The 72089-nt window shown below is 36.3% G+C and overlaps 2 protein-coding genes and 1 long non-coding RNA gene across 3 annotated transcripts; 2 read left to right on the top strand and 1 right to left on the bottom strand.

Annotated features, from left to right (window-relative positions):
• The first annotated feature begins 38328 nt into the window (after window positions 1-38328).
• Window positions 38329-40222, top strand: LOC128548662 (uncharacterized). The gene is made up of 3 exons (XR_008367212.1): window positions 38329-38935; window positions 39351-39477; window positions 40145-40222. It is a non-coding gene; the product is annotated as an uncharacterized LOC128548662 (long non-coding RNA).
• Window positions 40223-41963: 1741 nt separating this feature from the next.
• LOC128548886 (uncharacterized) lies at window positions 41964-44881 on the top strand. Its single transcript, XM_053524418.1, has 3 exons — window positions 41964-42345; window positions 42900-43114; window positions 43811-44881. Exons 1-3 carry the CDS (start codon window positions 42046-42048, stop codon window positions 44865-44867), a joined length of 1572 nt encoding a protein of 523 aa, XP_053380393.1. The 5' UTR covers window positions 41964-42045; the 3' UTR covers window positions 44868-44881.
• Window positions 44882-45585: 704 nt separating this feature from the next.
• On the bottom strand, window positions 45586-49714 carry LOC123547285 (uncharacterized). Its single transcript, XM_045334265.2, has 3 exons — window positions 49298-49714; window positions 48104-48267; window positions 45586-47657 (listed from the first exon to the last, which is right to left on the bottom strand). Exons 1-3 carry the CDS (start codon window positions 49712-49714, stop codon window positions 46484-46486), a joined length of 1755 nt encoding a protein of 584 aa, XP_045190200.2. The 3' UTR covers window positions 45586-46483.
• Window positions 49715-72089: the final 22375 nt, after the last annotated feature.

Raw genomic sequence — 72089 nt, 5'->3', positions numbered from 1 at the left:
TTCCATGGAAACAAATCACCATTCGTTCCTTTTTGCAATATCTAGTGGTTAAAATCTCTTATCAAGCTACAGCAACTTACCGAAAAACCTGAAATTTTCAGAAGCGTTCATCTGTCATTTTGTAGCATTTTGGAATTATCACAGCATTTCGTATTATCCGGATAACAAGTGTGAACTGACTCACTCACTCACTTATTCTAGAAGTGTTATATCTTAAAAAAAAACAAAACGCGTTCAGACAACATTGAAAATCAATACACTCAAGTCCACCAAATGTTAAATACATGTTCCACGTGCACAACGAATACCACAATCACATCACTGTCAAATGTTTATAATTAATATCTGTGATTTAGCTTTTTCAACTTTTCAACAAACTTTTGAATAGTTAGATTATAAATTGTTTGGCAGTATTTCGTGTTTTCATGTTCTTGTTTTGTGCTTTGTTTGAAATGAGGAAATAGTTCACAGTAACCTGATGTCTTCGGATGTAAATGGTGGTGTTCTTAAACGCAATAAAACACGGTGTTCTCATTGCACTAATATCGCTGAATCTGCACAGTTTACAAGTTCTCAAACTTTAAAAACTTACGATGTTAAACAAAATCTTAACTGCATGTCTGAAAATGCTATTTATTTAATCACATGCAAAAAGTGTAAGTTACAATATGTGGGACAAACACATCAGAAATGTTCACAAAGAATGAATAACCATAAATTTGATATTAGGCATTTTCCTGATACTCCTACAAATATATCAGAAGATTTCAAGTCTGAAAATCACTGTTTGTGATTTTTCTTTCATTCCAGTCGACTTGGTAAAAATGACTGGTTTAAATAGACTCTTGAGAGACCCGTTGGATTCATTCATTGGCCTTAGGGCATGAATGCTAAAATATTTTATTATTTCAGTTTTTCACACAGATTCTTCCTAATGTATTTTGCATATTAGTTAGTTTTTCTTGCCTGTATTAAATTTTGGTAACGTCTTTTAACGTCGTACTTTCCCATTACGTCATACTGTTTTGTTATTATACTCTGATGAAGTCCAATTGATGAAGCAAGTTAGTTTTAAAGTAAAAAAGTATATATCTGGAATTAGTTCTTCGCTTTATCTATTATTTGAAATGAGGACGAAGAAGTGTTTTCTAGGCCTTTGGAGAATAAAAGATAAAAGGTATTGTTAGATTTCCCGGAAGCACAGAGCACCACAAACACAACCGTGGAGCAATGCATCGCAAAGTAGCTCCACAACAAAATTAAGTTGGCTGTAATTAGTATTACCATTTTAGTTCTAATAAAAGTCCCTATTAAGCGCGTCTAGTAAGCTAAAATTGCCATTTAAAGGTCCAATACTAAGGAAAGTGAACATTTTCATTTCTTTTAAAAAGCACAGGAACTATTTCATTTTATTGGAAAATGAAAGTTGGTATGTAGAAATTCGAAATAAATCGCAGTATATGTACAATTATTTTTCTATGAAGTATGAAGAAAGTTAAAAAGACCTGGGGGGTCATTCTGTCGATTCGTTGAAATTTCAACATAATACACATACATTTCTTTGAGTTCCAAAGACCTTCTGTAAATTTTGACCTGCCAGTCTGCATTATTTAGTGTCTTGCAGAATTCTATGCACTGGCTATGAAAAAAATTGCCAACTCACTTTCCCTTAGTAATGGACCTTTAACCTAAAGGGTTACTCATTAAAGAAGCCGGAATGCAATTAAAGAATAATTAGTGGCACATTTAAGGTATGTTAATAAGATAAATCTTACGAGGCGATAAAAGGTACAAACGGAGGCAGTGGCCATCGTCTATCCTGGTCCTGTCCTCTTTCGAGGTTCCTTCTGAATATTGCGAGGTTCGTGACTTATGTGTATTTTATGATTATTTAATTATCAATATTATTAGTGTTAGTGAAGTAACGCGCCACTAGATGCATACAGTGACTGCTGTAAACCGGCAACCCTGATCCTTGGACGCTTGACGAAATGGCGGAAAAAATAAAAATGACAGTCCGCCAGAGAAAAGATCAGAAGATCGGGTTGTGGATATAGAAAGTCTGAGTGATGCCTTGGAATTGGTGAAGAATCATGAGTTAGAAACCAGTACTCGTTTTTCCACAGGCACAGTTACAAATTTGGAAACACCGGTAAATAAGACTGAATTTTGGCTGTACGGAAAATGCATGTTGTTGTTTGGTTATGCTATTTTTTTTTTTACATTTACCTGCATCGTTTGTGTATGTAACGAACAGAAAATCAGTGTTTTTATTTTCATCCTGAGGTGTGAAAAATATATATTTCATATCATTCGTTAAAAATAAACACCATATAGATTCTATATTTATGCTAAAATCTTGATTTTAACACGATCCGATTCATTTTCCTATTAAACAAAGAAGGCTGGAAACAGTGAATTATTAAACAACAATTCACTGTTCTGACGTCACAACTATTACGTCATAGCGTCAAGCGGCGTAGCGGCGCACTGGAAAAGAAACCGATTGAAAATGGGCAAATATTTAATGCATGCCGACAAGGGTGTACTTTAAAGTCCTTGATAACGTGTTAGAATCGAAATAATATATCTCATTTAGTGATTTGCCAAGGGCCGATTTTGTTTACTACGTTGAGTGCCAAGGGCCGATTTGAATTGAATAGTCCTGGTATTCCTTTAATATGGGAATAAATCTTTTTCGTACAAAAAGGTGTACAGTTGTTTCTATGGACATGCAAACAAAACAACGTAACAGACTTTTCATGACGTAACATTAGTGATGACGTCACGCAAAAGACGTTCATGTTATAATGTATCCCGCCAAAAATATTTTAGATGTGTTCTTACGTTCGACATTTATAGAAAACTCGAAGGAATGCGATTTTGAGGGGAAAAACAACGTTTGTTTCATTTGGAAAAAGCGAAATAATGTTTTAAGAAAATTTTATCTGCTGTAGAGTAGTTTTACTTTTTACATATCTAAATGTCATGAAGCTAGATATTTGAACAATATCATATTCTATGGAATCAATTACACCAGACATCTAATCTATGAATTTACAAGGAAATAAAATAGGATGTTATACAAAAGCACATGTGATAAATATTCTGAATAGAGACGCTTAAAGCTCAGACTTGTACGAATACAGGTGCGGAATTAATTCAATGAATGTATGTGTCAAAATATAGACCATCAAAGGTGTGTACGCGTAAATAAAATTTCATGCTGGTACGTTATGTTGAGTTATGTCCGAAAAGTATATATTATTGTATACCGAGTCGCCAAAATTATAGAAAAGAAAATTTAAAAAGACACTTATTATATGACGGAAACGTATGCGTACGGATATTTAACTCCCTACCTATCTGCTCCACCCATTGCCTGTTTAACTGTTGTCAAATAAACAATACTTCAGTGAATAGACCTAAGTTAGTAACTGAAGCAAGTTTTCATTTGTTAGATAGAAAACCAAAGTTTATGAAAACAGCCTGAATATATGTAGGACTAACGACATCGTAACTGTGATTAATATCAAAAATAAAAATAAAATCTTAAAAATCAACAAATAAAAAACAAGCACGCGTATGCGTTCGCGCAGACACATGCAAGAAAAAATATGCACTTGTGCAGACACATAAAAACTAAACTTTTGAATATAAGACATACTTTTTAAATTATAACTGGAGATAACTTTAGACGATAAACCTTATATGGAAATAAACTGCCTGAAATCTTTATTGCTTTTACACATGTATATCAAAGTACAGGGTATATTACAAGCTGCAATATTAACACTGTTATATACAGTATTGATTTATATGAGCCGCGCCATGAGAAAACCAACTAGTGCATTTGCAACCAGCATGGATACCGACCAGCATGCGCATCCGGACGTATGGGTACATGGGTATTTATGTGTCTACTCTATTGTTCTCACATTGTTCTTTTAGCCACGTAAAAGAAAAATAGCCACATAAAAGCCTTACGGAATGAATGACATCAAAAAAAAGGTACAGTTACCTATTGTTCCTATAGCCACTTAAGTATGCAAATATATGCTCGCGAAGTCTGGTCAGGATCCATGTTGTTCGCTTTCAAAGCCTATAGCAGTAAGAGAAACCGTTAGCGAACTGCATGGATCCTGACCAGACTGCGCGGATGCGCAGGCTGGTCTGAACCCATGCTGGTCGTTAAGCCACTATGACGGTTTTCTCATGGCGCGACTCATATATGTGCTTAAAACAGTTTAAATTTCTTTCTAAATTTCTGATTGAATTACTACACATCATATGACCATTATAAAGACGTACCTTCAGTGTTTCGTCACAGACGTCACATTTGACGTCAATAATAAATGACGTCAGATAGCGTGCAAACAGATGCTTAAAAACAAAATGGCAAGGCCTTGGTTTTGAGTACTGCCACCAGAACCTGACAGAAACTTGAATTTTCAAGAAAATGTTGGAGTGAAGAATATGCCGCCTGGAGACTAGGATCCAGCTTTTTGCCTCACACTTGATCAGAGAAATAGTGAGACAAACTAACAAGTAAGTGTAATATGTTACTGTTTAATTACTTACATATGTGTTTTATTAACACTGAGTTAGATAAGGTCTCAGTAATAATTGCTACGTTTTGAAAAGAATCTACACTTGTATGTTTATAAACTTTACGGATCTTTTAGAGCTATTTGTTTTCTTCAATCCATTAGGTATGCACGACGGTATGTGCGTAACACGATACTAAGACGATTTTCCCGAGCTCATAGCTGGCGTCCGGTGACTTCTTTTGGAAATGAAGGCATTCTTGCTGTAATACTTAACATGGGAATCGTACGAAAACCTACAATACCAGAATATTGGAATAGGAGACAAGACCCAGGCCACACCGTGGTTCAGACAGATGTTTTCCAGGAATCGTTTCCGGCTTATACTGAAGTTTTTCCACGTAGTGGATAACCTAAAAATACCAGGACGCCAAAGCCAGTTGTACAAGTAAGCTTTACTACCTTCACGAGTGTTCCTTATCATTGCAACTTTACAGTCTGTCAAAAACTAGAAAAACTTTGTCATGACAAAATATCATTGTCTTTCTAGCCTACTTTGGTAACTCTGGGTTGTGGACTTGTTGGCGTCACATTGATTAACGGGCTCACGCAATTTCTATATATTCATTACCTAATAGCGTTGGTGATAATGTAAAAAAATATAGTCCACATTCACGAAAATAACATTTTTTTTTCTGTTTATTTTACACTAACTGATAAAGAACAAGGAGATGAATAAATAAACTCATTCATAGTACGAGTGTTATAAGCTATATCTCATTGATAAAAGCGTATTATCAATTTTCATAAAAAAGCTCTATGAAGACACTAATACTGTTCACGACGTTAACATGTCCTTATTTCAAACTACATAAAACAAAATATTTAATTTGATTCTGAGGACGAGAATCATCAGTATAAATGCGAACTTTTCATGTGATCCTGAAGTTCAAGCCCCTTTTAGACTTTGCAAACAGAATGTTCAGCATTATTACACTCCTTCTAGAAATCTAAGTATAGATGAAACCTTGGTGACAACGAGAGGGAAAACGTCAATGTTGCAATATATTCCGACAAAGTGAGCAAAGTTTGGTGTAAAGTTCTGGGTACTTGCAGATAGCAATAACGGATATGTCCAAAAGATGACTTTTAACCTCGGAAAGCGGTTCGAACCAGCTATTGTCGTTCTACAAGGTACCAGAGTCGTGTTGGATCTACTGTCAAATTGTAATTTGCTAAATAAGGGATATCATGTTGTGGTTGATGCTTTCTTTTGTAGCAATGACCTTGCAAAGAGGTTGTTGCAGGTCGGTACTTATTTCACGGGCACATTACGCGCCAATCGACCAATGCCCGTAACTATAAAAAATTCCCGTCTAAAACCATTTATATGCGTCAGGGGGAGATTCTCATAACAGCATACAGACCAGCAAACCGGGCACGAGCTAAATCTGTGAGATTGTTATCAACAGCAATTGCTGCACGTGATATACATGATGCCCTGCCATTGTTCATACGTATAACCGTTATATGGGCGGTGTGGACGGTGCAGATATGCTGCTTAGTTTTTAGCTCGACTATTCGAAGAATAGTCTAGCTATTCTACTCACCCTGTCGCCGGCGTCGGCGTCACACCTTGGTTAAGTTTTTGCATGCAAGTACATACAGCCATCAATTAAAGGCATATAGCTTTGAAACTTATTTTTTCTTTTTCTAGGTCAATTACCAATCTCTCTGGGTCAAGTCCCATAACTCTGACATGTATTTTGAGCAAATTATGCCCCCTTTTGGACTTAGAAAATTCTGGTTAAAGTTTTACATGCAAGTTACTATCTCCAAAACTTATGCAGATATTGAATTGAAACTTAACATGTGTCTTCGGGGTTATAAAACTTGTTGATAGCACCAAGTCCCATCACTTTGACCTTCATTTTGGCCAAATTATGCCCCCTTTTGGACTTAGACAATTCTAGTTAAGGTTTTGCGTGCAAGTACATACAGCTATTACTAAAAGGCATACAGATTTGAAACTTATTTTTTCTTTTTCTAGATCAATTACCAACCTCACTGGATCAAGTCCCATAATTCTGACATGTATTTTGAGCAAATTATTCCCCCTTTTGGACTCAGAAAATCCTGGTTAAAGTTTTGCGTGCAAGTACATACAGCTATTACTAAAAGACATATAGATTTGAAACTTATTTTTTCTTTTTCTAGATCAATTACCAACCTCACTGGGTCAAGTCCCATAACTCTGGCATGTATTTTGGGCAGATTATGCCCCCTTATGGACTTAGAAAATTTTGGTTAGAGTTTTACATGCAAGTGTTTCTATCTCCAAAACTAATGCAGATATTGAATTGAAACTTCACATGTGCCTTCGGGGTTATAGTTGATAGCAGAAAGTCCCATAACTGATATGCATTTTGGTCAAATTATGTCCCCTTTTGAACTTAAAACTCTTTTGATATTTAACCTTTTTGGGTAATATTGTCCTGCTTCTGGGCCAATATTTCGAATAGTCGAGCTTGGCTGTCTTACGGACAGCTCTTGTTATAATGGACAAAAAAAGACAATAAAAGTATGGAAAACAATGGCATTTAACATTATGCAGAGAATGACCCTTAATTCTTATGTGCTTTACTCACAAAACATACAAGAGAATCCCATGTCTTGTTTGAGATACATGCAAGCAGTAGTCGATGGTCTTTCGGAAGAACATCTTAAGAGAGAGAAACCAACCTCCAGTGGTAGTGCGGCGGGAAAGACTACGTAACCAAAAACTGAGACCAGTTGCAGGTAGGGCACTGCACATATTACCCGTTAGTTAAAATTCTAGGCGAAAACAAAAAAAATTATGTATACGATTAATTTCATCGGACTTTAAGTCTTGATTTTGTTGTAGCAAATCCTACACAAGTAGTAGAATAAAACTGAGGCAGAAAAAAGTAACCTGACTAAGCAGAAAAGATGTCAGATTTATTACTTTACGGATGTGTTTTCCGGAACATCCTTTACTAACTAGTTAATTGAATAAGTGACACCGCAGTAAATGTATGCAAGAGTTTTTGTTTATACCAACATAATTATGAATGAAAATCACACATAAGGTGTCAAAGATAAAGTATTTCTATATCTAAAATAATGAAATGTTCCACTCAAAATATATCTTAATTGATATTCCAATAACATTTCAATATTCTTACGTCTGTACTTTTTCATTGAAATAGGCAGACGCGAGAAAGACTGCGTGGTGTGCTCAAACCGTAGGATGGCAAGACGAAGATCAAAGAAGGAATGTTCAGTTTGTCTGCTGGCAAAACCATGTGTTGTCATGTAAAAGACAAGAGGAGTGAAAAAAGTTCGTTTGATATAAGACTTATTTATTCTAATGAGTGTGTTTATTTGTGCAAGCGTGTGTGTGAGGAAGACTTATTTTTTGTGAGAGACTTCTTCTGCGAATTATTTAAATATTGAAAGATGATACGATTAATGATTACAAGAATGTGTGTGCGCCAAGTTGAGGCGTTTGAATTTTTTGTTTGTCAACTTCAGGTATGTATTGTATAAACTTACCTTTTTCATTTATCAGACACTGGTCACACTCATGAATAGTGCCATAAACGATATTGAACATTTTTACATGGAAACAGCTGTAAGCATCAGCCAGGACACATTTTAACAGGTAATAGCATTACAGGTTACGCCACATAAATGTTGAATGCGTTCTCTAACTTTCTTTCTTGTAAATTCACTGCTTATGATATATATATATATATATATATATATATATATATATATAAATATACATACTTAACTGAACCTGAGATAAACAATTCTAGAACAACCATTCACTTTATACTTTCTTGACACTGTCCTAATAGTGCTATGGTAATTGAATCAGCACGTTAATTATTACCGCCAATTAATCAGATGACGTCAAATTTCTTTATCGGCTTTCGACGTCAGCGACGTCACTTTGGCATCTTTTGAGTTTTCCGTTGGCAGCGAAAGGGTTAATATTAGGCCTATTTTAATAAAATTTTAAAAAGCTCTGCTCAAGTAGAATAACACAAAACTGATAAAATATTTCTGAATATGCTGTACAAAATGCTACTTGCTTCCGGAATAATTCATCAAATTTGCAATCATGTTCATCTCGGTATTCACTAATTCACGGGAGGGGATCCAACATATGTATTCCCAAATGGGCACCGCTTAAATTCATATGTTGTGCTTCCGATAGTACATATATGGTAAAAATTTCGCAGAAAAACAATTTGCGGAAATGACATTGTTTTGCCAAAAAATCGCGATGCAGTGCAACCGAGTATACATTAACCAGCACGTAAGTGCATTTACCTTACCTGTATTTGTAGAAATGACAGAGAAAAACTTATCCTCCGTGAAGCGGTATGACTGAAAATTAGCAACATTTTTATCAACAGATGGAAATATGTTGTAATTGCCGTGCGTTTGCTTAAATTTTGCCCTCGAAACCTTCCATGCAAAACCCCACCCAGAAAAAGAAAATTATGGTAATCACTTTGCTAGAAAAATGTTTTTGGGCGAAAAACCGAATGGGATACATATGTGGTGCATTAGACTTTTTAGAACGCTTAAATGGTACCTGGATAAAGAAACGAACTGGAAATACGTGCCAAGTATATGTCACATTATCCAAAAATTATATACATGTATATTAAAGGGAGAACATATTAGATACGAGCACAGCTTTAAGCTTACATATGACGCTGTAGAACATTTCCACTAAGGGGTCAACGCATCTCTCCTAAATCCGAAGGGGTTAATGTTGCTTATGTGTGTTGACCTGTGAATGTCGGAAATATGCATGTATAGTTTGGTGTATAGCATATTAGCTGCCGATACGGTCTGCGTAATATATGTTATTGAATCTAGTGTTCTGTTCGTGTTTGTTTTACTCGTTCATGTGCGCCTCTATATATATCTTCGGCGGTATTTTGCATCGTTAACCGTGGAAATTGTCTGTCTTTGAACCATGTACGCGAACTGAGTAATAGAGCCAAATATCTGTGTCTCGGGCAACGGACTCGAAAATAATAAATACTTTTGGGTCTTGGATTTCAATTCAAGGGGTAATTTTGGTTTGCCCGATACAGAACTATTGGCCCGGTCGCTCCAATACATAAGATATTAGGGACCTGGCACTTACTTGTGTTGAACTAAGCAGTAACTTCGCAAGCTAGACCTATATAGTTTGTGGCAATATAGGAGGGAGGATATATTGCAAGGCACTCGGTCAAAAACTGTGTGATTATAACTGAGTATGGTCATTAAATTATGAAATATGTCCTGGGCCATTAATTTGATTAAGTCACCTACCAGACGCAGCTATGTTCTGATTATATGACTGAGTACTTTGCAGTATATCCTCCCTCCTATATTTCCACAAACTATGATAGGCATAGAATGTGGAGTTGTGGTATACATGTAACAACGTAGTTTTACACAAGTAAGTGCCAGGTCCATAATATCATATGTACATGTAGAGGAGAGGCTGGGCCAGTAGTTCTGTATCGGGCAAACCAAAATACCTCCTGAAACACCCTGACCGTAAAGTATTTATTACATTTTATTTTTGAGTCCGTTGCCCGAGACAGATATTTTGCTCTATAACTCAGTTCACGGACAGACAATTTCCAGTTAGCGATGCAAAATACCGCCGAAGATATATATAGGGGCGCACATGAACAGGCAAAGCAAACATGAAAAGAAAACTAGGTTCATGAAAATATAATTACGCAGACCGTATCGGCAACTTATATACTACACACAAAACTATACATGCATATTTCCGACATTCACAGGTCAACACACATAAGCAACACATTAACGCCTTCGGATTTAGGAGAGATGCGTTGACTCCTAAGTGAAAATGTTCTACAACATCTTTTATAAGCTTAAATCTGTGCTCGTTTATAAGTTATCCCTTTCATACAAATGTATATAATTTTTGGACTGATGTGATATATACTTGGCACGTATTTCCTGTTCGTTTCTTTATCCTGGTACCATTTAAGCTCAAGATCTGTGGAGTTCTTAAAAATCTAATGCAACACATATGTAGCCCATACACAACATATGTATCCCATTCGGTTTTTCGCCCAAAAATATTTTTCTAGCAAAGTGATCGCCAAATATTTTTTGTCTTCTGGATGGGGTTTAGCATACGGAAGGTTGCGAGGGCAAAATTAAGCAGGCGTAGGGCAACTAAACAACATATTTCCACAAGTTGATAAAAATGATGCTTTTTTTTTTTTTAGTTATACCGCTTCACGGAGGATACGTTTTTCTCTGTCATTTCTACAAATACAGGTAAGGTAAATGCACTTACATGCTAGGTAATGTATACTCGGTTGCACTGCATCGCGATTTTTTGGCAAAACAATGTCATTTTCACAATATTCAATCACAAATAAAAATCTCACGTATTTTTCTTTGAAATGTTTACCACATATGTATACATATGTACTACCGGAAGCACAACATATGATTTTAAGCGGTGCCCATTTGGGAATACATATGTTGGATCCCCTCCCGTGCTAATTATTATTGATAATATTTGGGAATACATATGTTGGATCCCCTCCCGTGCTAATTATTATTGATAATATTTTTTTCTATCATTTAGATTTACAATTATTTCTAAAATGAAACATTTTGTAAAATTTCATTTTCAACAAATAGAAAAAGTGGAAACTCCACAGGTCGCTCAACACAACAAAAACGAAAATGTTGCAGGCTCGGTTTGATTGAGCCTGCTCATGGACGGTAGTGGAAATGCATGCTACCGTCCACGCCCTCTAGCCCCGGGTTGAGCAGAACTCAACATTTACACATGTTAAAAAGTACAAAAAACAATTTAGAGACATCCGCAGATGTGTTCATACGGCGGTGCACATGGAACCTTCAATGCTACACTAGTGTGTAATTCCATGAAAAGCGGCGTATGGTACCCAGTTAAAATAAAGCCTCCAACCCGATTTAGAGCTATTTTAATTTATAATATATAATATATTTACAAAATTACCCGAAATGTAAAAGCAAATTTTCTGCACAGCCACAAAAAAAAAAAGAAAAAAAAAAGAAGACAAATACATCCATGTTTTGAATACTACGGAAAGCAGTAAGTATATTATTTTATTTCAATAGTCTCGAGAAAAGCCAAAAGTCTAGTATATAAACTATACTGAAAGCAAAATGAATATAGGTAAATGTGATATACTGTATCTAACTCCCAAAGATTAATAATATCTGTCATGTGTTTACGAATCGGACAGAAATATCTGTCCCGGGTGCACCTGCGCAGTGGGCGGTAATGAGGCTTGTCTGGTCCTTCGGGATCATTGATTTCAACTCGTTTAGATTTGAAGATTGAATACTGCTTAAGCCGGTGCTAGGGGGCGTGGGTAGTGTTGCTTTTTCCATTACTGCCCATGAACAGACTCAATCAAACCGAGTCTGCAATTTTCACTATTTGCCTTGTTCTCGGTGCTTCCGAGGGATCTACTTTCCAGATTTTATTTACTTCACAACAGCGGGTGTTAAGTGCTGTGTGGCGGCCGTAAAAAGTCGCCCGACTTCATCTCAGTGTTGTTATATTTTCTGGTCCTTCGGGATCATTGATTTCAACTCATTTAGATTTGAAGATTGAATACTGCTTAAGCCGGTGCTAGGGGGCGTGGGCAGTGTTGCTTTTTCCATTACTGCCCATGAACAGACTCAATCAAACCGAGTCTGCAATTTTCGCTATTTGCCTTGTTCTCGGTGCTTCCAAGGGATCTACTTTCCAGATTTTATTTACTTCACAACAGCGGGTGTTAAGTGCTGTGTGGCGGCCGTAAAAAGTCGCCCCGACTTCATCTCGGTGTTGTTATATTTTCTGGTCCTTCGGGATCATTGATTTCAACTCGTTTAGATTTGAAGATTGAAATCTGCTTAAGCCGGTGCTAGGGGGCGTGGGCAGTGTTGCTTTTTCCATTACACCCATGAACAGACTCAATCAAACCGAGTCTGCAGTTTTCACTATTTGCCTTGTTCACGGTGCTTCCGAGGGATCTACTTTCCAGATTTTATTTGTTCCCTTTTTTGCCTCTGACCGTTCCAAGGCGGTGCCCAACTGTGTTCCTTTGTTTGTTCGTTTTGTCCTAATGTGTTGGCTTTGTGTGTATGCGCGTGTATGTGTTTGTGGTGCACGCGTCTGCGTGCTGTGGGTTTCGTTTTTGGGAGGCTGCGTTTTTGGTGCATGGCATTCCCTGTTTGATATTTGTCTTTGTTTTTTGTCGAATTACTGCCCGTGCGCAAGTGGCCGAGGGACGGATATTTCCATCCGATTCGTAAACACATGACTGATATATTTTCTTGCATACCGTAAACATGTTATCCTTTTATTCTGGCAGATTATTTTTCTTGCATACCGTATTTTACAAATTACAAGCAGAAATGCTTTTTTTAGTACTCTTTCTTTTAGTAGAGCTCGGGAAATTAATATCCGTGAACAGAAGTGACGTCATGATGTTTTGCGTTACGCACATTAACAAAGTTCCACTTTAGTTTTATTAGTTAATTAGTTTAATTAAAAATTACAGGGTGTCTGCAGTCAGTACTTACGATTTTTCCTATCTTTATACGACTTCACCATAAACCGGTTTAAACTCCCCAGTGGTTGTTTTGCCACCGACCGTTCCAAGGCGGTGCCCCACTGTGTTCCTGTATTTGTTTGTTTTGTCCTTTTGTGTTTCATTTTTTGTGTTGTGTGCGAGGGTTGTTCGTGTTTGTCTTTGGGGAGGCTGCGTGTTTTGAACGTGGCTTTTCCTGTTGGATATTCTTCCTTGTTTTTTTTTCTTTTACCTCATAACTTAATAAAGGAAAAACTTACTGGCCTTATTCAAAAAACTTTTGCCAGGGAAAATGCTATTTTCCTCGCTTGCAATTTCGATAAAGCATTTTTTACTAGTTGCATTGTAAAGAATTTTACTATGTGGACCTGTGACGAAGTTTGTAAAGCCCTTTCCTTTTTATTGAACAATATTTACGTAAGGTTTTGGAATGCAGTTTTCAGACAAGTAATTGGTATTCCCATGGGAACAAACTGCGCACCCCTTGTTGCAGATCTGTTTTTATATCGTTATGAAAGAGATTTTATATTGAGCCTTTCTCAAGATACACAGGCAGACATTATAACTGCATTTAATAATACGTCACGCTATCTGGATGATATACTTAATATGGATAATCCGTTTTTTGATCAGTTAGCGGAAAATATATATCCCAGGGAGCTGCAGTTAAATAAAAAACAAAGACAAATATCAAACAGGGAATGCCACGCCCCAAAAGAACGCAGCATCCTTGAAACGAAACCCACAGCACGCAGATGCGTGCATCACACACACACACACACACACACACACACACTCAAAGCCAGCACATTAGGACAAAACGAACAACTCGGATAATACTACTTCTTTTCTAGATTTAGTCGCCCCGACTGCATCTCAGTGTTGTTATATTTTCTGGTCCTTCGGGATCATTGATTTCAACTCATTTAGATTTGAAGATTGAATACTGCTTAAGCCGGTGCTAGGGGGCGTGGGCAGTGTTGCATTTTCCATTACTGCTCATGAACAGCCTCAATCAAACCGAGTCTGCAATTTTCACTTTACACTGTTATGGTAGATTTTGAATAGAGAAATATACTACAAGGAATGGAGAGAAACTAGCAAGGTACCTGCATTTTTCATACTTCGATGATGCCAGTAATTTTTTATTTCAATTGGTCAATTTTCCTCAGAGTTATTGCCCTTTAATTATTTAAAAATCTACAGATTTGTACATAACAAACCCTACAGATTTGTACATAACAAACCAACCCATTGGTAGAATTTCATTAAACTTCTTCCATTCTTTTCCATGAACATTTAGTATAAACAGACTTTGTCCGGAGCATATCTTCTGAATGGAGGGATTTTGATGAAACTTGGCACAGTTGCTCACCATCATGAGACGGAGTGTCAAGCGCAAGAACCAGGCCCCTAGGTCTAAGGTCAAGGTCACACTTAGAGGTCAAAGATCAAATTCAAGAATGACTTTGTCCGGAGCATATCTTCTTCATGCATGGAGGGATTTTGATGAAAGTTGGCATCATCATGAGACGGAGTGTCAGGCGCAAGAACCAGGTCCTAGGTCTAAGGTCAAGGTCACACTTAGAGGTCAAAGGATACAAGAATGAAAACTTTGTCCGGAGCATTTCTTCTTCATGCATAGAGGGATTTTGATATGACTTGTCACAAGTGTTCACCACCATGAGGCGGAGTGTCATGCGCAAGAACCAGGTCCCTAGGTCTAAGGTCAAGGTCACACTTAGAGGTCAAATGATACAAGAATGAAAACTTTGTCCGGAGCATTTCTTCTTAATGCATAGAGGGATTTTGATATATCTTGTCACAAATGTTCACCACCAAAGGAAGTGTCGTGTGCAAGAACCAGGTCCCTAGGTCTAAGGTCAAGGTCACACTGAGAAGCCAAAGGTCAGATATAAGAATGACTTTGTCCGAAGCATTTCTTCTTCATGCATGGAGGGATTTTGATGTAACTTGGCACAATTATACACCATCATGAGAGAAGTGTCATGCGCAGTTCCTTTCTTTTGATTGACTTCCCTTTGTTGTTACTATAAATAGGTTACATTGTAACTTCCTCATTACTAGTCGTAAGGAAAAATCGAGACCACTTTTCTGTAGTACAACATGCATGCTACATCCAATTTTGAGGGGTATTTTGACCAATCTCTACCTGGTAAAGATGTTTGTGTGGACTTACAATTTTTTTTTTTGGTGGGGATTTTTTTTTAAAGATTAACTTCCCTTAGTTGTTACTATAAATAACTTATATTGTAACTTTTTTTATAATTGACCACAGGGAAAAACCAAGACCACTTTTCTGTGGTACAGCATAGATGTTACTTTCAAATTTTAGGTGTATTTTAAGGTCTCTCTACCTAGTAAGGAGTTTTTTTGTGGACTTAGAAAAACAAAAGACTTACAATGATTACTAAACAGCCACAAAATTAAAATTCATTTGCAATACAGCAGCTAGAGTAAAGAAATTTGCTGTGACGGGCGTATATTGTGACATTCTGGCACTCTTGTTTTTTTTTTTTTTTTCATTTTTAATTTTCCATTAATATTTATAATCAACAGATGAAATTTTGGGGGAGGTTGGAGGAGGGTGTTTCCCCCTCCTGCCGATGGGGGTAGGGGGGCAACCCCCGGAAAAATTTTGCTTTAAGGGCTGCCAGGAGAGCTAATATTAGGGTCTTTTGGGTAAAACTAGACACTAAATTTCATCACAAAATGTAATGATAAAATTCGTAAAATAATGAATGACATGATAATGTCCATTCTATTTTCTCGCTAGACTTTGAAAACAAATGCAAGCCTGTGCCTTTTTCTATTTGCAAAGATGTCAGCTACTTCGTCTGCATTGATTTCTCGCTCCTGATAAATGTTCATTAACCAGAGACCGCTCAGTCTCCCAGTTCCCATGGTGCTCCTCAGATATGTTTTCACCTGACGCATGGTAGAGAATGACCTCTCTGCGGTCGCCGTAGACACTGGCATAACAGTAAGAAGCATCATGCACATTCTGATGTTTGGAAATGATTCTTTCCGAGCCAGACGGAGACTAGCTGAAAGGTCCTCAGTGGCCATCGAACGGCCGTCTGCAAGTGTAGGGTCTGTCCACCAAGTTCGCCATCTTGCACATTCCCTCAAAAACGTCGCCTCGTCGACGTCTAAATTAGCCTGTACCTCTCTGAATAGTTCTCTGCAGTTTTCGACAGGTAGATTTGTTCTTTGCACCTGCGATATATCAAATATATATGACATGCTGTTGATTTAAAGAAATTTTATTATATCTTTAAATTCATTAATCGACTGATCATGTATACAGTATGTTAAATACCTCTTTTTAGCTCACCTGAGCAATGCTCAGGTGAGTTTTTCTGATCGCTCAATGTCCGGCGTCCGTCGTCTGGCGTCTGTCGTCTGTCAACATTTAGCTTGTGTATGCGATAGAGGCTGTATTTTTCATTTAATCTTCATGAATATTGGTCAGAATGATAACCTTGATGAATTCTAGGCCGAGTTCGAAAATGGGTCATCTCGGATCAAAAACTAGGTCAGTAGGTCAAATCAAAGAAAAACCTTGTGTATGCGATAGAGGCTGTATTTTTCAATTAATCTTCATGACTATTGGTCAGAATGATAACCTTGATGAAATCTAGGCCGACTTCGAAAATGGGTCATCTCGGGTCAAAAACTAGGTCACTAGGTCAAATCAAAGAAAAACCTTGTGTATGCGATAGAGGCTGTATTTTTCAATTGATCTTCATGAATATTGGTCAGAATGATTGCCTTGATGAAATCTAGGTCGAGTTCGAAAATGGGTCATCTGGGATCAAAAACTAGGTCACTAGGTCAAATCAAAGAAAAACCTTGTGTATGCGATAGAGGCTGTATTTTTCAATTATTCTTCATGAATATTGGTCAGAATGATAACCTTGATGAAATCTCGGCCGAGTTCGAAAATGGGTCATCTGGGGTCAAAAACTAGGTCACTAGGTCAAATCAAAGAAAAACCTTGTGTATGCGATAGAGGCGGTATTTTTCAATTGATCTTCATGAATTTTGGTCAGAATGATTGCCTTGATGAAATCTAGGCCGAGTTCGAAAATGGGTCATCTGGGGTCAAAAACTAGGTCATTAGGTCAAATCAAGGAAAAACCTTGTGTATGCGATAGAGGCTGTATTTTTCAATTGATCTTCATGAATTTTGGTCAGAATGATTACCTTGATGAAATTTAGACCAAGTTCGAAAATGGGTCATCTGGGGTCAAAAACTAGGTCACTAGGTCAAATCAAAGAAAAACCTTGTGTATGCAATAGAGGCTGTATTTTTCAACTGATCTTCATGAAATTTAGCCAGAATGATTACCTTGATAAAATCTAGGCCGAGTTCGAAAATGGGTCATCTGAGGTCAAAAACTAGGTCACTAGGTCAAATTAAAGAAAAATCTTGTGTATGCGATAGAGACTGTTTTTTTCAATTGATTTTTATGAAATTTTGTCAGGATGATTGCCTTAATGAAATCTAGGTCGAATTTGAATATGGGTCATCTGAGGTCAAAAACTAGGTCACTTGGTCAAATCAATAAAAAAACTTGTGTATGTGATAGAGGCTGTATTTTTCAATTGATCTTCATGAATTTTGGTCAGAATGATTGCCTTGATAAAATCTAGGTCGAGTTTGAACATGGGTCATCTAGGGTCAAAAACTAGGTCATATCTAAGAAAATGCTTGTTTTATCGCGAGACCAATTTTTTGGTCCAATCTTAATGAAAATTGGTCAGAATATTTGTTTCCATGAAATCACTAGGTCAAACATGTTTTAGGTCAAATTGCAGAATCAGATCGTGGTCAGATTGCAGAATCCATCGAAACCTTCTGTGTTAAATGGTGTCGTCATGAGAACGCTGATCCCAATGCATTAACGTCTTGGAAACGAAATATTTTTAACATTGTTGATTCTCGAATAAAATTTTATCAAACTAATGAACACCTACTTCCACCAAAACCCAAGTTTACTTTAAGACATTTGAAAAAGGAAATCCAAGAATTTCATTCTAAGTATGTCTTAGTGCCAGCAGACAAGGCGGCCAACAATATTATCATCATTTGACGCCTACATTATATTAATGTTTTACAAAACGAACTAAATAGCACTAACACTTATACATTGAGTCCTTCTGTTGAAAATAAGTTGATTACTGATCACATCACTGAAGTTTCTAATTTAAAAGTTCGTATAGACGATCAACAAATTAAACTACCGACCATGTATTGGATTCCTAAATTGCATAAACAGCCATATAAAGCTCGCTTCATCGCTAATTCAAGCTCTTGTACAACTACAAATATTTCAAAACTATTAACATCATGTCTAACTGCTGTGAAAGCCCACGTGGAAAGATACTGCGATAAAGTATACGAAAACTCTGGTAAACACTTATTTTGGTCGATTAAAAATTCTGGTGAAATCCTGGATAAGTTGAAAATTAATAATTACAAGGTATCTACAGTCAGTACATACGATTTTTCTACTTTGTATACCACTTTACCACATAACTTAATAAATGACAAATTAACTGCCCTAATTCAAAAGACTTTTGCCAGAGAGAATGCTACATTTATTGCTTGCAATTTTGATAAAGCTTTTTTTACTAACAATATTATTAAACATTATACAATGTGGACCTGTGACGAAGTTTTGTAAAGCCCTTTCCTTTTTATTGAACAACATTTACATCAGGTTTGGGAATGCAGTTTTTAGACAAGTTGTTGGTATTCCCATGGGAACAAATTGTGCACCCCTTGTCGCAGATTTGTTTTTGTATTGTTTGAAAGAGACTTTATGTTGAGCCTCTCTCCAGATACGCAGGCAGATATTATAACGGCATTTAATAATACATCACGCTATCTAGATGATATTCTTAATATGGATAATCCGTTTTTTGGTCAATTGGTGGGTACTATTTATCCTATGGAGCTTCAGTTAATTAAAACTAACAATTCGGATACTGATGCTTCATTTTTAGATTTACATCTCTCTATTTATGACAATTTTATACATACCAAAATTTATGACAAGAGGGATGATTTTAATTTTAGTATTGTAAATTTTCCCCATTTGGATGGGGATGTACCTCAGGCTACATCTTATGGGGTATATATTTCTCAATTAATTCGGTTTGCCAGAGCGTGTAGTCATGTCAAGCATTTCAATGAACGTAATCAATATATTACAGGTAAACTTCTTCAGCAAGGCTACCGTTATTACAAATTGCGTAAATATTTTGCTAAATTTTATTATCGTAATTCTGATTTAGTTTTAAAATTCAATAGTAATTTAAAGACACTTCTGCGAGAAGGTATTTCTAAACCCGTTTTTTATGGGGATGTGGTTTACAAACTTCGTAAGATCTTGGGTCACGGTAATTTTCCAAATGTATTTGGAAAGATTATCAAACGTTTTATTAAAAGAGGTTATGACCCAACTGTTTTGAGACATACCGCATGTTTAGTGTTCAACCCGTTTACAGTTGGACACTACGTTTCCCTCTTTGAATGCGTCTGACGGAAGAGGGGGAGGACTCTATGATAAGCAGTTTTTAAATCCTACCAGGACTGAACTGTTTTGATATTTGTCTTCTGGCCTGTTTCGTCGGGCCCTTAAGGGTGTTTCTCATGTTGCTCTGTCTTCTGAAAAGGCATTGAGTACATACGTTTTTGGTTCTTAAGGTTTGTTTTTTTATATATTTATACACGAGCATTTTTGTGTTTTACATGCCATGCCTTTTTGTTTCCATTACGTGTGTTAGAGATTCACCTGGAGGGGATTACTTTTATTTACACTGTCCCATGTCTTTGGAACATGGTGGGGGCAAGAGTGAGGTTAGGTGCACCATAAACCGGTTTAAGCTCCCCAGTGGTGTTTTTGCCACTGACCGTTCCAAGGCGGTGCCCCACTGTGTTCCTTTGTTTGTTCGTTTCGTCTTACGTGTTGGCTTTGTGTGCGTGTGTGTTGTTCGTTTTGTCGTTATGTGTTGGCTTTGGGTGTATGTGTGTGTGGTGCACGCGTCTGCGTGCTGGGGGTTTCGTTTTGAGGAGGCTGCGTTTTTGGTGCGTGGCATTCCCTGTTTGATATTTTTCTTTGTTTTTTTTTACACTGTTATGGTGTGTTTCTTAGGTGAGCGACCTAGGGCCATCTTGGCCCTCTTGTTTTACTTTATTTATGCCTAAATATTATAATGTTCAATTCACACCTCACGTTCAAACAATACGAAAACAATTGATCAGACAATAACTCTTGAATGAATGAATGAATGAAATGCAGAGCTCTTTAAAAGTATTTCATATATTTTCACCTGGGATGGTATCAGCCATTGGACCTTGAATCTATCATTGGCCTGCATCAGTCTGTCGTTAAGCTCTGTGAGCATGTGGTCTAAGAACGGTAAGTACATGTTGACCTTCCAAAATGCAGATATCGTCTGCGCTGGAGCATTGGCGCGGTTTTGCTGGCGCCCAACATTCCTGGCCATGGACGGCTCAACACCAACGTCAGCGGCAATCATCACAGCCTTGTCATACAAGGTGTCCCATACGTCCTCACAAGCTCTGTCATTTTAAAAAAGTCAAGGACTTTATAGATTTTATATTGAATTCGTACTGGTATCAAAAACGGCCAGAACAGTAGCAGAAAGACAGTCAGCCAGACGCGCATGCACATGCACACATACAGCGGACCATGTAGTGTAACACGTTTTATGAAAAAGGTAAAAAAATATATTGGTAGGCTGCTAAGGTGTTAGAAAGTGATAGCTCTCTCCTAATAAAATTATACTGCTGTATAGGAGTGTTGTGCGACTAATTTTCGGATGTCCTGTATCGACCATACAAAGGAAATTGCGAAATAACGGTGTACCTGTAGCAGCCTTATCACAATCTTAGTATCGTTTGCAGCTTTGACCAGGTCACAGGTTTTGCTCTGCAGTGCGGTCGACAAGGAAACAAGAGCCGATAGGACGTGTTCGGCTGCTACCAACGACACAATAAAGCTGAACTGCATGTTTTATGCCCTGATGCCTTTGTGTCTCCGTCGTCAGCAAGCTGCTCAAGTGACGTCACAACTGTTCTAAAATTGTAAATGCGTAGCCAAATAATTTTCAAAAAAGAAATTTTAAATTTATAGACTATTGTTCTTACATAATCAAATTAACTGATAGCTTGTGTCAGCTAAACTGTATATTTTCTATAATATAAAGTAAAAATTTACTTCTTTCAAGTTTACCTGTAGGCACATAGAAACGTGTGAAGGGCGTCCGCACGTGCTGCCCATCTCGTTTCACAGAGAGACTGAAGACGCTTTCTCTCCTCCATATTGGCGCGGCTCACGTCGTCAGCTTCCAACGTCTCTTAGAAGTGAAGGAGGCGTTTTGCAGAGTAATTAAATGCAAAGGCCGCTGTTTGCACGATATCCATCATATTGCGGATGTACCCGATCTTGCATGCGTGTATAATGGCCAGGTTCAGACAGTGGGCCTTACAATGGGTATAGATAGCTTCAGGGTACTGTGCTCTGATGCGTGCCTGCATCCCTCTGTATATACCAGACATATTACTGGCTCCATCGTATCCTTGTCCGCGCATCTTGTCGAGATCAACTCCTGCATAAAAATAACACATCATTTGTCATAAGTAGTGGTAATTTTAAGACAATTCTGTTTTAAATGGTTTCCACTATGTACTCCATATAGAAGAATAATTCTTTGGAGAGAATAATGCAAAAATTCCCATACACTTTGAGATTATGCTAAGCGATAAACAAACATAAATGCTATCTATACAGAATGGCTTCTTCAGCGTATCTGAGTGCACGTTTTGTGTCACAAATCTGCAGCATTATTGTATATACCGGTACTGTTTTATAAAATGAAAATTTTTTGAACAGTTGAATTAGCAATAACGGTGGTTTGGAGGTTAAGGTGTCTGCCGCTTATTTCGGAGGTTGCAGTTTCGAGCCACAACAGGGTCACGACCGTACATTCTAATATGACAACAGTACTGGTTTTTCAGGATACCCACTCGATTCAAGCTTTCTTCACAGATATGGAGCTAAAATAAATTAGTATAAACTAAGCACGTAAATCGTTTAGAAGCTAATGATTGCTTACCGTTCATATGTATACAAAAATGACTTACCTAGCTCCTGAAGATTCTGGAGGAATTCTGCCGCCAAAGCATCACCCTTCGTGCTAGCACACTGTGCAAATCAAATGAAGTCCTCGCGAACTTCGTCCTCGTGTACGTAGTGGACACAGAGGGCCATCAGCATCCGTTGCTTCGTCAGCAATAAATCCGAAAACGCCAGCTGAGTTACAACGGTTTACTATTTGGCTTGATATCATATGTCCGATGATTCCAATCAGTTCATTCTGTATGTTAGGGGATGTGTACATTGTGCGGGGGTCTCCTTCTTGCAGATGCTTATTTAACACAGTGTTGTGTTTAGCCTGAAATTTCAATAGAGCCTTGAAATTTCCCATATCATCTTCATGCCCTCGTAAAGCAATGTTCTGTCTACCACAAAACACTATAGTGTCAACAATCGCGGTAAGGATGAGGCGATTTTTTTTTCAACAAGAACGTTGTATTGAGTGGCAATGGAACACTCGATATCTTTTTTCTCCCCTCTCATTACAGCTAGGAAATTGTCGGCTCCAATTTTCTGATCTGCGTGATACACAGAATTTTCGTGTTTTTCAATTATCTTCTTGATGTTGCTCCAATCTGAAACTGGAACTTTCGACAGGGCTTTGCATCTTCGGTCTTGCTCGCCAAACAAAAAACATGGTGCACAGTAAACCCCATCAGCAGAGACTGGGTATTTTAGCCACTTGTGCGTGGTGAACCAGCCTGCCTGTGCCTTCCGTAGTTTTCCACCATTGAACCTTAAATAAAACGCATAAATATTTTTGTGAAACAATACCTGCTTCGATTACTTTTTCATGAAGTATACTAAATGACATTCTTGCCCACATACTTCGTTTAAATCGGGTTTTCTTTTAAAGCGCATATTTTTGTATATTACAATACCGTCTGTCTAATAAATGTTAATGTAATATACTGCAAAATAATCGCATTATTAAACTTATTCTAAAACTGTTCTGGGAGATTTCGATAAATGTATTTTAAGGTTTGAACAGCTTTATTTATATCTTCGGGAGAATGAAATACAAACCTAGTTGGAAACTTGTATTCCTGGGCATCCCATTGCTCTGACAACAGCGCTAACTTATCATCACATGACAAGCTAACAGATGATTCAATAAAAACATCAGGGTATGGTGGAGACATTTCAAAATTTCCCGCTCAGGAGAACTTGTTTACAAACATCATTCGGATAACGTATATAAACAGCGATACTATGTAAAGGGGGACAACAATGTACACACTTTACATATACTGTTAGAAAAAGAAAGCGAGTAGGCTTTGAAGATCAAATCTCAAAATTGTTTAAAAATGTTTTATTACCTGTAATACAGTTTGGGTTTTGGAAATGTGTTTTAATTTCGTCAGTGGTGTAAAGATTACCCCTAACCCAGGTAAGGGTTCAATTTTTATTGCATTTTTCGCCTTAAAATCATTTTCATTTTTTCAAGCCTTTTTTTTTATTTATACGCACGGGCGTATAGGCGTATGGGGATGTACCTCAGGCTACATCTTATGAGGTATTTTTCTCAATTAATTCGGTTTGCCAGAGCGTGTAGTCATGTCAAGCATTTCAATGAACGTAATCAATATATTACAAGTAAACTTCTTCAGTAAGGCTACCGTTATTTCAAACTGATGGTAATTCTGATTTAGCTTTAAAATTCAATAGTAATTTAAAGACATATCTGCGAGAAGGTATTTCTAAACCCGTTTTTTATGGGGATGTGGTTTACAAACTTCGTTTTTTTTTCTCTTTGGAACCATAAGATATGGCCCGTTTATTTTTTTTAAACACACACATACATATATACATACAAAAAAAAAAAAAAGCATAATGTTTGTACTACATGATCTCACTTATTAACTGGAAAAAAACCCAACTAAAATAGATAGTGCTATTTTCAATTTCGACTCGTTTTTATATATAATGTACAGTACTTGGATTAACGAGATATTTCATCTGTTTTTTTTTCCTTTTGACAATGCAATATTATCTTCTTTTGGCAAATTAACGTCACACAAAATCAAATGTACTTTCCTTCTCTTGTCACATTTTACTGCTTTCAGCAACTTTCATAGTACGTTCACACAAAAGTATTGAACACGTCATGGCAATATGTATTACAATTTCTATTTCCTAGAAGGCGGTGGCTTAGGGTCATTTGGTTGGGTAAAGTAGCAATGCCTTGAATCCCCTTATTGCATTTTTGCAATAGAGCTGGTGATATAAACAAGATTGCAAAATACCTGGCCGAGTATATCACTACAGTATCCCTAACATGTTTGAGCTGGATATCCGCTCTGCTTACTTGTTCCCTTGTTGGACTCCGCGGCGGGTGGGGGCTGCGAGTGACGAATGTTAACAAATTCATCATGGAAAATCAAAATAAAAACAAACGACCGCATACCGAAACAGACTCAGATGGCACGGAAGGTGAGAATCCCTCTCACCGACCATACACATCCAACATGGCATTTCCAAGATTTCTGTTAATTCAGTCAACTGATGAAACTTTTAAAATGACAAGTCTTTCTCCATTCGTAATTGAATAAACACTTCAAAGTGAAGCTGGTGTTCCGAAGTCCGTTAAAAAGTTACGTACAAGGGATCTGCTCGTTGAAGTAGAAAAAGCAGCACATGCTCAAAATTTACTTAAACTAACATCCTTCAACCGGCCATGTAAATGCATTGCACACCGCACTCTGAATTCCTCAAGGGGGGTCATCCGCTGTCCTGATCTTGCTGGAGTTTCTGAGTCGGAAATTGTGCACGGCCTTGCTGATCAACATGTCACGGCAGCTAGACGAATCAAAATTAAACGATTAGGAAAAGAAATAAACACAAACACTATTATTCTTACTTTCGGCATACCTTTCCTCCCTTCAGTCATAAAAGTGGGATACCTCATGACAAAAGTTACAATCTATATCCCTTATCCACTTCAATGCTACTGCTGCTTTAAGTTCGGACACAACGAGAGAAACTGCAAAAGTGATCATATTTGCCCAAAGTGCTGTCGAGATGGCCATTCCCATGACGAGGACAAGTGCAATTATTCAATGCGTTGTGTGAATTGCGGCGAGCCACATTCAGCCGGGTTACGCGACTGCAAGACGTGGAAACTCGAGAAGGAAGTTCTTCATGTCAAGTTCACACAAGGCATTGGATTTCCAGAAGCCAGGCAAATTGCCAGTGCTAGATTTACATCTCCATCACTCGCACAAACTTATTCATCAATCACTAAATCTGTCGCTAACAAAACAACACAGTGTATTGATGCTTTTACTCAAACAGGTTCAGTGACCGTTTCTCAAAATCCAACCCCAACTTCGGAACCTAGCAAACAACAATCAAACGTACAGAAAAATCCTCAAGGTAAAGCTCCAGCTGCAATACAAAACATCCCTAATTACAAGCCACAACAACAACGAACAAGCAATATATCTAACAATTCAACAAGTACTTCTTCATCGTGAATAAAACACCTAGACAAAGAATTGAACTAAATACCGGTGGAGTGGGGAAGGGATCTAATGATCCCATTAACCACTACAACCGGTTTGAACATCTAGCAGTAGATGTAGATATGGAGGACGAGGAGGATGGACGTTCGTCTAAGCCTCCTGCCATACCTCCTAAACCTTTAACGGAGAAAAAGATTACTAGGATGTCTTCTCCTGAGAAGACTGAATAGTGTGAATACCATGTTTCCAGATAGAATATATTTATGTCGAATAAAATAATCCAGTGGAACTGCCGTGGACTTAAAGCTAATTATAATGAAATTCTCCTTCTTCTATCAAAATATAATCCCTCTTTGATGTGTTTAAGTGAAACCTTTTTGAAAGAAAGTGACAACATATCCTTTAGAAATTATTCAACGTATAACTTTATCAATAAAAGTTCAGAAAAGGCTTCTGGTGGCGCATCAATTTTAATAAATAATGCACATCTGCATAGAGAAATTGTTTTGAATACTACCATTCAGTCAGTTGCATTGCATGTAACTATGGATCGACCTATAACATTTTGTTCAATATATATACCTCCTAAATTTAAACTTAATCTTGAAGATCTTGACAACCTGGTCAATCAACTACCGCAACCGTTTATTCTGATGGGAGATTTCAATGGTCACCACGAGTTTTGGGGTTGTTCTGATAGCAATGCTAGAGGTCAAATTATTGAAACCCTTATTGAAAGAAATTCTCTCTGCTTACTGAATGATAAATCCAAAACATACCTACATCCTGCTACAGGACACTACTCTTCTCTTGATTTGTCATTTTGTCAACCAAGCCTTTTTCTTGACTTTGAATGGAGGGTGCTAGATGACTTACATGGGAGTGATCATTTCCCGATTATATTATCAAGTATTGTTCAGCAAACGTCAGCTGATTCCTCTTATTTTAAATTTAATAAAGCTGACTGGCAGCAATATCAGTATTTATGCAAAAATGATCTGTCTTTGGAGAATTTCGCCAATTTTTTTGATCCTATTGATCGGTTTTCTGTTATTTTATCAGATATTGCAGACAAGTCCATTCCGAAAACTTCAAGAAATGGTAAATCAAAAAATAAACCGTGGTATAACGATGATTGTAAGACCGCCATTCGAAAACGTAGAGCGGCCGTTAAAAAAATTTAATATTCGACCGACAAAAGACAATCTGCAGTCAGTTAAGATTCTCAGAGCAAAAGCTCGCAGAACTATAAAACAAGCAAAGAAAAACTCCTGGCATTCATACGTTTCTAAACTTAATTCTAGGTCATCGGTTAAAAAAGTGTGGGAAATGATTCGTAAAATAAGTGGAAAAGAAAAAAATTCAAATGTTTCTCATCTTAAACAATCTGACCAGACTACTGCATCTACCAAAGAAGACATTGCTAATACTCTTGGTGAAGCTTTTTCAAAAAACTCTTCTTCACATAATTATGACCAAAGATTTCAAAACATTAAATTAACTAAAGAAAGCAAACCTCTGAATTTTGATTCAAATAATGAGGAAGATTATAATAAACCTTTTTCGATCACAGAGTTAATTGACTCTTTAGACAAATGGCATGATACTGCAGCTGGTCCAGACCAAATACATTATCAACTTTTAAAACACTTACCACAAGAATCATTAGACCTTCTCCTTGAAATCTACAATATTACATGGAAAACTGGTATTTTTCCAGACTCCTGGAGAGAAGCTATTGTTATTCCCATACAAAAACCCGGAAAAGATAGCACGAACCCAAGTAATTATAGACCGATAGCTCTTACTAGTTGTTTATGTAAAAACTCTGGAACGTATGATTAATTCTAGACTAGTTTGGTACCTCGAATCACAAGGTTTAATTACAAACTTTCAAAGCGGCTTTCGCAAACAACGCAGCACAACCGATCATCTTGTTGGACTGGAAAATTTTATTCGTGATGCATTTATTAAAAAAAAGCATCTAGTGTCTGTCTTTTTCGATTTAGAAAAAGCTTATGACACTACATGGAAATATGGTATTATAAATGATCTTAACGACATAGGTCTAAAAGGCCGTCTGCCAACATTTATATCACAATTTTTATCTGATCGAAGTTTTAAAGTACGTGTTGGTGATACCCTTTCTGACTCTTTTGAGCAAGAACAGGGAGTTCCACAAGGTTCAATTTTATCTGTCACACTTTTTAGCATCAAAATTAATAATATTGTGAAATGTTTGTTACCAGGGACAGACTGTTCATTATATGTTGACGATTTTTGATGTTATCGTTCACAAAATATGCGTACGATTGAACGCCAATTACAACAGTGTTTGAATAAAGTCCAAACTTGGGCCATGGAAAATGGGTTTAAATTTTCCCAATCGAAAACTCAATGTGTCCACTTTTGCCAATTACGGAAACATCATTGTGACCCTGAGCTTTTTCTAAATGGTACAAAAATACCCGTTGTTGATGAAGCAAAATTTCTTGGTGTTATCTTGATAAAAAGCTTTCGTTTGTACCGCATATAAAATACTTGAAAGCCAAATGTCTGAAGTCATTAAATCTTTTAAAGGTAATTCCAAATACTGATTGGGGAGCCGATCGCACGGTTTTATTAAGACTTTATAGGGCTTTAATTAGATCTAACCTAGATTACGGCTGTATTGTTTATGGTTCCGCAAGAAAATCTTATTTACAAATGTTAGTGTGACAGGAAAGGCCGTACCGGCGACAGTAACCATCAGAACAAATCAACACCCTTTACAATATTTACAAATTTATTTACATAAGATGATTATTAACAATGCATAGATGATATGAAAAAAAAAATGATTATAAGAAAGAAAAAAAAATCAAAGTTCAGTATCTCCGTATACAAAGATCTTACAGTTCCATTCTAAAGTGACGTGTCACAGTTCTTTAATTTAACTGCGAACTTTAAGTAGCACAAAAAATATCAAAACGTATCTTGAAATAAAATCCCTTTAAACCGTGAATACGTTGATTCCGTATTGGCTCCCTATGGTGGTAGGTGATTGCATCCCTGAGCTGACTTCAGAGGATAACAAAAATCAGCGTCTTTGCGGTTTACGGCACAACCATGGGACGAAAGCTCTGCGCTGGGAAAAATCACATCCAGGCGAGTGAAGACAAGTGAACCTCGGGCATTGTACTTCCGGGTTATGACATCACCAGGTAAAATCGTCTGGCGGAAGAAGCTAAAATATATAACATATGGTAAGCACCATAGCAAAACAAATAAGTCAGGGCATATAACTGCCCCTTTGGGTACACCATACCTCCGTAGGCTCCCATAAATAATACGTGCTACTTATACAAAACATATGTGCTACTAAGTTCAGACGTCACATGATTAAAATACGTCACTAATTACTTCCATTATTACAAAAATTACTTACTTAAAAGACTAAAGTTAAAGTATGAAAAAGATATGAAAAGTATATGATGAAACATTATAGATACGGACATGATAAACTGCAGCTATTATTTACAACTACAAATTAACAAAATTCAATATAAATCAAACGTTATATCATAGTTGGTATCGATATAATATCTAATACCATACACTACAACGGACATTAATTAGATGTGCTATAGACTGGCACACAATTACAAATTACAATAATATATTACATACATGGTACTAGACTTGCCCATATAGATTTATACATAACAATACAATGCAGTAATGGCGTTCCATAATTAACAAAATGTTTGACATAAGTTTTTGAAACAGTGCTTTACAATTATCACGATACAAATTTCAGTATAAATCTAACATCTTATATAAACGAAACGTTTAGACTCCTCTTTCTAAATAATTTACAAAAGTCTGAAAAATTTAATAAATTATCCTGACATACCGAAACTAGCCAAAATCATGTGCCGAAAAGTAAATGTTACAGAATTCTGTAGAATGAACAAAAATTTACCAAATAAAAATCGTAATGCAAAAATCATACAAAAATCTAACAAATAAATTTCTTACCTTGATCGAGCATAAATTTCTAGCAAGAAAATAATTCAGACATAGATTCGTCTATAATGTCGGAAGGTGGTGTGCGCAAGGCATATCTAGTCCAGTCTATTTAAAGGGTAATGTCCCGCCAAATACTAAATTTCATGGGATTCACGGCCTATGTGTAAACTCTTGAGTATTTGTATTTCCACGGGATTCACGATATAGCCGGGGAATCTAACTACTTTGGCGCAGATTGAAATTGACAATTTTAGGCCCATTATAGTGGTTTTGGGGATAAAAACATAAATTACTGAAGTTTATAAAATATCAACTTTCTTATTACTGAACCGAATTTAATGAAATTTACATGGAAATTTAAGTTATGAAATACAGAACAAGAGCTGTCCGTAAGACAGCCAAGCTCGACTATTCGAAATATTGTCCCAGAAGCAGGAAAATATTACCCCAAAAGGTTAAATATCAAAAGAGTTTTAAGTTCAAAAGGGGACATAATTTGACCAAAATGCATATCAGAGTTATGGGACTTGCTGCTATCAACTAGTTTCATAACCCCGAAGGTACATGTGAAGTTTCAATTCAATATCTGCATTAGTTTTGGAGATACATGTAGTAACTTGCATGTAAAACTTTAACCAGAATTTTCTAAGTCCAAAAGGGGGCATAAATTGCCCAAAATACATGTCAGAGTTATGGGACTTGACTCAGTGAGGTTGGTAACTGATCTAGAAAAAGAAAAAATAAGTTTCAAATCTATATGCCTTTTAGTAATAGCTGTATGTACTTGCATGCAAAACTTTAACCAGAATTTTCTAAGTCCAAAAGGGGGCATAATTTGGCCAAAATGAAGGTCAGAGTTATGGGACTTGGTGCTATCAACTAGTTTTATAACCCCGAAGACACATGTGAAGTTTCAATTCAATATCTGCATTAGTTTTGGAGAAAGTAACATGCATTTAAACTTTAACCAGAATTTTCTAAGTCTAAAAGGGGGCATAATTTGCCCAAAATACATGTCAGAGTTATGGGACTTGACCCAGCGAGGTTGGTAATTGATCTAGAAAAAGAAAAAATAAGTTTCAAATCTATATGCCTTTTAGTAATAGCTGTATGTACTTGCACGCAAAACTTTAACCAGAATTTTCTAAGTCCAAAAGGGGGCATAATTTGGCCAAAATGAAGGTCAGAGTAACGGGACTTGCTGCTATCAACTAGTTTTATAACCCCGAAGACACATGTGAAGTTCCAATTCAATATCTGCATTAGTTTTGGAGATAGTAACTTGCATGTAAAACTTTAACCAAAATTTTCTAAGTCCAAAAGGGGGCATAATTTGCTCAAAATACATGTCAGAGTTATGGGACTTGACCCGGTGAGGTTGGTAATTGACCTAGAAAAAGAAAAAATAAGTTTCAAAGCTATATGCCTTTAATTGATGGCTGTATGTACTTGCATGCAAAAACTTAACCAAGGTGTGACGCCGACGCCGACGCCGACGCCAGGGTGAGTAGAATAGCTAGACTATTCTTCGAATAGTCGAGATAAAAACCCTAGAGGTATTTCATGCGTGAAATCTAACATTTACCTCAATAACTCCAAAATTTATAAAAAGATGATGCAATACCTGTATTTACACTACAGATAAAATAAGGCCCGTATGTCAATTTGTGACACACGTCCCCCCTTTAAAAAGAAAATTTATAATTTTCTTAAATGAAAACAAAATGACATACTGAAAATAGCAAACATAACAACAAAAAAAAAAAAAAAACACACTGTCACTATCTGTACACCATATAATATAGCCACCTGTCTACACTCTACTTAAATAATCTGCGCCTACATTTTCTCTACCAGGAATTGCTCTAATACTGATCCTATATGGCTGTAATGCCAATGCCCATCTCATCAGCCTGGAGTTGCTAAGTTTCGCTTTATTCAAATAAGTGAGCGGCTGATGATCTGTCTCTAATACAAAGTCTTTACCGAACAAATACCGGTGAAACTTAGCTACTGCCCATACTATCGCTAAACACTCCTTCTCTATCACTGAGTACTTCTGCTCCCTAGGTAGTAATTTCCTACTAGCATACGCTACAGGTAATTTCTCTCCATCACTTTCCTGAAGCAATACTGAGCCTAAACCTAAATCTGAAGCATCTACTCTCAATATAAAAGTCTGTTCTAAATCTGGCAACTTCAAAATAGGCGGACCCATTAAGCTAGCCTTCAAAGTCTGGAAAGCCTTTTCTTGACTTTCACCCCACTCTACAAGATTTGGCTGACCCTTTTTCGTCAAATCTGTGGGTGGAACTGCAATGGCGGCAAAATTGGGGATAAACTTTCTGTAAAATCCAACTACACCTAAGAATGAACGTATTGCCTTCTTGGTTTTCGGTCTTTCGGCATCCTGTATGGCCTGTACCTTATTTGGAACTGGTTCAAGGGTCTGAACATCTCCTATCATGTGCCCTAAACATTCTAACTTCTGAAAACCTATAAAACACTTAGTCGGTTTTGCTGTTAACTTAGCCTCTCTTAGTCTGGTTAACAACTCAGAAAGTGCTACTACATGTTCTGGCCATGTGATTGTATTCACCAGGATATCATCAATGAAGCTATCTGAGTGCCCTAGGTCCTTCAAAACCTTCCGCATCAGTCTACAAAACGTTGCAGGTGCGTTAACTAATCCAAAGGGCATCTTACGGAATTGAAACAAACCTTCCGGGGTTTCAAAAGCAGTCATGGGTTTAGCCTTTTCAGACAAAGGAACCTGCCAGTAATCTTTGCTGAAGTCTAGTTTAGAAAAGTATCTATACTTAGATAGCTTTGAAAACATCTCCTCCATGTTTGGCATAGGTTCCGCATCGAAAACCGTCAGTTTGTTGACCTGGCGAAAATCTATACAGAACCTTATACTGTTATCTTTTTTCCTTATGAGGACAATAGGGGAGGAAAATGGAGCATTTGATGGTTCGATTACTCCCGACTCCAACATTGTATCTACTTCCTCTTTCACTACTGGCTGCGAATGAAAAGGAATAGGATAACCCTTTACTCTTATCGGATCGTAGTTGACAACTGAATTCATGTTCAACTAAGTTTTGTATTTTCCCGGGAAAATCTGTCATACATTGAGAAAATTTTTGATATCAAAAAACCGACTTCTTGATATCAAGAAATCAATTTTTTGATGTCAAGAAATCAAGCCTATTTTTTTTATATAAAAAATTCGGCACTTCCCGATCTAAATATAGATGGATTGAACAGGATCATATAGAATTGTATAATCCCCGCTATGGAACGCCTAGACTGTCTTGACATGATAATTATTACTTCATCATGTGCATTTCCCAATATATTCGGTACAAATTATAACCTTTCTTGTAGATAAAACAGTTTGTTATGTACATTTACTAATTTGTCCGGTACATTTCTTAGTTTGTGTCGTGCATTCACCAGTTTGTGCTGTACAATTGATAGTTCGTCACGTGCATTTTCCAATATATTCGGTACAAATTATAATTTGTCTTGTAGATTAAACAATTTGTTATGTACATTTACTAGTTTGTCCGGTAAGTTTCTTAGTTTGTGCTGTGCATTCACTAGTTTGTGCTGTCCAACAGATAGTTCGTCATGTGCTTTTCTTAATATGTTCGGTACTAATCATAATTTGTTGTGTAGATAAAACAGTTTGTTATGTACATTAACTAGTTTGTCCGTTCCATTTCTTAGTTTGTGTTGTGCATTTACTAGTTTGTGCTGTACAATTGATAGTTCGTCATGTGCATTTTCCAATATATTCGGTACAAATTATAATTTGTCTTGTAGATTAAACAATTTGTTATGAACATTTACTAGTTTGTCCGGTAAGTTTCTTAGTTTTTGCTGTGCATTCACTAGTTTGTGCTGTCCAACAGATAGTTCGTCATGTGCTTTTCTTAATATGTTCGGTACTAATCATAATTTGTTGTGTAGATAAAACAGTTTGTTATGTACATTAACTAGTTTGTCCGGTACATTTCTTAGTTTGTGTTGTGCATTTACTAGTTCGTGCTGTCCAATTAATAGTTCGTTATGTGCTTTTCCCAATATTTTCGGTACAAATCATAACTTGTCTTGTAGCTAATCGAACTCATGACCCCGCGATCCGTAGACCAACGCTGAAGTTTTTAAGGAGCTGAAACAGAAAATGTGGCCTCTCGAGTATTAACAAGGTTTCTCTATAATATTACCTAGTGACCTAATTTTTGACATTCAGTAACCAAGTTTTAAATTTGACCTAGATTAAATAGATTCAAACATCTGACAAAGTTTTAAGATCAAACAGAAGATGTGGCCTATAGACAAGGTTTTTCTATAATTTTATCTATTGACCTGGTTTTTGACCTCGGGTAACCCAGCTTTCTTGATTGTATAGAAACAAACATTCTGAAAGAGTTTCATAAAGACAAAGTAGAGAATGTGGCCTCTAAAGTTTACAAGGTTTTCCCATTAATTAATCTAGTGACCTAGTTTTTGGTCCCAGATGACCCATTAACAAATTCGTCTGGGATTGTATTTAAGGTAATGTTCTGACCAAGTTTCATTAAGATTGGATTAAAATTGTGACCACTAGTGTCAACACGACACATGACGACGGACACTTTGATCGACTGATTTATTTCAGTATATAAAATACATAGTATGGTACATTTCAAATATCACTTATACAATGACTAGGAATTAAAACATATTGAAAGACAATTAAGAATCACTACTAATATAAAGTACCAATAATTGCAAAATTGTACCAGGACATGTATTCATATACCCAGAATGACACAAAAAAGGGGAATGTGAATCCCCTTATTTCCGTTGTGGTCCTGGATGAATGATGACATGTCCTAGCAAGGCATAACAACTTTGTAGTAAATGGTGGTAACTTGAGCAAATTTATCATCACTTTAAAATAAGTATTACAGTATAAACATGTGAATGAAATATTGCCATGCAATACAAAGTCCCCTACTGGAAAGCACCTAATTTTCTCTATTGTTATTTATAGTAACAACAAAGGGAAGTTAATCCTAAAAGAAATATATAATATAAGTCCACAAATAACTCTTTACCAGGTAGAGATAAGTCAAAATACACATAAAAATTGGATATAACATGCATGTTGTACCACAGAAAAGTGGTATCGATTTTTCCCTACAGCCAGTAATAAAAAAGTTACAATATAAGCTATTTATAGTAACAACAAAAGGAAGTATTCCTAAAAACTAGAGTACCTCATGATGGTGAACATTTGTGCCAAGTTACATCAAAATCCCTCCATACATAAAGAAGAAATGCTCCGGACAGTCAATCTTGAATTTGACCTTTGACCTCTAAGTGTGACCTTGACCTTACACCACGGGACCTGGTTCTTACGCATGACACTCCATCTTATTGTGGTGAACATTTATGCCAAGTAATATTAAAATCCCTTTAAGGATTTTTGAGTTGCAGACTGGACAGAAAAAAATGCCCTTTCGGCCTTTGACTTCAAAGTGTGACCTTGACCTTTCAGCTATGGGCCCGGGTTTTACGCATGACACGTTGTCTCATCCAGGGGAATATTTGTGTCAACTGATATTTAAATCCTGCTTTACATGACAAAGTTATAGACCGGGCAAGAATAAATTCCTATTGACCTTTGTTCTTCAAGTGTAACCTTGACCTTAAAGCTAGGGTTCTGTGTGTTGCACATGACACGTCATCTCATCATGGGGAACATTTATGTAAAGTAAAATTGTAATCCATTGATGGATTATTGACCGGACAGGAAAATAATCCTGTTAACCTTTGACCTCCAATTGTGACCTTGACCTTTGAGCTAGGGGTCTGGGTTTTGCAAATATTTGTGCCAAGTAATATCAATATCCCTTAATGGATGATGGTGTTGGACCGGACACGAAACAGATCCTGTTCATGCCATGTAAACATTTGATTGCCAAGTGTGACCTTGACCTTTGAGCTAGGAGTCTGAAAGTTGCGCATAACACATCGTCTTATTATGAGGGATATTTGTAGTAATATTAAAATCCCTTCCTGGATGGCAGAGTTCTGGACCGGACAGGAAAATAGCCCTGTTGACCTCCAATTGTGACCTTGACCTTTGAGCCAGGGGTCCGGGTCTTGCGCATGACACGTCGTCTCATCATGGGAAACATGTGTGCCAAGTAATATTAAAATCCCTTCATTGACAGAGTTATGGACCGGACACGAAATTGCGGACGGACGAAAAGACGGGCGGAATGACAGAATGACGGACGGAAAAGTGCATTCCTATAGTCCCCGAAACTGGTTTTAAACCAGTAGGGGACTGATAAAAAAGACAAACGTAACTACAAGCTATGTAGATGATTTTTAACTGAAACTTTCAACTGCTGTATGTTTGCAGAATTTTAACAACATGTGGCAAATTATTCCACAAAGAACAGCCATTGTAGCAGAATGACTTTTTACAAAATCCTTTGACTTTAGGAATACTGAAACATGACCCTTTACTAAACCTGGTATTATGACCATGTACAGAGCTGGCTCGAGTAAAATACTCATTCTTGTAACAGGTAACCAGCCAAACTGTAAGAAGTGCTCTGTATCAATATGACTTCTTTGAACAAGACTAAGGACAAACCTAATGATCTTGTTTAGAGTAACCTGGAGCCTTTTCTTTAGACTCTGAGAAATACCATAGTACCATACAGAGCAGGCATAGTCAAAGTGACATTGAACAAGGACATGATTAGCATTTTCTTAGTGTACAATGATAAAAACCTTTGCTTTCTGTACAGAAACATAAGTCTTGCATTTGCTTTCTTAATGACTGATGTAATCATAGTCTCATAACTTAAACATTGATCCAGTATAGCACCAAAATATTTTACAGAGTCGGTGTGCTTAATCACCGTACCATTACATACTATAATGAAGGTTAGAATCCTTCTTTAAGGTACATTCTATAGCCAAAATATCGGCATTTTAGTACTTTTCTTTACTACCATTTTGCGAGTTTTTTTCTGAAGAATTACACAAATTGATGAATGAAAAGCCTATTGAAATTGATTAAGCTCTCTTTTGAAGTATATATCTTGAAAAATAAATGCCAACTTTTACCTGAAAACCCGGACAGAAGACAGAAAAAATATTTTTAGGAGGTCATGAGTGAGTGAGTTGGGTTTTACGGCGAATCGACACAAAATGGTCATATATCGCCGAGAATAAGTCATATTAGAAACGCCAACTGTAAAGCATAAACAGTGATGTAAAATGTAAAGCATATCTAAAAACATCCATGTAAAAATGTAAAGAACACTATGAATAATGTAAAACATATCTAAAAACATCCATGTAAAAATGTAAAGAACACTATGAATAATGTAAAACATATCTAAAAACATCCATGTAAAAATGTAAAGCATATCTAAAAAGAGTAATGTAAAAATGTATGTACGTGTGTGTTAAAATATCAGCTGCAAACATAATAATATTGCAAGATGTAAATAAAAATAAGAAGTGTTAGATCTTTTGATATATTCCTATCTGCTTTAAAAACGATAAAATATTTCCGACTGAAACGTTGTCAAATAACTCTTTCAAAGATTGAACGTCATAATAGGTCATGTTTTTTTTTTTCAAAATCGACAGCTACTACACGCAAGCAGTATTCTGTTTAAGAACACGTCACGGTTAAAATAGTTTAGCTTTATTACAATACACAATCGGTATTGAAATTGTGTTTCCAATACATGTGCTCATTAGATAAATCCTCAATATCTATGTGAAAATAAAGGATGTGTTTTGTATGATTGCAACACTGTGAGTTGCTCTAATTACTGACAAATGACTGAAACAATAGGAATTCATACGAGACATGGATAGACAAAACGACAGTGAGGTAACAATATACCCTTTTATTGTTTTAATGTACGAGTTGTAAGCTACAATATAGAATATCCATTTTATGAAAAATCAAACTGGAATTTAGAAATAACAGAAAAAAAATAATTAGGTCATGAGTCATCATATACCTGTCAAAATTTGTCATTAGTTTTCACGAGCTGTTATCTCTCTATTCTGCAAATGCATTGTTTTTGAAAGTATCGTGGTTGGATATTGTAGTGTGTAACTTACTTTACATTCCACATTAATATTTTTGCTTGAAATTGCTTTGTTGAAATCACCGAAATCACACATGAATGTCTATTGTTTTAGTTTAATGTCTGTTATAAAGGTACCAAAGCTCAATATTAAGATAAAAGAATTGTTCCTTTCTGGTAGACAAAGGAAACTATTTGGTTGAATCATAGTATAACGGTTTTTGTAAAGAACTGAATATTCTTTGGTTTTTTTGTTATTCATCGGAAATTCAAAAAGTGACATCACCTTATAATAGTGACTAAAACCTACCTAGATGAATGATCTACTTCCTGCGAGCAATCATTTTTTAAATAAATTTGATGAAAAGGCCTGTTAGAGTCGATCATTTCAGATAATATTTATTTTCTTTTTTTTTTCCATACAGACATCATCATTTCACTATTGATTTGACATAAGCATGTGTATTTATGATAAAAATCCATAATATCATTACAAGGCCAATACACATAAAAGTCAGATGAGTCAATTTTATTTTTAGAAACGGTTGAGGTCACAAAGTAATTGACAGAATAAAATGTAACTTTCAGCATATTTTTTTCACACAAAAATGTGTTTATGCGTAGAAATGTGATCAGGCTGAGCACATGGCCTTATGGATTACATAATTTTCGGTGCTTAACGTAAAAACAGTTTAAGGACAGGATTCACAAACATTCAATTTATGCTTAAATGTACATGCGATATATTATGCATATGAATATAGTTTAGGATAGAATCGCATATGGAAGTAACTAGAATAAATTTGGACTATTTCCTTCGGATGTTTACATGTCAGACTGTGCTGTCAAAAGGCCTCCCATGTGTTTACATATTTTGACAGGTCGAGTTGCTCTTGCAGGAACGACGATAAGGTAAGTTTATAAATTAATTATTTTGCAACGAGTACAAAACAAGGTTGATAATCAGTCGTCTGTATTTCAAGACCTGGAAACGATTTGCCCAGTCATTTAAACGGTTGGAAAAACATAGCATACCGGTGTGTGTATATATATATATATGCATGCAGCCTAAGTGTCACCAGAGTTTCTAAAGATAAATCATTAGATGCAGAATTAACGCATTGGCTCATTGTTTTGTACTCATAGATAGTACATCGATCAGAATGGGTCATTGTCATAGCAAATAAAACGATTGTTGCATTCAAATTGACATAATTTGAAACTTAGAAAGAAGACGGCCAGAAACCCTTTGCATAAATTAATACATGTATGATTGGACGTGAGGCTGAATCATACGGTTAGCTATGACGTCTTGTGTTTGTTTCAGATGAATACCTGCAGGCTGCACCATGGAAATATTTTAGATCCAATTTGAAACTGTCGTGGAACCTGTGTTCGGCCCGCACATTTCCTATTCAACAGGAATGTATGATGGAAACCAACAGTACAGAAAGGTAAATGTAAATATTCATAGAGTCTACAATATTCTTGTATGAAAAGAAACGATGTCTGTAAGTTAGCAAACGAAAAGATATCTCTGCATAGCTTGAAAAGTCTAGGGTCTGAATGAAGCATGGTCATGATTTTGATAGAAGTTGACTGACAATAACAGATTACACCAGATTAATAAGTAGAATAATAATTATTTTTCATGGCATGCATGAATTGTTAAACTACATCCACTGAGCTGTAGGCATAATTAAAGAAGTGAAGCTAGATCTACATGAGTAATTTCAAAATACATAAATTCACACTTGTCAAGATTCCATATAATGTTAATTTCTAATATGCATGCATGAACTGTACAACTACATTAAAGTTTGTACATCAACTGTGCTGTAGGCCTAATTAAAGAAGTGAAGCTACATCAGTAGTTTCAAAATACATAAATTCACACTTGTCAAGATTTCATATAATGTTAATTTCTAATAATTATTTTTCATATGGCATGCATGAATTGTACAACTACATTAAAGTTTGTACATCAACAGTGCTGTAGGCCTAATTAAAGAAGTGAAGCTACATGAGTAGTTTCAAAATACATAAATTCACACTTGTCAATATTCCATATAATATTAATTTCATTATACTCATAGTTTTGTTATACTGTACTTATTTCAGATGAAGATGTAAGTTGATCCAAATAAACAATGGGACAATGAATGTTATTATTACCAGGAAGACTGCACTTTTTTACAGGTAGGTGTCAGTGTTTTGAAAATAAATGTGACATTTACTAAAGCATTTATTAAACTAACTATAATAATTGATTTTAGATTTATGTATTTCTCAAAATTGTTTTTATATAAAGTGTCAGCAATTGAATTTTAAAGAGAAAGCACATTTAATTGTGAAAGTAAAATTTATGTACATATAAATGTGCATGTTGGTCTTTAATTGCAGTTGAAGTATGATATGGTGAATAAATACCCTCAATGCAGACTTATGGAGCTTTGGCTAGACCATGAACAGTAGACATCAAAAAGGTACAGGATAGTTGCTGCTTTTATCAAATTCTTTCATGTATATACTAATTACCAGTTCATATGAAACTTGGTACACAACATCAGCATGCAGTGGACAGGGCTATCACAGCTACCTTGATACCTTGTGTATTAAAACTCCTTCTGCAAATTCAATCAGGTATACTTCATGGCCAGGCAGCAGACATACACATACTATAGTGAATTTTACATCTGGTGACCCATTTCTAAACTTATGGAATTTTTTGGATTTTGAATTAAATACATACTACAATATGTACTCAGCTCCTCCCCCACTTTCTATCCAATACCCTTGTAACTTGTTATACATATTTACCATAAATGTCAGGGCCTTTATCTATTTCAGGGATGTCATGCCCCACTTTTAAAATATAACAGTTATATTTGTATTTAATGTACACCTCTCCTCCTACAGTTTTCATACTGTGTCACAATGGAAATGTAAGTTGAAATGAAATTATCAACATGAAGTAGGTATGCACATATTGCCAGACTTCAATTTCAGTGAGTGAGTGAGTTGGGTTTTACGGCGAATCGACACAAAACGGTCATATATCGCCGAGAAGAAGTCATATTGCAAACGCCAACTATAAATATAATCTGAAAAGTAGATCCCTCGGAAGCACCGAGAACAATGCAAACAGTGAAAATTGCAGACTCGGTTTGATTGAGTCAGTTCATGAGCAGTAATGGAAAATGCAACACTGCTCACGCCCCCTAGCACCGGCTTAAGCAGTATTCAATCTTCAAATCTAAATGAGTTGAAATCAATGATCCCGAAGGACCAGAAAATATAACAAGCCTAAACATTGATGTAAAAATGTAAAGCATACCTAAAAACATCCATGTAAAAATGTAAAGAACACTATGAATAATGTAAAACATATCTAAAAGCATCCATGTAAAAATGTAAAGCATATCTAAAAACAGTAATATAAAAATGTATGTACGTGTGTGTTAAAATATCAGCTGCAAACATAATAATATTGCAAGATGTAAATAAAAATAAGAAGTGTTAGATCTTTTGATATATTCCTATCTGCTTTAAAAACGATAAAATATTTCCGACTGGAACGTTGTCAAATAATTCTCTCAAAAATTGAACGTCATAATATGTACTGCGTTGTGTAGCAAAGTCCACACAGTCGATTAAAATGTGTTTAATAGTTAGCGGTGTTTGACATGGTACACATTCGGGTTGATCTTCTTTATTCAAAAGGTAAGAGTGAGTCAAACGGGTATGACAGTTACTTTTTCTTGAGTTATGTCCTTTACTTTAAAATATCACAAGTGTTGGCCTACTCACAGTTTCAAACAATTCAAAAGAAATAGTTATATTATCAGCATGAAGTGATCATGTGCATTGTCCTTTACGATAACTAGGTAAGCTCCCTTGATAATTATCGTTCTTATAATCAAGTGCGCGTGCGTGAGATTAACGCCCACACTTCCGGGGATTATCCGTGTCATGACCTTTGACTTGCTCTGTGTAAACAATTGAGATAAAAAAAGATAACAATGAACGTATCGGTTGATCAAATACGGAAACAACGGAAATATTGTTGTATATGTAAGGGAGTATATAGAGGACAATTTGTTGATGGCAGGGTTGTATCTTTACACCGGTTTCCACAAAATAAACGACTGAAACGTGTTTGGATTCAAAGGTGCAAAACAGTCATGAGAACTTTTGTGTGGAACGAACATAGACGACTATGCAGTGAACACTTTGTTGGATATCGTGGGCCATCGTTAGAACATACATTACCGTCCTTATTCCCGACAGAAAATGGAAGTACTAAAGAATTTACTTCATCGGTATGCATATTTTACGTACAGTACTCCACCCACTTTTCATACTCGTAGGCCTGTTTTAAATTATTGCTGTGTTTTAATGCCGAAACAAGTATATATCAGATGGCGAGTTTCAAGCTTGTTAGCATATTACAAGTCTGTGCCCATTAATTTTACAATAAAATTGACAAACAGACATATTAATCTAAAACAGAAGAAGTCTGCTGAAATTATCGAATAAACCATCAGTCGTAAATATGTACTGGACAGGCCATCTCTTTGTTGAAGCGATGAATGTGTAAGTGGCCCGGTGCCATATTTTTCAAGAGCATCGAAATATCACGTGTTCGAATGTCAGATTGATGCCCACCGTGAGCCTGTTCCAAACACTTTTTTTTTTACTTGTAACTATTTAACAGTGCATGTAAATAAAAGACGTGAATAGAAATTTTGACAGAAAATGTATACGCAGTATGTATATCATCTAAATGGTACCCGCAGGTGTTTTATTTATATATAATTTTGGGACAGACACAAGGACTTGCATTATAAAATCTTATCTTTGAATTTTTTTTCAGAAACTTGATGAAAATCAGATGGTGGAGATAGATGATAATGAGGGTATGATGAGCGGAAACAGCCAGTGCGACAGTATCCAAGATGAAAGCCGACCTACATCTGACTCGGACGGCCACGTCACTGTTCATGATGCAGAGACGATGATGGACGTATCTGTTTCCCTTCATGACTACTGTGCAAGTCCAGTGGTCAAATCTAGGAAAACCGGGATCAGGTAGTTAATTAGTGATAATATCTTACATGCAAGAAGCACTTCAATAATATTATTTGTAAGAGTCAAGTTTGTAGGCAATTAACATTATAACATAGGTGCCAGATGAAAGTGAGAAGTCTGAGGTCTGCTGTTGGCAAGGGTATTTTCTTAACCAAATTGCAACATTCAGTTACATGACATATTTCAAGCACATTGTGAATAAAGATTTCAAACAAATCGGACAACGGTAGCACTAGCTGTTCTTTTTATTACCTATCAACATTAAAAAATTGATACAAGGTATAACATTTCCATTTGAGCCGCGCCATGAGAAAACCAACATAGTGGCTTTGCGCGCAGTCTGGCAGGGATCCATGCTGTTCACTAACGGTTTCTCTAACTGCAACAGGCTTTGAAAGCGAACAGCATGGATCCTGATCAGACTGCGCATATGCGCAGGTTGGTCTGGATCCATGCTGGTCGCAAAGCCACTATGTTGGTTTTCTCTTGGTGCGGCTCATTTATATTTCCAGATTATCTTATACTAGTTTGGTATTAAAAAAATTGAATGGTCTGTAAACTCTGTTCATTTTAAATGATTTGCGAAGAAGAAAAAAATGTAACAAACACTTTCATTTCTATAAATAGTTTTGCTTTACAATATTATTTATATCTTTTCTGCTGTATGAACTTATCATTTTGGAATAATTATTTCAGATCTTCTTATGTTCAGACCTATCCAGACTGCAAGATGCAAGAAGTACAGACGGATTTGGTTGAAGTAAAGCTATTGGTTGATGCCTCAACACAAACGGAACATTTAACCGAGGATAAGGGTGTTCAGTGTAGACTGCCAAATTTAACATACCATGATGTTAAAAACAATGATGATATGGTGTGTTTTTATACTGGTATACCGAATGCAAAAGTGTTTGATGCTTTATTTGACGAAATTAAGGACGAGGCGGAAGAAAGGACATCAAGGAGACAGTTGAATTACAATCCAACGCAAGGTGGAAGGCCACGTATGCTGACAGTTATTGATGAGTTTTTCATGGTGCTGATGAGACTTCGATTAGGACTGTTACTGGAGGACCTCAGTTTTCGGTTTGGAATCTCGACTACACATTGCAGTGACATATGCAATCGATGGATTGATTTCTTGGCAGTGCAGCTCTCATTTTTGGTACAGTGGCCATCAATGGATGTTATTAAAAGGAACATGCCAACAGTTTTTAAGGAAAAATTTCCAAAAACACGTATTATAATTGACTGTACAGAAATATACACAGAAACACCAAGTTCATTGAAGTTGAAATCTTTGATGTACAGTGATTACAAGTCTCATATGACATATAAGGCGCTTGTAGGAGTAAGTCCAAATGGAGTAGTTACTTTCGTGTCAGACCTTTGGTGTGGTAGCATCAGTGACAAACAAATTACAAAAGAAAGTGGATTGTTAGATTTATGCAGCGAGGGGGATGCAATAATGGCTGACAAAGGGTTTACAATATCAGATTTAACAACGCCAAAGGGCATAGATTTGATTATTCCACCTTTCAAGAGAAAAAACCAAAAGTTTGCGAAAAGGGAAGTCCTTCTCACGAAAGACATTGCTACTTGCAGAATTCACGTAGAAAGAGAAATGGAACGCATAAAAAACTTTAGAATTCTTTTAGGTAATATTCCAATTACAATGGCAGCTCGTTCATCAAAGGTTTTTAAGATTTGTACATTCTTAACAAATCTGCAGCCACCACTTGTGCAAAATTGATAGGAATGAAATATTTCATAGAACTCCGCTGTTAAGGTAGACTAGCTACTAGACTATGAATATATTTTTAATGTTTATTTTTAAAAATGTTAATGTAGCCAGTCTATGTTCTATATCATATATGATAATATAAGAAACAGTTCTTAGCAATAATCACTTAAATAGGCTTGCATTTGTCACTATCACATAAATAAAAAGAAAAATTACGAAAGTTGAAATTTTGTGACACATTTTTATTACTTGTCTAGTGGCTAGTCTAATTGTTAAGGCACATAATGTGGTATTGTCTTTAAGACTCTTTTCTCTTCTTCTAACCTGCAAAAAGTTGCTTTTAGAAACATTTTTCCTACCGTTTGCTTTTATTAGTCATACAAAGCTATTTGGATGCAATAAATCCCAGTTCTGTCAAAGGAAAGCATGAATTTTTAGAATTTGTAAATACACAGATTTTTTTCCATTGAATATGACTTCGAAGTTGCTGACTTACTAATTTCTGTTAGAGGGAATCAGAATTCAACTAGTTTATGTATAATAAGTAAAACAAGCAGTGATGATTTTAAATCTTTATTTTGTGTTCAAAGAGATTTTTCATTATTAGACAACCACATGTTTAATGCAATGAAATATGATCACATTTTATATACATAATAATGGACTAGTCTACCATTTCATCATTTGTTTCCCTTTTTGTCAACTTTTTCCGTAATGAACAATTTCTATGTTTGTTATGTAACTTATGTTTATATTATACATGTATATTAATTAAATTAAATACCTGTACAATAATGGCTTTTTTCATTGTTAGTAACAAGCCTGTTTTTGTCAGAGCTACACACAAAAAAATTACAGTTGAACGGTTTTGTTAAAACAATTGAAAAGACTTTAAATCAAATTTTCCTTTGTTGAAGGTATAGGATTTAATGTCGTTAATTTCCATTTAACCCTTACCATGCCACATGACTGACTCTGCCTTTGCACCCAGTGTAGATCATGATCAGCCTGCACATCAGTACAGTCTGATCATGATCTGACCTGTTTCACTTTGCCATGCAGCCAGTATATTTTTGGTAAAGATAATTATTTCAACAGTTAATCATAATGGTAGTGTCTAAACTGGAAGACGGACAAGTCCAAGTCCTAACCCTAGTCCCATCTACATGTAGTATTGAACAGGTGTTATTTCAGTAAAAAATTGTGAAAAAAAATATTTCAAAGTTTAATTAAAGCTGTGAGCAAGTATCTTTAAAACTAATTCCAAAAATCGGTCAAATTGGTAACAGCCATTTCACCAGAATCTGGTATTTATTTCCAAAAAAAAAATCAAATTGGTGTCAGTCATTTCACCTGAATCTGGAATTTGGTTTATTGTCAGTCTATTTAGATAACAAAATAAATAATTCCCTGGTTTGCTTAAATATTTTCAAATTTAATGTAAACAATGATTACATTTTGTCATAGATATTTACACAAAATATTGGTGACAAACTAACTTATAAGACATCTGCTTCAAAATTAGACATTTACAGGCAAATAGCTTTTACACTGCTGAAAGTACAATTACTACCAGGAATTTTAAACCACTTTTCTCAACAGTACTTTGATCAAAGCAAGTTTTTTTACTTTGCAGTAAACAGAGGAATACCTCTTTGAACTCGTCTAGAAAACAGTTCTGCAATGTAAGCAGTGACATAGAACTGTTCAAGTTTTTGAACCATTTGAAACCAGAGTTCCTCATCAAATGTGATCCTTTCAACTGTCATACCAACACATGTCCAAACTACAAAATCGCACCATTTCCGGCCTGTGATACCCATTTGGCCTTGAACTTGGAAGTAATAGTTATGATTTTTTTTTAGTGATACTTTTCCATCTGAAATTTCACAAAAAAAATCTTTATCACTCGCACATTCATTTGGTGAATTCATCCTCCATTTCATTGCTGCGGGGCACTTTATTTCAACAAGTCCTAACTGCGATTCACAGTGAGTACAGTAAACAAGCCCATCTGGGCTTGTACCCAAAAATGGGCTGTCCTTGCTAACTATAAAGCCACATTCTTTCACAAGAAGTCCTTTGTGGCCATTACTGTTCATGAACTTAGAGTACATTTTCCTTGCAGGTTTTTCATGCGTTTTTCCATATTTTGTGTTTGAATTTTGAAAGTCAGTATACAACATACTTTTAAGCAAGCCGTCTGGCTCTGTGCTATCTTTACGTTTAACGACTTGTCCGAATACTGAAGATGTTATTCTCTCTTTCCTAGCATCCATCCATTTGGTTGAATTTTGTCCGCGGGTCAATGTTTCAATTAACTGACACTTTTCTGGTGTAACGTTATTTGTTACGCGCCCAAAATACCCCCTAAATACCTTCTGACATTGTTCGCTTTTAAGATCCACTGAATCCGTGTATTTGAATGGCACACTATGCATGCTCGGCAGTTTTGGTTCTTCAGGTAAAGGGATTTCAAAGTTTTGTAACCAGCCTACATTTAAGGAGTCCGCTAACAGTCTCTCTTTGAATCGGTCAACATTAACTGTACATCCTTTTTCCATTTGTGTGTGATTTTTTTTTACAGAGTCACTTTCTTCTTGTTTTCGTAAGGACTTCTCAAACCTGTACTTAACGAAGGAAACATCCTGCGACTTTTTTGGACTTAGTTTCCTCTTTCGGGGATTTGACCATTTACATTTCTGTGATGTTGACGAGAGGGTACCATCTCTCCTTTTCTGACAAATGTCTGCGACCGTATACAGCAATGCACCTATGTGGTTACATGACTCGCCATCACTGCAAATATAAATAATTGTAATTAAAAGAGTGTTGTACTTTTAATATTAGTTAAAGGTACTGAGCATATTAAAAGCATTTTCCAACCTTATGGCATTACTGGCTGTAAATGAAATGTAAACATGTCATAATTGGTTTCCCTATCAACCTAAGATCCAGAGAAACATACCGGTGATTATGTGTGATTACCTGTCCGCTACCTTAAGATATGAATCACTACTTTGCTTTAGTTTTATGCAAGTCAGTAAGTATTAGCAGTAAACAGAGCTTGTGACAAATGTACTGACCTGAACTTTCAGACCAAAGATCATAATAATGCAATCTGTATTTGGCTAGATTGAACAAAAGCATGTAATCTGTACTGTAATACATGCAAAAGTTAAAGACTCTACCTGACATTGAATACAAAAATATCAGCAATATAAAAATGAATTATTAGTAATTACCCAGCTGCACACCCGCAGTCTGCAGAATTCACACAGCCGGTCACCTTTGACAGCATTAGCCAAGGAGAATAATCTGGAGACTTCTTTTTGTCAGCAGTTGGGAATGATGGAATTACTTTAGCACGCACATAACAGTGGCTGGAATTTTCATCTACATCACTGACCTGAAAATAAGGAAAATAAATATTCTAAAACAATTATTACATAATTATTTTCTGTAACTCTTGATTAATGTTCCTTAGGTAAACAGAAGTAAATGAAATAGTTTTTAGTATCAGCAGGTTTTCCCGGTTCAACATACATGTTTTTGAAAAAAAACAACTGACTCATGGAAGTGGCTATGGGTCCTGTAATCAATATATGAACCGCGCCATGAGAAAACAAACATATAGGGTTTGCAACCAGCATGGATAGAGACCAGTCTGCGCATCCACGCAGTCTAATCAGGATTTAGACTGTTCGCTAACAGTTTCTCTAATTGCAATAAACTCTAAAAGCGAACAGCGTAGATCTTCACCAGACTGCGAGGATGTGCAGGCTTGTCTGGATACATGCTGGTTGCTAAGCCACTATGTTGGTTACCTCATGGCACGGCTCATATGTATACTTTATAAATTTATGTACTATATTTCCAGTGTATAAGGTAACGGTACTCAAAATAATTTGACCTTCAGCTTGCTTTATAAATTTTAAATGTGTGACAGGCAATCTAAACGACAAATATTTGAAGGACCAATATAATGGAAGATAATCTAAAATTACAATACACAGTTATGTAAAGTTATTGGGTTTAACGCTTGTGTAAACCCAATAAATGTTACATTGTGTACAGTACAAACATAGGTTTAAATCGCCAGAATATTTGTAATTTTGGATATTTTAATATTTGAGAACTTTTACATAAATCAACCAGGCACTGAATATCCTTTCGATATATTAAGTTTTATTTGAATTCATGAAATAATCTGCATATAAACCTATCTATATATAGCGCGGCGGTGAAAATTCCATTTTGGTCTTTCGAGTGTTTAACAAAAGGGAATACTGCCCATATGAAAAAAAAATATTTATTAAGATCACATCTGATTACTTGGACTAATGTCAACCGGACCTGTTTCACTGATTTCATGAAGTATAACTGTAAACTGTTTTACAAACAAACATAGCAATATTAGTCATACATTTGTTTCTTACCTCAACATTGTGAACGTGACCATCCTCGAGGAACCCCCGTGATTTCAGCTGTCTTTTTGACCTCATTTTCAACACTAAGTAATTGTAGATTTCCTTCTCATCAAAGTCGGGAATGGTCTCGAAAGTGTTCTTCCAGTTGTTTAAACAGTCTGGGTGGGGAATGGTTTCACCCTGCGGTGTACAAAATTTATCCCACTGACGCTGCTCAAATTCTTCTTTGTCCTGGATTTTTTGCGAACTTAAATCCCCAAGTCCAAGCTTAAATGTCCATTTCACACGCTCTATTAACTCCGATTTAACTCCAGACACATTCTGTCGGTGATTCGCTAAATAACGTTTCAACTCAATGACTTTAAACTTTCCCAAGCTGTCATTTTTTGCACATGCTTCAATGATTTCTTTGTTGATGTCCGACATTTTGAACTGATTTAATCCCCGGAAGTAACAGGTGCTCGTTTTGCGAAGGGAGGTAATTCAGTTATCGTAAAGGACAGTATTAGTTGAAAATGAAGGTATATGAAGACATAAGTATAGACAAATATATATCATCTGTTAAAATTCATAGGTTTTAGTCTTCATTACTTGTATAGGGTATTGTTTTACCACTTCTTAATAAAGTCATGACATTTTCTTAATAGTATCTGTCAGACTGATATTGTTATAATTCTAAGATATATGTTAGATTTTGTATTCTAAAATTTGTAGTTGTTATGAACAAATGAACATGTAGGATTTATACTAAGTGTAAAAGTCACTAATTTTTCTCATTTCAGATGCTCATCTAATTATTATTATTATTATTATACCAGATTTATATAGCGCCCTTTTCATGATCAATTTCACGTTCAAAGGCGCTTTACATAGTTCAAATGCAGCCACACAGGGCGCATAATTCATCCTCTACTAGTACAGACACAGAGCGATCTGACCAGAGGGACAGAGTGAGACAAAGCCCCCACGACAGAGAGATCAGAAATCAGATACAGGCTTGTCCGGCTAACTTAGCCTAGCTCGTTGCGAATAGACAGCCTGGTTCTTTAACGTGCCCAGTGTATAGCACTGATACACGCAAGGATTGCCTGGGTTCCTGACCAGTACACCTCTAGTTGGGTGGGAAACACTGAAAAGCGTTTCTGAAAATTCCCGAGTAACTGCCGGGGATCGAACCCCCGACCTCAGGATTGGAAGGCCAGTGTGCAAACCACATCTTAAGGGCCGCAAGTTTTTGAAGCCTTCGTCAACAACAAAAAAACTGAACTATTTGATGGATCATACAGAAAGTACAATCAGATTTCCAGAGTTAGAGAAATAGAAGTATCAAATGTTAGGGAGATAGGAAAATATGCATCATGCACGAAGAACCTGCCTTAGATGAATTTGCAAAATACATTGAAATCTCACATTTTTCAATCCACTGAGCATAGTTCTACATAAACAATGTAACTTTATAATATAGTCTTTGAAAAATTATAAGTCTTTCGTACTTATTTTATAGAAAACGTTTCATGATGTTTCAATGTAAATGTGCTATTGCCTTTTTTTGTGGTGTCGAAAGTGAGATTCAAATAATGTTTTTTGCATTGTCAGTATTTTTTCCATGATTGGGTGGATTTTCAAATTACTTCGCAGGGTTATTAAATGTTATATTTCGATGTGACTCATGCTAGATTCAAATGATAGTCAAGGTCACAATCAAGTAGTTAAAAACTAAACTTTTTCTGTCTTTAAGTTTTTAGCTCACCTGAGCACGAAGTGCTCAAAGGTGAGCTTTTGTGATCCCCTTGTGTCCGTCATCCGATTGTCGTCAACAATTTGACTGTTAACACTCTAGAGGTCACCATTTTGGCCCAGTCTTAATAAAACTTTGTCGGAATGTTACTCTTAATTAAATTTTGGATGAGTTTGATATTTGGTCATCTGGGGTAAAAAACTAGGTCACCAGGTCAAATCAAAGGAAAAGCTTGTTAACAATCTAGGGGCCATATTTATGACTATATCTTCATGCAACTTTTTCAGAATGTTAATCTTGATGGTCTTTAGGTTAGTTATGTATCTGGGTTAGGTGAGGTCAAAAACTAGGTCACCGGGTCTAATCAAAGGAAAAGCTTGTTAACGCTCTAAAGGCCACATTTATGGCTTATCTTCATGGAACTTAGGCAGAATATTAACCTTGATAATGTTTAAGTCAAGTTTAAATTTAGGTCAAGTGGAGTCAGAAACTCGGTCACCGGGTCAAATCAATGGTAAGCTTGATACACTCATAGAGGCCACAGTTATGACTGTACCTTAATGAAACTTGATCACAATGTTCAGCTTGACGATCTTTAAGCCAAGGTCAAGTCTGGGTCAGGTGGAGTCAAAAACTAGGTCACCAGGTCAAATCAAAGGAAAAGCTTGTTAACACTCTGGAAGCCACATTTATGACTGCATCTTCATGAAACTTGGTCAGAATGTTAACCATAATTATCTTTTGGTCAAGTTTAAATTTAGGTAAAGTAGTCAGAAACTAGGTCAACAGGTCAAATCAAGGGTAAGCTTGTTACATTCTAGAGGCCACATTTATGACTATACCTTAATGAAACTTATTCAGAATGTTAACCGTGACGATCATTAGGTCAAGGTCAAATCTGGGTCAGGGGGGGGGTCAAAAACAAGTTACCAGGTCAAATAAAAGGAAAAGCTAGTTAACACTCTAAAGGCCACATTTATGATCATACTATAATGAAACTTAGTCAGAATGTTAATCTTGATTATCTTTAGGTCAGAGTCAGATCTGGGTCAGGTGGGGTCAAAAACTAGGTCACCAGGTCAAATCAAAGGAAAAGCTTGTTAATACCCTAGAAGCCACTGTATCTTCATGAAACTTGGTCAGAATGATAATCTTGATGAACTTTAGGTCAAGTTTGAATCTGGGTCATGTGGAATTTGACCTACTGACCTACATTATTTGTTTTTTAAGATACAGCCTTGAAATTTGGATGACATGTTCAGTTTTGCACACCGATCTTAAAACTGACTTCAGTGACCATGAATGTGACCTGCTGACCTACTTTCTTCAGGTTAGTGATACAGGGCCCTGAAGGCCCTCTTGTTATGAATGTGTTACAGCTCTCATAACTTGGCGCAAATATTCATCATAACAAGATGACATGTATGTAAAATTCATGACTCGGACTTCTAGCTCTAGGTTAGCGATACATACAGAAGCTCCTTTTAAACTAGGTTAAAATGAAACCAGCTTACTACGTTCTGAAAACTTTTAAAGCATACTTATTCCAAGATATATAATAAACTCCTTTTATGTATCCGGTGTCAAAGAACTTAACCCATACAGTTGCCATCAAATTCATATAAAACTCGTTTACATCATCAACATGAATGCATCGAGACTTCTGTGCCTAATTATTTTTTTCTGGAGTTGTTGCCCTTTTGGACCTCGAACTAATTCCATCACATTGTAAACTTAAGTCCTACAGTTTCCACCCAACTGAATTGAAACTTAGTATACATCAACGGCATAAAGTGGATATGTACATGTTGTCTTGACTTTTATGATCGATTATTTTGTCTGGAGTTGTGACCCTTCTTTGACGACTAATGACAACTACATTGTAGTTTCTACATTTCTGTTCATTTCAATTAAAACTTGTTAAGCATCATGGACATTATGTAGACATGTGCATTTGTTTGTGTTCAGTTGTTTTAGTTATGTCATTTTTACTTAATAACATTATTGAGCTGTCTGTATACTACATGATTGAATGAAACATTTTCTGTCAACACCATTCTAGTTCCTTTTGCAACCTCCATGAAGGAATATTGTCAAACTGTACAGATAAGGGAAAGTAACACTCCTTTTGTAGCACAACTTTCTATGCATAATTGTGTATTGATAATATATACTTTTATATGTGTGGACATGCATAAATTTGTTATGCTGCAAAATAAAACTGTTGTCATAAATTACGTAACTTGTTGTCCCTTTCATTCTTTTTATTATTATTGCACAGGCATTAACAGAAGATGCTATACACATCACTGATAAATCGTGGTTTCAGTGTCCAATGAAAACCACAGAACCACTAATTGAATATCCAATGAAAACCACGCAACCACAAATTGAAGAACCAATAAAAACCAGGGAATTTGAAAAATCTACTTCACTAATGGCGGCGCCCATTATCACCAGACGATCGTAGCTGAAGAAAGTAAAAAATCGAGTTATAAGTGATTTATTCTATCTTTTTATATATAAGGTAAATATACAATACCTGTGAACACTTTTCTATATGTTTCCGTGTGATAACGTGTTTGATCTTTCCGTTTATGTTGATAATTTCGCTAGAATAGAAGAGTTCGAAGCCGGAGGCAAATTTAACCAAATTTCGTAATTACTATACCGTATCAAACAGATTATAAATTGCGTAAAGTAATGTTTTTTTACAACCCTGTGTCATTTTGAAAAAAGCAGATGTGTTTCAATGGTGCAGATGATCGAAATAAATGCAGATAGAGGGTTATGTTGATTGAAATGTTTTACAAAAACTGTAAAAGGGTCCTTGTCCAAGTGTTCTTGAAGACCGGTGTATTGAAGGCAAGTTATTTTGAAAAAAAGTAGGGATACTCGATGCCAGGTCAGGTCACTGGGGTATGTGGGGTGTGTTTTAAAACAAGGCAGTGTCTAGCCATCCGGATCGATAGGCCTGGAATCTAAATTCACCCATTTGGACTAAATATTCGAACCGCTAGAATTCGACCCATTTCCTCAGTTGCAGTGGACAGCGATTTGCAAATTTTCAGCTGATTTTGTGAACTGAGAACAGAATCACTGATTTTTCTTTGTGGGTTAAAATACAGCTGGTACTGTAAATAAATAGACACGGAAGTCTAGATGTCTGGACCCGGATGTCTAGCCATCCGGACCCAGGCAGCCAAACACTGCCTTAAAATAAATACCTGCAAGAGGAAGGACCTGAAAACTACGGATTTCAAAGAGCATTTGGCCTGTTGTGAAAAAAATCTTTGTAGATGTTTTTGTCCAGGCAGTGTAATGGGTCTTAAAAACTGGTTGCTGAAGCGAAGTTATTTTGACGCGAAAAGAACTATGTTTTCTTGGGTTGATTGAACTTTACAGGTACGCCCTATATTCAATTGTTTTGAGGTATGGGTCAGCTTTGATTTGTACCAAAAGATAAATTTCCAGCATGGGTGTGGGGCCAGCAGCCCCCATAATCAATAAAATAAATAAATAGAAGCGGGGTGTAGCAGCCCCCATCTGAAATAGTACCGGTAAAGTTCAATTGTCCAGTTTTCTTAGACTGTGCATGTTTCATGTGAAGTTCAGTTTCAAAAGCAGACTGCCTTGGGGTAACCAATACTGTTTAGAGAAAACTTTTATTCTTGGATGTATTTTTATACGGTGTATAATTTGTATACATGTACACACCTCGAACATGTACTGTTTTTTTTTATGTAATTAAATATTACAAATTGATACATGATAAAATTTGCAGTAAACAAGTTGTCACTCAACAATGCGCACAAGTCGATATTTTAGTAAGTTAATAACCTTTCAAATATCTCTGATTTATATAATTATTTCAGGAACCATGCCTGGCCCTATTTATCCGAAGTTTCGGCAAGAAGGTGGGAGTACCAGCTTTGACGGACACTGAGGAGGGACGTAGGATTGGTAGGCAAGGAGAGCAATGGTGTCCCCAAAGTACGACACAGCAGGTAGAGAAGGACGCACGTGAGAGAGTGACAGGTAGACAGGGGGATGTAAATGACCAGAAGGATGTTCTTGGTATGTTAGTTGATAACTATGTTCTCATTCAGTAGCGAGCGCGTTGGTCTACGGATCGCGAGGCATATGTTCTTTGTGACATTGTGACTAAAATCATTCGTCCTCCACCTCTGATAATTCATGTGGGGAGGTTGACAGTCACTTGCGGAGAACAGGTTTGTACAGGTACAGCATCCAGGAACACTGGTTAGGTTAACTGCTCGCCGTTATATGACTGAAATACTGTTGAAAAAAAAACGCCATTAAAACAAACAAACAGAAATGCAAAATATTACAAGTTCACAAAGAGGAACACATCTAGGCAGTCAGGCAAAAAGTACTTTCAGTTTCAGTTGTCGGTAGTTTATAAATGTTGCGATTTCATGACTTCTCGACAGTACTTGTTTATGTACAAGAACAGCTAAACAATTAATTATATTGGTTCCTTAAACTTATTCCGTCAGTGATATGTTTTTCATAAATTTCTGAGATAAACCCGAAGGCCTTGAAAAATCGTCCAAAGTAATGCATATGTTTTAACAGCGGAGTATCCTATATTCAACAAAGTTGCGCCCCAACTATTTTGGCAATAATATTTTCTCAAGATTTAGACCAGAGGCCACATTACATATCTATATTTCAAACTTTTGCCGGGGGAGAACACCCTGAAACCTACTCCGGATCGTTGGTGGCACATTCATTCTAAACTAGAGCCTAACCCCACCAAATAAAGATATTTCTGGATCCGGACCTGCCCTTAGGCATGACTAAGACCTTTATGGTCGCTGTCTAGTGTCCGAATTGCTTCTCCTAACCTCAAGTGTCGGAAACGCTATTTGCAATGTAGAATATATTTCCTGTGAAAAAACTATCCAACAGACTCGTGGAAATCGTAAGGTGTACTAACCTGTACACAAAATGTTCAGATAGGCACTCCTTCATATAACTCGGACGAGGGATCTAGCAAAGTTTTACAACATTTTAGTTTATCAACGAAGTCAGCGGAGGTCATAAAGTCAATCTGTTGTCAGGCTTAAGATGCAGGCGTGCTAAAACCCCTAAATGAAGACCTTTATTGACATAATTACATTTATTTGATATAATAGAGCTCCATCAGGTTTGAATAGTTTAAATGGCTGCGATATGTATTTCTGCGTACAGACTGAAGGTTTAATTGACTAGTCTGGTAGTCGAATTATTCAAAAGACCTAACGGTCTTGAAAGTAAGAAGTTTTACAATGTTTGGAACGATAACGCTTTTATTAAATTAAACAGACCGTTTGAAAAAAGTAAGATAGTTCAATGAACCAGATGATTTAGATTTCATTTGAGGTTGTAGAATATTTTGACAAAAAAAACAACAACAAAAAACTGTTCATTATTCTTGAAATATTTTTTGACTGTACTATTTGAATAGTGTTATTGGATCTTTCACACCTGTCGAGAATTATCAGGATAAAGAACTCTCCCTTAAGGTAAATGTCGTGAAGAACTATCCTTTATTATATTTGGCGGGAATCGAACACGATTTTTCCGTGCAATTTTCATATTTATAGCAACTAAAAAGTAGTCCGTCATGTCAACAAAGGACGATGAAAACAATCGTTTAAAGCATTCTATATTCTACATTCTGTATTTTTAAACGTAAATCGTCAGCCTTTTGAAAACAATTAGGGTAATTTAAAGGGTGGCAGGAACTAGATACATGTCTTGTCTGTCTGTAAATACATTTTAAACGGACTCGGCACGTATTTTGAAAAAACATGACCAATTTTGTTATCAAATTCGTTATCGTACGACTTATGAAAGAGTCGTAGTCGTAGTTTGACTATCTGATCGTATACTTCGTTCCAAGACAAATCCATTTGTATAAACTTTTGTTCAGTAACAAACCCGCAAATCTAAATTATTTAGACTCACTCTTTTTCCAATAGAATGAACCTTAACCTGGGCTTTGAGCCAAATAAAATTTATTCTGTTTTCCCTAGGTGCAATGACAATATGTTGTCAACTAACTAGTTACTAACTCGATCAAGATTAAGGAAAACAGGGTGATCACAATAGGTGTGCAAAAGCAAGAAGAATTTCGATTTTTTTGCCATTATTTCAAAAGCATTGCTAAGATTTTGTCCTTTCTGCACAGAATTTTTGGTAATTTACATATATATTAGGATTTTTATTATTATTATTATACCACATTTATATAGCACTCTTTTCATGCACTTGTACACGTTCAAAAGTGCTTTACAGAATAAATTGCAAAAATACAAACAAATACGTATACAAAGATAATGCATTCCACATTAACAAAAATCATGAATGAAAACAAGTATAATTTAAAAACAAGATGAAAACATAAATGTATCGGTCAGTTAACAAAATATTGTACAAAGAAGTGGGTTTTGGGCAGGCTTTTGAAAGCAGCTAGCGTGTCAGATTCCCTGATCTTGACAGGAAGGGAGTTCCAAAGCTTTGAAGCAGTGCACGAAAAGCTGCGATTGCCATACATCATGGTTTTAGATTTTGGCATAACCAGTGACAGCGTGTCTTGTGATCTTAGGGTCATGACCGGTTTATACACTTCTAGCATATCCCTAATATAGGCAGGGGACTGATTGTGTAAAGCCTTAAAGGTGTGGGTCAGAACCTTGTACTGCACCCTGTATTTCACTGGCAACCAGTGAAGCTCCTTCAGAACCGGTGTTATATGATTGCGACGGGGCGTCTTAGTGATTACGCGAGCTGCGGTGTTCTGGACATGTTGCAACTTGTTAAGTGTGCTGTTTGGTATACCACTTAACAAGGCATTACAGTAGTCTAACCGTTTAAAATTCTTGTAAAAAAAAATAAGTTTGCACTACTGGGAACTTTTGAGAGAAATGATTGCTTATATGTGTGGGGACTGTAATGGCTGTTTCTGGTCACAAAATTTGAAAAATTAAAAATAAGTTGAAAATTACAACAAAGCACACCTTAACTAATATATTTCAGGCAGAAATGAATTTTCCGTTTCTATGCCAACGGTCTAAAAATAGCTTGAAATGGTATTTAAAGCCATTTTAGGTAAAATTCTGGCGTATTTTGTTAAATTAAGATACCTCAGCAAAACTAACGCCATTTTCAAAGTACATATTTTATGATCTTTAATACATATTTTGAGTATTTTTGGTGTTGATTCTTGCATACGGAGGCTGTTAAATAGCCAGGTGTATATGCAGCTGGAGCTCTAGGCGACAGTGTCAATGAATCTGCTTCTTAAAATCAGAATACTCGTCGTTTTCATCAGCTAACAACAAGAGAAAATTAATCAGTTTGTTCAGAAAGTTTGCATGGTTTTAACTGATGTTGAGTTCATAGCCGCGGGTCATCTGGTTCGTATACAGTATCTTCTACGGTCTGACTGCCATTATAATTATATCGGGGATAATGGAACTTAATACAAAGAGGGTCATGATGACCCTGGATCGTTCACCTGGGTTACATGAGCTACATGTTTCAAATGTCAAACTGATGCTAACACATTAAGGTCAGTGGGTCACATTCATGGTTACTGAAAGTCAGTTTTAAGGTCGGTGTGCTAAATTGTACATGTCACCCAGTTTCAAGGCTGTATCTTAAAAAAAACAAGAAAGTAGGTCAGTAGGTCATATTCATAGTCATTGAAAGTCAGTTTAAGATCGGTGTGCAAAACTGTACATGTCAACCAATTTCAAGGCTGTATCTTAAACAAGAGGGTCATTGACCCTAAAGCGCTCACCTGTGTACAAGGATTCAAGTGTGTTTGTGTAAGTACAGAGTTAGGTTTTTTCTATGTTAGCCTATATTATAAACATGTCACGCACACTTTTAAACCTAGGGCAATAATTTGAACAATTACGGTAGACATTACAAATTTGATATCACACGCCAAATATCAAGGCGCTAGCTATTATTGATTCAGAGAAGAAAAGTGACCACGCCCCCAAGCAGCCATGTTTTTTGACGAATCGGAATAATTTGAACAATTTTGGTAGAGAGTCACACAGGAACCATCTGTGTAAAATTATTTTAAAATCGGACCAGCAGATTAAAACAAGAAGATTTTTAAAGTTTCCACTAGAAACATAATAGGGAAAAGTGACCACGCCCTCTGGCGGCCATATTTTTTGATGAATCAAACTAATTTGAACAATCTTGGTAGAGGGTCACACAAGGACCATTTGTGTAAAATTATTTTTAAAACCAGGCCAGCAGTTTCACACAGGAAGATTTGTAGTTTCCACTATATACATATAGGGGAAGTGACCACGCCCTCTGGCGGCCATGTTTTTTGACAAATCAAAATAATTTGAACAATCTTGGTAGAGGGTCACACAAGGACCTTTTGTGTAAAATTATTCTAAAATCAGGCCAGGAGTTTCACACAAGAAGATTTTTAAAGTTTCCTCCATATACATATAGTTTCACACAAGAGTTGGGTTTTACGGCGCATCGACACAAAAATGACCACGCCCTCTAGCGGCCAGGTTTCTGACGAATTAGTATAATTTGAACAATCTTGCTAGAGGGCGACATAAGGACCATTTGTGTGAAATTATTGTAAAATTGGACCATCGGTTTAGGAGATGTTTTTTTGAAGTTTATTTTTCTATTTTAGCTCTGGCAGCCCCTATGTGCAACCAAACGGAACTTTTTGAAAAACTTTGGTACGTGACCACCAAAGGAACATCATGGCAAGGTTTCATCAAAATCCATTCATTGGTTTTGGAGATGTCGTTTAAACACAAATGTTGACGACGGACGGACGTTTGACTTTGTGCTAAGGTGAGCTAATAAAACTTGTGATCTAATTTCAAACACAATTATTTATAAACTGTGTAAAAATCCGGCGAACATATAAGTGCCAGTACAGTATTAAAATAATTTAAACTAGAAGATGCTTTTGTAGAAAACATAATAGGCAATAAGTCAATAGAGGACAGGAGCGAAAGTCAAAGAGACACTGATAGTTGGATACAATATGTATAGGCTACTTGGCATGTCCAATCATCCTATGAATTTTCAACATTCTAGGTCAAGTGGTTCTCAAGTTATTGATCAGAAACCGTTTTCCATGTTCAAACTCCTGTGACCTTGACCTTTGATCAAGTGACACTAAAATCATCATGGGTCATCTACTCTGCACGTCCAATCATGAAGTTTCAACATTTTGAGTCAAGTGGTTCTCATAATATTAATCGGAAAGGGTGTTCCATGTTCAGGTCAATGTGACCTTGACCTTAGCTCAAATTATCCCAAAAAATAATAAGGGTCATCTACTCTGATAGTCCTATCATCCTATAAAGTTTGAATGTTCTGGGTCAAATAGTTCTCAAGTTATTGATCAGAGGCCGTTTACCATGTTCTGGTCTCTATGACCTTGACTTTTGATCAAGTGACCCAAAATCATTGGGGGCCATTTACTTGACTTGTACAATCATCCTATGAAGTTTCGACGTTCTGGGTCAAGAGGTTCTCGAGTTAAGATGCTGATCAGAAACGGCTTTCCATGTTCAGGCCCTTGTGATCTTTACCTTTGTTCTAGTTATTCCAAAACTAAGAGCGGCCATCTACTTTGTAAGCCCTATCACTCTATGAAGTTTGAAGGTTCTCGGTCAAATGGTTCTCCAGTTATTGATAAAAAATGAAGTGTGACGGACAGATGGTCCCTGTGACCTTGACCTTTTATGGAGTGACCCCAAAATCAATAGGGGTCATTTATTTTGCATGTTTAATCATCCTATGAAGTTTCAACATTCTGGGTTAAGTGGTTCTCAAGCTATTGATCAGAAATGGTTTTCCATGTTCAGGCCTCTCTGACCTTGAACTTTAACAGAGTGACCCCAAAATCAAAAGGGGTCATTTACTCTGCATTTCAAATCAATCTATGAAGTTTCAACATTCCGGGTCAAGCGCTTCTCAAGTTATTGATCGGAAACCCTTTTTTATGTTCAGACTCCTGTGACCTTACCTTCGATCAAGCAACACTAAAACCAATATGGACATCTACGTTGCACGTCCAATCAGCCTATGAAGTTTCAACATTCTGAGTCAAGTGATTTTCAAGTTATTGATCGGAATTGGTTTTCAGGCCTCTCTGACCTTGACCTTTGATGAAATGACCGCAAAAACAATAGGGTTCGTCTACTCAATAAGCCCTGCCACCCTATGAAGTTTGAACGTTCTAAGTCGAATGGTTCTCCAGTTATTGTTGGATTTAACGTCGCACCGACACATGATAGGTCATATGGCGACTTTCTCTCCAGTTATTTATCAGAAATGTTGCATGACGGACAGGGCAAAAACAACATGTCTCCTCCAGTGCGAGGGAGACATAATTATATGAAATAACGTCCAAGAGGGATTCGATGGATATTTAACGTTTTGAAATTTGAACATCAAAGAAAGAAAGAGTTGTTTTACATGAAAATTGCACAGCATATAAAATAAGTACAATATTCTATAAACAATGGTCAATTTACTGATGGAATGAATGAATGAGTTGGGTTTTACGGCAAATCGACACAAAAAGGTCATATATCGCCGAGAAAAAGTTAAATGGATTACGTTAATTGCAAAGCATATATAAAACTATTAAAGTAAAAGTGTATATACATATATAGTGTAAAAATCAATTGCAAACATTAAAAAGTATAAAAGTTGTGAATAAAAATCAAATAAGGTTCAGATTTTATGATATATACCTATTTGTTTCAAAAATTGTAAAATTTTGTCGGCTGAAATTTGCTCAAACAGCTCTTTTAACGATTCAACATTATAGTATGAATTGCGCTGTGGATCGAAGTCTATACAGTCGATTAAAATATGTTTAATAGTAAGTCGTGTTTGACATGGTACACATTCAGGTTGATCTTCATTGTTCAACAGATACAAATGAGTCAACCGAGTATGACCTATTCAACAGCAAGAAAGAACAACTTCCTCCCTGCGAACAGATCTGTTCCCTTGGTGCCATTCACCTAAAGTAGGTTTAATTTCACGAAGTTTATTAAACGAAGCACTGTTCCATGAAGACTGCCATTTAGTTAAAATGTATTTGTTGATATTTGACCTAAATCAGTATATGGTAATTTCAATTTAGATTGTTGTAATGAAAGTGATTTCTTTGCTGCGGTATCAGCATCCTCATTTCCATTAATACCAACATGGCTAGGAATCCAACAGAATATGATGGACTTCTTAAAAGATAGTTCATGAAACCTGAGAAGAATATTTTGAATGAAAGGATGTTCCGTATTTCTGTTGTGAATTGATTGTAATACTGAAAGTGAGTCGGAAAAGATGATGAACTTTTCTTGATTATATTCTGAAATAAAATTAGGGGCCAAATCAATAGCTTTTGCCTCAGCTGAAAAAATTGTAGCGTTATTTGGTAAACGTAATCTGGATTGATGTATGTGGCTAACGGCGGCACATCCAACCTTTGAATCATCTTTTGAACCATCTGTATAAATTGAAACTGATCTTTGTAAGTCGACTTGATTTCGTTATATTTGGACTTGAATATTTCAGGGTTTGTTTCAGACTTTTTCAAGGCGGTTTTCATATCAAAAAGAACTGTTGGAGAATTAAGAGTCCATGGTGGTGTATTAGGAACTAAATTTTCTTTTATATCATCGAATTCAAAATCAGTTTCCTTCATAGAATTGTTGATGCGAAATCCAAAAGGTTTAATTTGTTTTGGTTTTCTGTCATACGAATCCTGGTATTTGGGTTTAAATGTGATATTATGAGCAGGATTGGATGTGTTGGCAGCTACCCTCAGAGCATATTGCAATGACAGTTTTTCACGTCTCGTGTAAAGGGATGGTTCGTTTGCTTCAACAAACAAACTTTCAACAGGCGATGTTCTAAATGCGCCAAGAGCAATACGAAGACCTTGATTATGGATAGTATCCAACATTTGTAAATACGATTTCCTGGCTGAACCATAAACAACACAACCGTAATCCAGCTTGGATCTAATCAAAGCTCTATAAAGTCTTAACAAAACCTTGCGATCTGCTCCCCAATCAGTATTTGAAATTACCTTTAGAAGATTCAACGATTTCAAACATTTGGCTTTCAGGTATTTTATGTGTGGTATAAAAGGAAGCTTTTTATCAAAAATAACACCAAGAAAGTTTGCTTCGTCAACAACGGGTATTTTTGTACCATTTAGAAAAAGCTCAGGGTCACAATGTTGTTGCCGTAATTGACAAAAGTGGACACACTGAGTTTTGATTGGGAAAATTTAACACCATTTTCCATGGCACAAGTTTGAACTTTATTCAAACATTGCTGTAATTGGCGTTCAATCGTACGCATATTTTTTGAACGATAACATATTAAAAAATCATCAACATATAATGAACAATCTTTCCCTGGTAACAAACACTTCACTATACTGTTAATTTTGATGCTAAAAAGTGTAACAGATAAAACAGAACCTTGTGGAACTCCCTGTTTTTGCTCAAAAGAGTCAGACAGGGTTGAACCAACACGTACCTTAAAACTGCGATCAGATAAAAATTGTGATATAAATGTTGGAAGACGACCTTTTAAACCTAAGCCGTTAAGATCATTCATAATACCATACTTCCATGTAGTGTCATAAGCTTTTTCCAAATCGAAAAAGAGAGACACTAGATGCTCTTTTTTAACAAATGCATCACGAATAAAATTTTCCAGTCGAACAAGATGATCAGTTGTGCTGCGCTCCTTGCGAAAACCACTTTGAAAGTTAGTAATTAGGCCTTGAGATTCAAGATACCAAACTAGTCTAGAATTGATCATACGTTCTAAAGTTTTACATAAACAACTAGTAAGGGCAATCGGTCTATAATTACTGGGGTTCGTGCTATCTTTCCCGGGTTTTGGTATTGGAATAACTGTAGCTTCTCTCCAAGAATCTGGAAAAATGCCAGTTTTCCAAGTAATATTACAAATTTCAAGTAGGAGGTCTTATGATTCTTCTGGTAAATGTTTTACTAGTTGATAATGAATTTGGTCTGGACCAGCTGCAGTATCATGACATTTGTCTAAAGAGTCAAGCAATTCTGTGAGCGAAAAAGGTTTATTATAATCTTCCTCATTATCTGAATCAAATTTTAAAGGTTTACTTTCTTTAGTCGATTTTATGTTTTGAAACCTTTTATCATAATTGTTCGATGAAGAGTTTTTTGAAAAAGTTTCACCAAGTGTATTGGCAATGTCCTTCTTGGTTGATGCAATAGACTGGTCTGATTTTGTTAGATGGGAAACATTTGAAGTTTTTCCTTTTCCACTTATTTTGCGAATCATTTCCCAGACTTTTTTAACCGATGTCCTAGAATTAAGTTTTGAAACGTATGAGTGCCATGATCTTTTCTTTGCTTGTTTTATAGTTCTGCGAGGTTTGGCTCGTATATTGATTTTTTTATGGCTGCCCTACGTTTTCGAACAGCGGTCTTACAATCATCATTATACCAAGGCTTATTTTTATGTTTACCATTTCTTGAAGTTTTAGGAATGGACTTGTCAGCAATATCGGACAGAAGAACCGAAAACCGATCAATAGGATCATAAAAATTTGTAAAATTCTCCAAAGTCGAATCATTTTTACATAACGTTTCAAATTGCCTCCAGTCAGCTTTATTAAATTTGAAATATGAAGGGTGGTCTGAAGGCAGATTAGAAGTATTTGAAATAATAATTGGAAAATGGTCACTACCATGCAAGTCATCCAGTACTTTCCATTCAAAATCAAGAAAGATGTTCGGTTGACAAATTGTCAAATCAACCGATGAAAAGTTACCTGTTGCAGGATGAAGATACGTTTTTGATTGATCATTTAATAAACAGAGGGCATTTCTTTCAATAAAAGTTTCAATAATTTGACCTCTAGTGTTGCTGTCAGAACAGCCCCAAAATTCATGATGACCATTTAAATCTCCTATAAGCAAAAAAGGTTGTGGCAATTGTTTTATAAGATCATCAAGATCTTCAAGATTTAGTTTAAATTTGGGAGGTATGTAAATCGAACAGATAGTAATTGGTCGACGCAATGTAACGATTATTGCCACTGATTGAATACTTGTATTTAGAACAATTTGTCTGTGCGGACATGCATTATTAATAATAATAGATGTACTACCAGAAGCTCTGTCAGTGTTAGTATTAATGAAGTTATACACTGAATAATTTTTGAAAGCTATTTTGTCCGTTTCCTTTAAAAATGTTTCACTAAGGCACATAAGTGAAGGATCATATTTTGATAAAAGAAGGAGAATTTCATTATAATTTGCTTTGAGTCCACGGCAATTCCACTGGATAATTTTACTTTCCATTTAAAATGGTAAACAAAACTTGAGCGACTGGAAATTTAAAGAAGTATTAGTGCCGCATTGACTCCGGAGGGAACCTTTTGATCTTCCCCTCCTTTGTGCTAGTTAAACTGGACGGAGCAGATAATGGTGGATCGTCATCATCCTCTCCCGTCAACCGGTTCAAATCAAGAGGGAACCGGTTATGGGTTTGTATGGGATCATTTGAGACCTTTCCAAACCCATCAGTTTTCAAGTCAATTTTTTGTCTGGGTGTTTGACTCACCCCACGTTGATTAGAGTTTGATGAAACGTTTTGTCGTGACGACGGCGTACTTGAATACTTAGGGACATTTTGTATAGCTGGTGGCAGTGTTGGTTTAGCAGCTGCCTTTTGAACTTGAGATGCCTGCGAAGGTTTTGCTGGTACTTTAGGCTTTTCATTTGGTATGTCTTTGGCAGGTACAGTGTCAGTTTGCGTAGATGCGTCAAAAAAAGTTGTTGATTTGTTAGTATTTGATTTTGTGATTGAAGAATATGATGCTGTGGAAGATGGAGACATGAATTTAGTACTCGCGATTCGTCTGGCTTCTGGGAATCCAATGCCCTGTGTGAACTTGACATGGAGGACCTCCTTTTCGGTCCTCCATGTCTTGCAGTCGCGAGACCTGGCTGAATGTTCCTCGCCGCAATTCACACAGCACAATGGTCTATTACACCAGTCAGGCTCATGAGAATAACCATCCTGTTTACATTTATGACAGATGTACTCACCTTTGCAGTTTGACTCGTTATGACCAAATTTGAAACAGTTGTAGCATTGAAGGGGATTCGGTATATATTGAGTGACCTTTGTTTGAAGATAGCCTACTCTTACCAAAGACGGAGAAATGGAATGCCAAAAGTAAGTATTATAGTGTTTGTAAAAAATTATTTTCCATCTCGTTTTATTTTGACCCGTCTAGCTGCAGTAACATGTTGATCAGCAAGACCTTGCACAATTTCCGTCTCTGATACCCCAGCAAAATCAGGGCAACGAATGACCCCCCTTGAGGAGTTCAGAGTACGGTGCGCAATGCACTTGCAAGGATGGCCGAAAAATGATGTTGTACCAAGTAGATTTTGAGCATGAGCCGCTTTATCAACTTCAACGAGAAGATCCCCAGTACGTAGCTTTTTGACAGATTTTGGTACACCAGCTATACTTTCAAGAGTTTTCTCTATTACAAAAGGTGAGATGCTTGTCATCTTAAAGTTTTCGACTGTTGACTGAATGAGAAGGAATCGCGGAAAAGGAATGTTTGAATTGAAAGGTCGGTGAGAATAATTCCCACCTTCCGTGCCGTCGGAGTCTGTTTCGGTATGCGGTCTTTTATTTTTGTTTTGGTTATCCATGTTAAATGATTGGTATTCGTCACTCGAAGCCCCAACCCGCCGCGGAGTCCAACAAGGGAACATGTAAACAGAGCGGATATCCAGCTCATGCATGTTAGGGATACTGTAGTGATATACTCGGCCAGGTATTTACAATCTTGTTTATATCACCAGCTGTATTGCAGAAAAGCAATCATGGGATTCAAGGGATTGTTACTCTACCAACCCGATTGGCCCTAAGCCACCGCCTTCTATGAAACATAGATTGAAGTATATATGAAAATTTATTGTGAAATAAACTTGTGTGAACGTAATATGAGGTTTGCTGAAAGCAGTAAAATGTGACAGTAGAGCAGAGTAAAATTAGATTTTGTGTAACGTATTTTGTTTCAAAATTATGTTTGTGAAAATATAAAAATGAAAACATTAAGATGCAGTTTGAAATAAACAATAGAAAATGTAGACGTAAATGTGAGATTTCCTAGGGCTTGGCATGACTAGCCGATTGATCGTATCGGGCCAATACGACCGCCAAAACGTCTACACCGAATTAGAGGCCAAAGATGTGTATTGGAATCCACATCCCGGGAAGATGATGCGCACATGCAAACAAGCACGCATCATCTCCCCGGGATGCTATGGGGCACCTCAACATCCAGGACCCTCCTCTCCGGCTTACGGGCCGCCACCCACGACAAGCAGGTGGCTCCATTTTCGGGGGAGTCGTACCCCTCTGCATGGAGATACAGCTGGCATTTTCTATCCCCCCACCGGCAAGTGGCAAATTTACTGATGGATTCTTGATTTCCCGACAAGAGACCACATTTAAGGGTCACCCTTCTGGACAGTATAGCGCCTTTAAAATCTCACCATATGCAAAATAATGTTGCAAATCTTTGTTTTGATGCATTTGCAACAATGTACGAGTGCTGAAATTTCGAATAATTTGGTTTAACATCGTTTTCAGTAATTTTGAAAATTGCATATTTAATTTCTTAACAAATGAAATTCTTTTTTAAAGGTGGACAACTTTTAAGAATATTTGAATTTCAGGACAGAACGGGACAATACGTTTAAACATGTATTGGACAGAAATGGTTGGTGTGTGTGTGTGTGTGTGTGTGTGTGTGTGTGTGTGTGTGTGTTCGGGTTTAACGTCTTTCTCAACATTTTTTCAGTCATATAAACGACGGTGTCTACTTGTAGTAGTGAGCACAATGCCCAACTTTATAGTGCTGCCTCACTGGAATATCACGCCGTAGACACGTGGCATGATACCCCACCCAGTCACATTATACTGACACCGGGCTGACCAGTCCTAGCACTATCCTCTTAATGCTAAGCGCCAAGCGAGGAAGCTACTAGTACCATTTTTTACGTCTTTGGTATGACGCGGCCGGGGTAAACATGTTGTTCGTTTACCTATAATTGTTAGACGTTCAATTTACAGTTCATTATATCTTTTTTATGGAATAATCATGTCTTTTTTTTACGAAAGTCATTTTGTTCATTTATGAATGACAAACTGTGAAATATTGCATATTACGGACAAATAGAAAAGTGATAGTCCTAAAATAAAAAATATGTAAGTTTTTCGTGGATTTACTTTTATTCTATTGGTCCACCAAATGTATTTCGACAGATTACCATTTGAAATCGTACCTAAGGGAAACAACTATTGTAAGCAGACGTAAATAATGACTTTAATGAAATAGACATGATTAATCTATGAAAGGAGAATTACAAACTGTAAATCTAAGTTCATCTGACAATTGTTTGTAAACGAACAACATCTTTACAGACATTGTAGTTATTCAATATATGTTTTTCAGTTTTGTCCTGTACTGTCTCGTATTTGAAACATTCTCAAAAGCTGCACGCCACCCCCACCCTTTGAAAAACAATTCCATTTGAAAATAAACAATTCTCAAAATATCTGCAAACGATGTTTAACTTAGTTACTCGATATTTCAGCACTCGTACATTGTTGCAAATGCATGAAAACGAAGAATCGCAAAATTTGTTTAAAATGGTGAGATTTTAAACGTGCAACATTGTCCCGAAGGGTGGACCCTTTTCGGGAATTCAAGCATAAATCAGTCAATTGACGATCGGTTTCTAGAATAATATACCTATTTTTTATACTGTTCAATTTTCAAGTAAAACAATTCTTTATTTTCTTTCTATGATTTGTTGATGTTCAAATTTTAATATGTCAAATATCCATCTATTCCTTAATTTATAGTTCCCGATACGTAATTTCAAAACAAGAAGTTGTTTACACGTTGTCATGACGCGAACTGGATTTTCGCTCTCTGGCTTACAGTACGGCGCTGGATATTTGCCGATGCGTAGGTGTTTAAAATACAATAGCGTTTTTATTTGACCATTGATTACCTTCAGTTTTTTATTTTACAAAATACAAATAATTTTTATGTTCGCGAAAGTTCTGTTGATCTAAGCACAGGTACCAGGGCATCAAGCTAAATCAAATACTGTACAGGTGCAGCAGTGTTACTAAATGTTATATTAAATGTATTTTGCCTTATATTTCTATCCATCTGAATATGACGACTTGACCACCTGAGTAGTTTACTTTTAAAAGCAAATGTTTTGTGTCCTTCCCCAACAGGAGTTGGGAGATGAGAAGGGGGACAGACAGGAGGGGGAGGGGGCACTTCTCTTCTAAAGCATTGTCCTTTGCAGTCCGTCTATCCGTCCGATTTCGTGCCATGCATATCTTAAGAAGTGTTTGATCTAAAAGTAATTAAACATCAAACGTTATTCAGCATGTAAAGTGTGTACCGGGTTTTTTCCATGGGGATTTCAGTAGACAAGGGTTTAGGGGCCCACAAAAAAATGCATAAAAAGGCCAAACGTTTGTGTGATGGTGTAAAAAAAGTTTTGACCTGTATTTTTAACTTTAATGTGAAGTTTATTGTCCCTGGGTCAGCCCCAGGTTTTATCAGTTGGTCGTCAAAAACGCAAAAGGTTTTAAAACTTGTGTCCCATGTATCTAAAAACGTGTTGACTTGGAGTCATTACTTTAGGTGATTATTTAAGAATGCAATTTGTTGTTTGCTTGGGTTTTTTTTTATTCGACGGAGTTAGGGTCGGGGGTTGTAAAAAAATAAAATTTTTTAAAAGTATTTAAAAAATTTTCGTTCATATATCTAAACTTTTTCCCCTTAAAATCTTGAAACTATGAGGTATGCCTTTATGCGTCTGCGTTTTGGATTTCACACTGCACAAAAAGGTTACGACCCCCAATTGGTAAAAAATAGCATTAAGGGCATGTTTTTTTTCCTGCATTACGTGTATTGACGTAGATAATTAAAAAAATTACACTCCTTTTTTCTTTGGTAAACATTAATGCAAATATAAACAAAATTGGTTATGCATGTCAAAAGTTATGGTCCCGGGCGAAATGGACCGGGCAGCAATACACCCCCCGCCAAAGGCGACATACGGCTCCCGCAACGGGCTCGGCAAAAAATGTCTAAAAAGCTTAAAAAAAGTTTTGTTGTTATTCAAAAAAAATTTCACTTAGAACCCCTTAAACAATTTACGTGAAGGGAGTGGGGCACTGGTCCTATGGAAAAACATGTTTGGTTATGCTCCCCCCGCCTCGCCCCCCCTCTGAGGGGCATCTTGCTTTTGTCCTGTCAGTCCTCCACCTCCCCCCTTAATTTCGCCAAAAACTGGAAAACCATTGACCCAGAAGCTTTAAACCAGTAGGTGGGGAAAGGGTTTAAAAGGATAGAAAACCCCCCCATTTTTCGGGGTTTTTTTGGTAAGGGGAAAAAGGAAAACATTTCCGATCAATAACCCGGGGAAACCTTTATCCAGAATGTTTAAACTTATAGGTGATGGATATGCAGGTGAGTCCCCATTGATTTTTTGGGTTACTCGATCAAAAGGGCAAAAATTTTAGGGGCCGAACCCGATCTTTGGGGCCATTTGTTCAGAAGCAATTCAATATACGAACCCTTTTATGAAAACCATTTCCCATCCCTAATTTTAGTTAACCCCGACCCTTGAAAAATTTTTGGATAAGCCGAGATTTCCCTATTGCATTTCAGTCAACTAAAAAAATTAGGGGTTTAAAATTTGGTGTGTACCAACTCACCAAAGCTAAAATATATGCATGCACAGGAACACTTTGATACCCATTGTGGATTTGAGGTTTTTGTGAAAATGACGAACACTTTCAGAGAGCAAAATTACTAAGCAGGCATAAACCATCAAACGTTTACAAAGTTTAAATCAAATAAAACGAAGCAGGTGTTTGCGCATGGTACTGTACATGCAGACCTGGAGCTAGGGTTTTGGAATGTCATCAAATTGTACTTCCATAATCTGGTACCTGGGATATGCTCGGTATCAGGACAAACAGTGGCAAAATAAAAAATGGTTATACTTTGTGCAACAACTGGATGATGTTGATTCAAGTGACGCTGACGGTCAACAATTTATCAAATCCTGATGTAACTGAAAAATAGATTTAAATGCATTATATTGGAAAATTGGGAGAATTCAAATAAATGATAAAATGTCAAAATTGTTTGATTAAAGTAATATTACAATGAACAACAGTTAATTTGGTAAAATATTAATATTGTTATTACGCTGCTGTTGACAGTTTTAATCTTCGGTTACCATAGTTACGGAAGGAAGTTAACATTAAATAAATCATTTAGACACTAAAATAGTGGTACGTATTTATCATTCATTAACGTATATGCTACATAAACCAATGAATGTACAAAATTACAATTTTCAGTGTTAATGTAAACTGGTTGCCATAGTAACCATCTTTCAGGTAATGAAATAAATGTTTCGTTTTATTACAAAATATATCAGACAAGTATAACTGGTATTCCCATGGGAACAAAATGGTATTCCCATGGGAACAAAATTGTGCACCTCTTTTCGCAGATTTGTTTTTATATTGTTATGAAAAAGACTATGTTGAGCCTTTCTCCAGATACGCAGGCAGACATTATACATGGTCTGCATTTAATAATACATCACGCTATTTGGATGCTATTCTTAATATGGATAATCCGTGGTTTGGTCAATTGATGAATACTTCTTATCCTAGGGAACTTCAGTTAATCAAAACTAACAATTCGGATACTGATGCTTCATTTTTAGATTTACATCTCTCTATTTATGACAAGAGGGATGATTTTAATTTCCCCCATTTGGATGGAGATGTACCTCTGGCTACATCTTACGGGTTATATATTTCTCAATTAATTCGGTTGGTAGATTGTGTAGTCATGTCAAAGATTTCAATGAACTTAAT

This window comes from Mercenaria mercenaria, chromosome 15, assembly GCF_021730395.1.
Source record: "Mercenaria mercenaria strain notata chromosome 15, MADL_Memer_1, whole genome shotgun sequence".
NCBI classification, from domain to species: domain Eukaryota; kingdom Metazoa; phylum Mollusca; class Bivalvia; order Venerida; family Veneridae; genus Mercenaria; species Mercenaria mercenaria.
The sequence above is the reverse complement of the archived record's forward strand: the minus strand, read 5'-3'. Positions and strand labels throughout refer to the sequence as shown.

What these genes read in the sequence shown, in the direction of transcription:
- LOC123547285 (XM_045334265.2), bottom strand. Translation starts at nt 49,714, where the DNA reads ATGTCGGACATCAACAAAGAAATCATTGAAGCATGTGCAAAAAATGAC. An exon ending in GTCACGTTCACAATGTTGAG is followed by an intron (nt 48,268 to 49,297) that starts GTAAGAAACAAA and finishes CCTTATTTTCAG; the next exon opens with GTCAGTGATGTAGATGAAAA. An exon ending in GACTGCGGGTGTGCAGCTGG is followed by an intron (nt 47,658 to 48,103) that starts GTAATTACTAAT and finishes TTATATTTGCAG; the next exon opens with TGATGGCGAGTCATGTAACC.
- LOC128548886 (XM_053524418.1), top strand. Translation starts at nt 42,046, where the DNA reads ATGAACGTATCGGTTGATCAAATACGGAAACAACGGAAATATTGTTGT. An exon ending in CTAAAGAATTTACTTCATCG is followed by an intron (nt 42,346 to 42,899) that starts GTATGCATATTT and finishes ATTTTTTTTCAG; the next exon opens with AAACTTGATGAAAATCAGAT. An exon ending in TCTAGGAAAACCGGGATCAG is followed by an intron (nt 43,115 to 43,810) that starts GTAGTTAATTAG and finishes TAATTATTTCAG; the next exon opens with ATCTTCTTATGTTCAGACCT.